The sequence below is a fragment of the Lissotriton vulgaris genome, chromosome 2_1 (assembly GCF_964263255.1).
Source record: "Lissotriton vulgaris chromosome 2_1, aLisVul1.2, whole genome shotgun sequence".
Taxonomy (NCBI): domain Eukaryota; kingdom Metazoa; phylum Chordata; class Amphibia; order Caudata; family Salamandridae; genus Lissotriton; species Lissotriton vulgaris.
The window spans coordinates 1,340,025,091-1,340,097,179 of record NC_141687.1 but is presented as its reverse complement, the minus strand read 5'-3'; positions in this window follow the sequence as shown (position 1 = coordinate 1,340,097,179).

The following is a 72,089-nucleotide window of genomic DNA, read 5'->3' as shown; positions in this document are numbered from 1 at the left end:
ACAGCTCACCCACGGCTTGTGACGGAATGGTTCCGTCACAAGCATGCAAGGGGTTAGATAAGTATGTGTTTCTATAAGTGATTGTTTAAGAGAGTAAGTATGTAAGTTTCCTTAGAAGTAAGGTGGTAGTGTGTGTATAGTTGTATATGCAAATAAATGGATGTTCAATAGTTTATTTGCATGTGTGAGTATGTGTGTGAGTAACTTTTGGATGACTGTCGGTGTGTAACAAGATGTATAGGTGTATCACTACATATGATGAGTGAGTATATGTATGAGTGACTATATAGAACTGTTGGTGAATGAGTGGATGTGTATATAGATGGTGATATTACTGAATTGGTTGTTGTAACTGGTATGGATATCTCAATTTTTTTGAAAATGTTAATTTCTATTTTCGAATATGTGTTTTAAGGGTTACATTACACTGAAAGGAGGTCTGTCACTCTGTCACAAAGATGGTGTCATCAGTGATGTCATGAGTGATGTCACTGACCATGTCATGAGTGATGTAATATGTGACGTCATCAGCAGTGCATTACACGCGCAAGTTATAGTGAGTCCAACTAACTATAACGTGGAATTTCAATGGTTTTATGTCAGTAAAATTTCCAGCTAACTATAACTGGTGTGAAACCTATGGTTTTTTCAGTGAATATATATATATATATATTTATATTTATATGTAGATATATATATTCACTGAAAAAACCATCGGTTTCACACATGTTATAGTTAGCTGGACATTTCACTCATACAAAACCATTAAAATTCCCCAGTTATAGTTAGTTCAGCTAACTATAACTCGCGTGCCCGCAATGTACTGCTGATGACGTCCCATACTACATCACTCATGACATGGTCAGTGAAATCACTCATGACATCACTGATGACATCTCAAATGACATCACTGATGACATCACTGATGACATCATCCAGTGAATGTGTGTTTTTCTGAAATTTAAATATGTTTTATATATGTATATTCCAAGGTCGATGGAAGAACAAATGGGTATATAAGTGTCTAAATGGATCCTTTTTTTGTAAAATTAATTGTATAACTGACTGATTAATTGTATCTTAGTGAATACATGGGTTAGTGAGTAATGTTTAAATATCTAAATATCTGTATCAGTCTCACACATTTTTTAAATAAGTGGCTGCATGGGTTGATGAGTAGCTACATGAGTGTCTATATCGGTTATTAGTTGTTTTTTTGAGTATCAATATGAGTGTCTGAGTGTCTATATGGTTCGGTGGGGGATATTACTTAGCCCATAGATGCATGAATGAGTGACTTACTGTTTGTATGTGTTTGGAAGACAGCATGTGTGCAGGACTGTATGGGTGGATGAGTGTGTGCATAGGTATATTAGTGAGTGAATGACGGTCTCAATACTGTCTTAATGACTAAGTACATATATTTTAAACTACTATATGTGAGTATTGGTGTATAGAAGTGAGTATAAATGAGTGTGAGAGATTGGAAGAGTTCCTGTATAACTAAGTATATGTTTCTATAAGTGATCGTTTAAGAGAGTAAGTATGTGTACATGTCTGTACAAATAAGTGTAGTGGTGGTTGTATAGCTATATGCAAGTAAATGGATGTTTGAAAGTTTATTTTCATGTGTAAGTATGTGTATGAGTAACTCTATGTACGAGTGTAGGTGTGTAACAGGATGTATAGGTGTATGAGTACATATGATGAGTGAGTACATGTATGAGTGACTAAATAGAACTGTTGGTGAATGAGTGGATGTGGATGTAGATTTTGGAATTACTCAATAGGTTGTTCTAACTAGTATTGCTATCTCCATTGTTTTGAAAATTTTAGTTTCTAGTATTCAATGTGTGCATCAAAGGTCGTATTAGGGTAAGAGGAGGTGTGTCACTCTTTCACAAGGATGATGTCATCAGTGATGTCATCAGTGATGCCATTTGAGAAATCATCAGTGATGTCATGAGTGATGTCACTGACCATGTCATGAGTGATGTAGTATGTGATGACATCAGCAGTGCATTGCGGGCACGCGAGTTATAGTTAGCTGAACTAACTATAACGGGGGAATTTCAATGGTTTTGTAGGAGTGAAATGTCCAGCTAACGATAACATGAATAAAACCTATGTTTTTTCCGTGAATTTCTAAGGTTTTCTAAATGCTAATTCCTAACTATAATGTGGCTGAAACCTAAGGTTTTTTCAGTGAATTTGAAAGAGTTTGTAAATGATCATTTTAAAATGTATTAATTATTATATTTCTTTCTTTTTATAAAAATGTCCTACATTTTTATTATAAATACTTATATTTATTTTATTTTTGAAGTTACATTTCATCGTTTAAATGTAAAATAATCACAAAAGTAAATTAAAAAAGAATGCACTGCTAGTGAAACTGCCTGGGTGAATGTGTAAGTGTTTGTTAGGGGCAGATTTACATCCCCTTGTGCCTCTTTTACATCGCCGTTGCATCACTTTTCTGATGCAGCCGTGGTGCAAAAGATTCGCCATGGTGTGTGGTATTTAGTATGTGACGTATCTGGGAGGTGCGTCACATTGTAAATCCCTGTACCAGAAGGAGACATTTCTACATGGGGGGGTTGTTCCAGCGCAGGAACACCTCCTAAAAGTGGCTGAGTGAATTCTACAAGATTTCACTATTTCACTTTTCGGCTCATGCTGTGTCAAAACCCTGCACTAGCTTCAAGCAGGTGTAAGGATTGACACAGCATTCTGTGCATAGGGCCCTCAGAGAATTACTGGAGATGAGTTGCACTTGCAACATAACTCAAACAATGCACCACCTTTACAGCACAGATACATCACATATCTGTGCCGTTTTTGTCCCATGGTGCACCACATTGTAAATACGGCACATCCATGGTGGTGGTGTCACAGTGCACAATAACTGGCATATTTCTTGGGATATGCCAGTTATTGTATATGTGTTGTTAATGTAGTGAATGGATTACTACATACCGGTGAATGAGTCACTACAAAACTAAAACAGCAGTGACAGAGTGTTTGGTGGAAGTGTAAGGATACAAACTGGGGAATTAAAGGTATAAAAGACAAATCTGCAATGTACATAGAAGACTGCATGCATAGTCTAAAAGGGTATGAAGCAGTCTATGGCCTAAGGCCTATTTTAATGCATGAGTACTTAGGTAGTGAGTGGATAATTTCAATTCTGCAAGGAAAGAGCCTGATTGAATTTATAACAGCCTCAGTTTTATCACAGTATATAGATAAACTCATACTGCTGAATGGCTCACTACAGTATTGAAACAGTAGTGTGAGAGTGTTTGGTGAAAGTGTAAAGATACAGACTGGGGAATTGAAGGTATAAAATACAAGTTTGCCCGTGCCTAGAACACTGCATGCATAGTCAATAGGTGGTTGAAGCAGTCCATGCCCTAAGGCACACTTCCCACCATGAGTACTTGGGTACTAGCTGAATTATTACAATTCTGCAAGGAGAGTGTTTGGCTGAATGTATAGCAGCTTTAATTTTACAACAGTGTAGAGATAGGCATATACTGCTGTATGTTTCACTAAAATACTGAAACAGTAGTGTAAGAGTGTTTGGTGAAAGTGTAACGATACACACTGGGTAATTGAAGATATAAAAGGCAAGTTTGCTGCTGTATACAACAGTGAATGCATAGTCATTAATGATTTGAAGTGGGGGGATGGAGGGGCATTCCGGTGCAGGAACACCTCCTAAAAGTGGCTGAGTAAAATATACAAGATTTCACTTTGTCACGTTTGAACTCATGCTGCATCAAAACCCTGCACTTGCTCGAAGCAGGTGAAAGGATTGACTCAGCATTGTGAGCATAGAGCCCCCGTGTCAATGCCGTCCGAATCCGGTTCCTCAGGGTTGTGTGATGCTCTATGGGGGCCCACCTCTGAATCGACCCAAGTCCGGTTTGCAGTAAGCACAGACTTTTGGGAGCGATTGAGCGGGAGAAAAAAGGAGGGGACTGCGGGGGATGGAGACCTGCAAGGGCGACAAAAGCAGACAACAAAGATCAAAACCTGCACACTCCCTTTCCTGACTATATCACTCCCTGATATGCCTAGGCTAGACTCATGCCTGCAAAAGGAAATAACATCTCTGTGAACTACAAAAGGGAGAAGAGAGAGACTGTACTGTCTGTTTTATCTTCGTCTCTTTTCTTCTCTTAGATCCAAAAGAGCTAACAAAAGATAGTTATAACTGTTCCAGAATTGCGGTTTCTGTCAACAAAGTTAGTTGTGTCCCACTACTTTAGGCAGAACATCACCCAAACTGATTTGCATAAGTTCCATCAAACACGAAGGACTTGAAAACAATGTGGTCTCTCCCCAACAGAAGCAACTAAAGATAATTACGTTATGCTTAATGCACTTCTTAGGCATACGTTCGAATACTTATAGATATAGTCGTGAAAAATAGGATGTAGCAAGAGGACAGCATTTCGCGGGTGTATACACCTCCCTGCAAGAGACCGGCCGGTCTCAGCCAACAGAGAGATCGCACTACCCAAGCGCCACTAGGTGCGCACTCCTCCTCTGCATGAGTACGCAAGAAAGTAGCGTCTCTGCCAACAGAGGAGAGTGTGAAGCTGTCCCTCACGATACCTGAAAATCCAGAAGCACGGGAAAGAATGTTGGTCCACTTCATTCCTGAATTCCCGATGAACCCGGAACAGAAGTCTCTGCAGAACAGACCACAAGGAAGGCTTTGTAAAAAAAATCCAGAGATCCGAAACCAGGAGTCTCAGTAACAGCGTCCAACGTGATACCAAAGAATTATCGGCAGCGTTTCCTCTGGCTTGCCGTCTTTTGTGCTTCCGTGTACGACAGAACGACGCATCACGTGGTACGCTGCATGCGTCCTACGCGATGAACCCGAGGAACATGGGAAATGTAGTCTTTCCCATGTTTCCCGGCCGTTTCTCATGCAGCTAGCTCGACAACCGGCGCGGTTCTAGCGGGTTCGTGACACCCCGAGCATTGTTAGAAATGCGTTGCACTTGCAATTCAACTTAAGCAATGCGCCGCCTTCACGGCACAGATACATAACATATCTGTACCATTTTTGCCCCATAGTGAACCACATTCTAAAAACGGCACATCCATAGTGATGATGTCACAGTGCACAATAACTGGCATACCCCTGGGGATATGGCAGTTATTATACATCTACCCATTAGTGTTTCAGTATAGTGAATGGATTAGTACACACTGATCAATGAGTCACTACAAAACATAACAGGAGTGACAGAGTGTTTGCCGGAAGTGTAAGGATAGAGGCTGGGGAATTGAACATATAAAAGACAAGTTTGCAGGTGCATAGAAGATTGCAAGCATAGTCTATAAGAGTTTAACACAGTCCATGGCCTAAGGCCTACTTTGCTCCATGACTACTTAGATTCTGACTGGATGATTAAAGTTGTCCAAGTAGAGTGTCGAGCTGAATGTATAACTGCTACCCTTCTAAAACAGTGTATAGATAAACACATACTCCTGTACAGATCACTACAATTCTAAAATAGCAGTAGCAGAATGTTTGGAGAAAGTTTAAAGATACAGACTGGGCAATTGAAAGTTTAAAAGCCAAGTTTGCAGGTGCATAGAAAAAGTAAATTAACAAGTATTAATCTTCCCAACGCCCGAAGCGCCCGCACACCTTTCCGAAGGTAGGTTTACGATTTACAAATGCTAGCATTTTTTAAAATAAGAAGCATAATAATAACAAATATTAATTCTTTTTTTTCTTCTAATTATAACAATATTTTATTTGTCTTCTATTTACATGTTTTTAATCATGAAAATGCAAAGAACACATTTTACCGAGTAACACTTTTTAAACTCCATAATACGTATAATACCTTATACGTGTTACGATCGAAATTGAAACCTTAACAGCTTCACAGTTTGTAAATTTTCCAAACACGTGCAGAAGAAAAACTGTTAAAAATGAGCACATGTAAACTGCAAAACGTGCCATCTAAATAGGCGGAACCACAGTTTCCTTCCGTAGACTACTACATAATCAAAAACTATATAAACCACACCTACTGTGCAATTAGTTTCGTTTTCACAAGTTATTTCTGAGTCGCCAATCTGTGTTGCAGGTTCCGTTTTCTAACATGGGATTCTCTTTTTGCGACAACAAACATATTCCGGAGTTGTAAGTTTTTTCAATATGGCATAGTCATAGTACTTAGTTATATTTTTTGGCTATTTATCAATTTTTAAACATTTATATGTAGAAAAAAAAGTTATTGCATGTTTTTCGCTTTTTGTCTGTAACGTCAGCAGCTTGTTTTTAGAGACAGATAGATTATGACAAACATTGCTCCTTTTTTGGCTCCTTTCACCTTATATATGGTGAGTTTTTATGTTATAATATTGACACTGTACTTAGCTTGAGAGGTGTTGGTGACCTGTCAACGCAAACCCTAAATAATTACAATCAACTTCACCATCTTCCACTTGGTATTGTGTTTTCCCCTAGAGATCACATACTGTTAATATGTATATTATAACATTAATCGTCTTGGTGATCTTAGTGGACTTCGCGATCCGTCATCACAAAGAGTAACGATAAGTAAGTACTGATACCGGCTTGCGGTTTTCAGTCTATGTTCCCTTGTGATTATGTGCTGTGACTGTGAGAATATATACATATCCGTCATGATCTCAGAGGAGTTTATGACCAGTCACCACGAAGATCAAACTTTTTCACCTCCCGGAGAAAAGAAGTTCAGTAAATAATTACCACTCGAAGGTATTTCATTATGATTGTTCTGTTTAATACATAAAGTTATTTTCCTTTTCTTTTTAGTGTAACAATGGTATTAATTGTTATATTATAATAGATTGTCCTATTGCTACAGAAGAGAAATGGGAGATTTTTCAGCGCCATCTATAATATAACTTTCAAATATTAAAGAGTACTTGATCAGAAATTTGTTTCAAGAAACATATTTTACGAAACTGTTTTTCAAAAAAAAATATAGCTATCATGTATACTTTGTTACTTTAAATATTTAATAAACCCTAATTTCTGAATTTTATTTTCTAATTTCTATGCTTGTTTGCGGTTCCTATTCACCTTCTCCCTAATATTATAACAGTACCATCCTATATATTCTTTAGTGAGTTTGTGATTAATTAGCAGAACAATCTGCAACTTCTAAGCACTATGAAAGCACGTTTCTGAATTGTACAGAATACAAATTTGAAAAATAATAATGCAAGCATTTCTATGTAATATGAAATCATTTGTATTTAACTGTTTTTTACTTGTTCTCTTAATCTGAGATAATGTAGTGTGGGAGTGTTTGTTGTAGCACTTCTATTCTACTTTATCTAAAAGTAACTGATGCCCCTGTACATCATCAAGAATGTAGTGCAACACTTTTACAAACTGTAGCAGAAAAAAGAAGTATATAGCCACGCTTAAATGATATTTTATGAAATTCCATTTTTAATTGTCACACCTTTCATATATACAGCGACAGTTTCTGAAGAAAGTTTATTTGTATTTGCTTAATAAAAACGAGACTGATTTTTTTGCTGCGCAATCACATCTCCCCATCAGGAAAGTAAACACCACATTATAAGTAAATAGTACTCCTAAGAAGTTTGTCACCTACAAAACTTGATAAAAAAAACAGCGCAAGACATTGTCATTTTTCCGCTGTGATTTATACACCACACGGCAATTATATAAATGGCCCTTGAAATATATTAAAAAAAATTGTTTCCATCATAATCCCTCTCCACCTCCTTATATGCATCACAATATCACTGACAACAGTGAACCGTTCCCACTCAATAAGGAGCAAACTAGTGTACGGAACACTTTAGCCAATAAAATGTCCATGTTGTTCCACAGACGAGCAAGGAGTGACTGCCAAACCTTCTACTTTTAATACTTCACAGCCAATGAACATTATGCTTCATAAAGTCCCGCTTGGAGTACGTTACACTAATAGTCCCCGAACAGGAAGAAATTGCTTACAAAACTTTTCCACAGACTTCTTCTACGACTAACGGTTCTTATGAAAAGAAATATATAAATCGCCAGCACAGTAACTATTTCAATTAGCAACATATTGTGGGGAACTTCTAACCTCTGTACTCACGCGAGTGATCCATGAACTGTTACTATGGTAATAGGCAGAAAGGTACTGGCTGTAAAAAAAATGTTATATTTACCCTGGATCCTCTACAAGACAGAAAGGATAGCAAAATACCACATTTACAACTCCCTTGCACAGTTTTTTTTAATAAAAAGAGGCCCGGTGGGGGGAGGCGGTACATATAGTTAAAGACCCGGGAGTAGCGATCTGGGTCCCCCATTATGAAAAAAAAAAAATCCCCCGGTATTTGGCCCTTCGGAGGCTAATTAACAATAAAGAGGGCTTCAGCTTTTTTTCTTTTTCACCCAAAACGCATACCCCGCGGTACCCCGCGTTTAAAAAAAAATTTAAAAAAATTCCGCGTGACATCATGTACTGCGCCCCGTACGCGTACGGCGCAAAAGTTTCTAATTGTTCAAAAACATATATTTATGTATTTAATGTACATATTAAGGGAATAAATTATCTGGGATAATCATGAAAATTGTTTTTTTAAACTTTAAATAAGCATATATTACTTTTAAAAGCAATTACGGAAATCTCGGCCGTACGTCGTAAGAGCAAAGATGGTTTGAAGAGGTATACATTTTATAAAACAATATAGTACTGCACGCTAAAGGAGAAAAGTCAGCACAATTATTGACCCCTCTCCCAACATTTAAAAGCCCCTGGGGGAGATGGTAAATGAATCGAGACTGAATACGTTAGTACAGCCTACTGTGCTTAAGCTACCAGGAAAACACAACAACAGTACAAGGCCCAGATTACCATTGTAGTGATTTCTTAGTTGCAGGTCTAGTTGTCAGATCGACACACACTCCCTCATGGCTGGTATACAACCACATCACACCCATCCAGTGCATTCGTCACTACACATGTGACCCTATGTATAAAAAAGACGGAGCGCACATGTTGTATGCCATTTTAGAGTTGTTCCCAAAGTACCGAACAAGGGGCCCAGTACTACATGCGTGGCCTCTTTGGTCACTGAGTTAGTGGTGCCCGAAGCACTGAGAGGGGGAAGAACCTGCGATGATGATGATGGGAGCAGGATTATGAAAAGGTGAGCAGTGAGGCTTGAGTACGCATCGGAAGGAGTCAAAGGGTTGTAGCAGACTTGATACAAAAACGCGACTTAGTATTTTAAACAAACGCACTTCTATATAGTGTATTAATTTACATGTATACATTTTTTCCCAATACCAGGAACGTTTTTAAAATCTCTGAAATGTCCGGAATATTACCAATACAAACAGTTCGTAGAAATGTGAGAAGGAACGTGTATAAAAGCACAATGTTATCTAACTCCATATTAATATAGTAACAATTACCAATCATAACATCTTTCTTTTAATATCTTTGAGATGTAGACCTGCAGGATGGATTATGTAACAAGGACGACGGCAATGGCACAAGGTGAGCAAAGAAGCTTGTTTCCGAAAGAACGACAAGTTATCTGTGAAAGGAGAGAATGTGTAGTATGCAGCAGGCGCGGGATTTCAGCTAGGATGAGATAGCTTCCTGGTCCCACACACAGTCGCACCCGAGTACTTCACAGGTCTTTTAAGGACTTTTTGCTTGTTAATGAGGCTTTGATGTCCCTCCGCTTACATCCCCTGCAGCTCCACTCTTCATTTTGCTTGAAGTTAAGCGCCCCCTGAAAAAAAAATTCTAGCCTCCCCCCCCATATTTTTGACTGTGGTTGCGCCTCTGGCTTCAGGCCCAACCCCCTGTCGTGCGTGTCTCTCCCACGTTTTAATGTCCTTTTTGCTCTCTTTCTCTTACATACTCTCTCACATTGTTTCTCTTTTTTATTTAAAGTTTTGGACGCTGCTATCTCCAGTCTGATGTATAAAACCTTATCCGAGTTGAAGTGGTGAACTCTCTTGGTTACACTGAAGGCTTCTTCGACACTTAGAGCACCCTCTTTCAATCACGCCAATGCCACTAGGTGAGCAAAGAATTTTAATTCCAAAACAACAACAACAAACAATATGTGAAAGGATAGAGGGGGTAGTGTGCACCAGCTTGACTATGTAAAAATGTATAATTACCTCCGAGCAGTGACAACAGATAGGTTACAACAGTCTGAGAAACAGATCTACAAGCTTATTGCGCCACTTTTGTGTCACTTTTATCATGGGAAAAGTGGCGTTAGGAGCTTGTAAATCTGCGTCTGACTTTTCAAGAAAAAATCTCAACTCCATACTCTGCAAGACAGTTTATTTTGTTGTTTTCTCTCTCTTTCTCTCTCTCACTCTCTGTGACATCATTTCTCCTCCTCTTTTAAAGTTATAGACACTGCTGTCTACTTTGATGTGTAGAAGCAGAGTTGAATTAAAGTTGCGAACTCTGGTGGCCGCAGTGTTTATACAAGGTAAGTACAGCGGCCTAGATATACAATGCCTCCATTGCAATGCATTAGAAATAAATTGGCATATTTACAATTCCGTTGTGCCACTTTTGTGTCAGAGGACATAGGTGGGGGTAAATTGAAAGTAGCAGGTATAATGCAAATAACGGAGGAAAACTACTAAAATGGCGGATGACGGAGTATGTAATTAACAATTGGCGCCTCAGCAATACTTTTCAAATAAATATAGATAGAATATGATTATTAATATATTACAAAAGTATAGCAGCGGATGAGGTACACGAACCAGCAGAACAAAGCGGCAACTTTAATACCTGAAATGAGGAGAGGTTTGCTTGGCGAACTTGAAGAAAAACAAAGAAGCGTGAGCTTGGAAATGAGGCTGCGCACAACTGGTGCAGAAAAAAAATGGAAAGTTTCACATACTATCATAGAGATATAGCTCTTTTTCTGACCAGTAAAGTTAGTTCTGAAAAGAACTGGTTTTTATGATCCCCAAAGCCCCCACTGTCCCAGCCGGCTCCCAGCTTCCTTCGGGAGCCAGCATTGCTTTTCGTCAACCCGGGCACTGCAGAAGGCGGCACTGTAGGCACCCGGGACCTTGCCGAAGCCGTCCCTGAAAGGTGGTGGTCCCCAGGGCCATCAAAGGCTCCAGAAAGGGGGCCACTTGGCCCACCTTCCAACATTCAAATCCCCGATGGGTGGTAGTCCCCGAGGCTGGGTGGTCCGTCCCCTCTATTTTCTATATTAGAGCCCGGGGAGGTGGCGGTCCCTGGGGCTTGTGTGGGGGCTTGAAACCCCCCACACAGTTTTTTTTAAATAAAAAGAGGCCCCAGGGACTGACTCCGGGGGGGCCATGAGCCACCCCGTTTACATATAGTTAAAGCCCTGGGGGATGGCGATCCCCGGGAGAGAAAGACCACTCTGGGCCCCTCATTATGTAAAAAAAAATTGCCCCCGATATTTGACCACCCTGGGGGCTAATTAACAATAAAGTGGGCTTTTTTACCCCAAAACGTGTACCACGCGGTTTAAAAATAAAATAAAATTGGGGCCTAACGATTCATGTGGGACCCCCTGAGCAGGCCTAGAGGGTCAGAATGTTTCTACCCTGCCTCCTTTCCTTATTTTTCAACTTTGTTTTAGTGTTTTCTTGTGACTCGGTTCTACCAAGGCACCAGATGGCTGCCAACACTTTCTGGTTTGGAGTGTTGACAGACAGTTGACATCCAATCAACATGCAGCTCGTGCTCATAATTGTACGGATTTCAGTACGTGTACAGTACTTCATCTCTAGATATCACTATGATTTTACTTTTGATTTTCTCAGGAACTACTGAACGGATTTACACCATTTAACAAAAAGCACAATCTGCGAACACTCTACCTCCCTGCCAAATTTGGTGTAATTCCGTTTGGCAGTTCGGGCTGTAGCCCTGGCTAAAGGTCCCTATGGAAAATTGCATGGGGAAAAAATGTTTTGGGACCCCCCTTTTCTCAGGCCCCCACTTGACGAATCACCCCCAAACTTTCAGGGAAGGAGCGAAGCAGAGCAGGCCCTTTTCTTGGAGAAATTCGCGAAGATTCGCTCCCCGGTGCCAAAGTTATTCCAAATAGAATGATGTGGATTTCCTATGGAAACTAGGTCCTAACTATAACTACCTACTGGCAACTGGTAATATATAATATATATATATGAATACCCTAATTGAAAAGCGGCAACCGGCATTTGAAAAAGTCACATTGACGAAACACGTCATGCCGACGCTTGGATCCACATTAAAGGGACTTTCCTCAAGCACTCGTGTGTGGCTCGTTCTTTTCAGAGGAAGAGAGCATGGTGTTTTGTATAATGGTGTGCGGCCACAGCGCACTTTGAGCCCCCACCCCAGAAGACGTTCGGCGGGAAAAGTGGTAATTTGCTGGTATTCCTAACAGACTTGGGAACCGCCGAACCGCCACACCTCCCAACTGCAACTTGTCCAATGTTTGGAAGCGTGACTGCACGAGGAAGCGTCACTTACCTAGGTGATGCCTACGAGTTGAAGCTGGGTTTGTTGCGGCGGGGTGAGAGTGCAGGAGAGTCGCTTTTGCCCACATTAGGTGTAAGGTGAAGTGGAGAAGAAGCAGACACAGCCCACTGGGGGAGCACAAGCGCTAACTATCTGCTTGACTCGAAGGAGCGGGTCTCTGGACACACCTCCCTCTACCTGCTTGTGACGCCGTGGCCAATCGCAACACGGCATCCATGTACTTAAAGTGGACATTTGTGAATACCCTAATTGAAAAGCGGCAACCGGCATTTGAAAAAGTCACATTGACGAAACGCGTCATGCCGACGCTTGGATCCACATTAAAGGGACTTTCCTCAAGCACTCGTGTGTGGCTCGTTCTTTTCAGAGGAAGAGAGCATGGTGTTTTGTATAATGGTGTGCGGCCACAGCGCACTTTGAGCCCCCACCCCAGAAGACGTTCGGCGGGAAAAGTGGTAATTTGCTGGTATTCCTAACGGACTTGGGAACCGCCGAACCGCCACACCTCCCAACTGCAACTTGTCCAATGTTTGGAAGCGTGACTGCACGAGGAAGCGTCACTTACCTAGGTGATGCCTACGAGTTGAAGCTGGGTTTGTTGCGGCGGGGTGAGAGTGCAGGAGAGTCGCTTTTGCCCACATTAGGTGTAAGGTGAAGTGGAGAAGAAGCAGACACAGCCCACTGGGGGAGCACAAGCGCTAACTATCTGCTTGACTCGAAGGAGCGGGTCTCTGGACACACCTCCCTCTACCTGCTTGTGACGCCGTGGCCAATCGCAACACGGCATCCATGTACTTAAAGTGGACATTTGTGAATACCCTAATTGAAAAGCGGCAACCGGCATTTGAAAAAGTCACATTGACGAAACGCGTCATGCCGACGCTTGGATCCACATTAAAGGGACTTTCCTCAAGCACTCGTGTGTGGCTCGTTCTTTTCAGAGGAAGAGAGCATGGTGTTTTATATATATATATATATATATATATATATATATATATATATATATATATATATATATATATATATATATGCTTTACCACCGCCGATTGCTTTCCGGAGACTTGGGGGTTGCTGCAGTCAGAGACTGGAGGAGAGAGCTTGATTTGGCGCACTGAGGAACTTGGGGGTTGGATTCTGAAAGACCGCTTCGCCACCGGAATGCCTCACGACATGGAATGGGGCATTCTGGTAACTGTAGTTGCCGTGTATCAGGCAACACACAGGAGGCGTTAGCCTTTGGGACCTAGAGGGGCGAAGCAGATGTCTATCCATCAGGACGCAGCAGGACATTTAAAGCAGGTAGTTGGGCTGCGATCTTACTACTAACCCTGGCGCTGAAGAAGGCAGTAATAGCCGAAATGCATTTGCCATGTTGAGATGTGCTCGAGATTAAAGCTCCATCCAAGCCTCTCCCTGGTGTGGCCTCTTTCTTTGTTTTGGAGAAGTGTGCGGGTATATATATATATATATATATATATATATATATATATATATATATATATATATATATATATATATTCACTGAAAAAACCATAGGTTATAGACCATATATAGTTAGGAATTAGCATTTACAAAACCTTAATTTACTCGCACAAAACCATTGAAATTCGCATATATAGTTAGTTGCGCTAACTATATATCGCGCACCCGCAATCCACTGCTGATGATGTCACATAATACATCATTCATGACATGGTCAGTGACATCACTGATGACATCTCAAATGACATCACTTATGACATCACTGATGACATCTCAAATGACATCACTGATGACATCTCAAATGACATCACTGATGACATCACTGATGACATCTCAAATGACATCACTGATGACATCTCATTTGACATTACTGATCACATCACTGATGACATCATTCATGTGATAATACGATGAACCTCTTCAGACTCTAATATCACCTTAGATACACTCAGTGTAAACAGACACTCACAGACTGTCACTCATCCATGGAGTTACTCACACACCTAGTCAGTCATGCAAAGAATCAATCACACCTCCATTTCCTCAACTACACAGTTATACACACCTTACTTATTCAAACATATACTAACACATATTTACTCTCTTATACAATCCCTGATACAAGTTCACAATGATCCATGCAGCCACTCACACATTCACTGGCTCTTATGCACAGTTATTTATATATGTCAACTCTCACATGTACTGTGTTTTACATATCTACTTACCTTGACATGTAGCACTGAGATATCCATTCACTCACCAATACACTCATGCAGACAGTCAACCGCCCATACAGCTGTTTCCACATGCACTTTTGAACCCATACATCTAGTGAATCAACTGCTCACACATCTATGCACAGAGTCATACACCTCCCAGCCACCCACACACACACTCAGTCTCCCATACAAATACTTGGGCAACCAATCAATAACCCATATAGTTACTCATATAGCTACTTATCAACACATGCAACAGTTCACAGAACAACAGACATAATGATGCACAAATTAAGACAGTTTAGTCACTAACCCATGCACTCAGTGAGACACATTTAATCACTCACTCATACAGTCAGTCATGCACCTACTAAATCCTTCATCCAGACACTTATACATCCACTCATTCTTCAATATGTAAGACATATTTTAACTTTACAGAAACAATCAGTCACTGGATGTTGTCATCAGTGATGTCATCAGTGATGTCACTGACCATGTCATGAATGATGTAATATGTGACATCATCAGCAGTGGATTGCGGGTGCGCGATATATAGTTAGCGCAACTAACTATATATGCGAATTTCAATGGTTTTGTGCGAGTAAATTAAGGTTTTGTAAATGCTAATTCCTAACTATATATGGTCTATAACCGATGGTTTTTTTCAGTGAATTTCAATGTTTTTTAATAGCAAATATGAAAAGCTGTAAAATGTCAAGTACGTGGTAGGTAAAAACATTTTAGTATTTATGCACGTTGATGTGCTTTGAACGCTGCCCCCCCCCTCCTCTTTTCTTTTAAAAATTGGAAGAAACAAAAAGTATTCCCTTCCATAAATAACCCAAGACTTTTATTTTGTTATGGCAAGGTAACGAAATAGAGAATAAACTATAGTTGGTCACCATGGGGTTTAAAGAAGGGATGGTTCTTCACCAGATTAGATATTTACCCAGACCCTCATTCTCCAATGTGATGAACTAGGCTAAAATTCTTCTGGTGCCTGCACCCTGTCACAGAATATCACCCTAAAACATGGAATCTCCCAAACACCAGATTGAGTTGAACCCCACAGTAAGCCTTATTTCTTCAGGGCCTCAGAATTTCTTTTGCTTTGCTCATGGAAATTGTGGGATATAGGAGAGATAAGGTGTCACCATTAAGAAAGGGTAGTATTTAAATTTGCATATCAATTATGTTAAACCTTTTAGACATATGATATGCTAGCTTGAACTTATGCTTTACATTTGAAGCCGAATTCAACAGCTTAAGTAAGTAGGTTTTCGTAGTTATAACTTTAAAGGGTGATCTAGCAAGCTGTAAAGATTTTCTAAAACAGTGGAGCGTATTTAGTTTTTTAATGTACATGTTTATGAAACGATTGAACAAATGAAACATTTGTGAGTTTTACATTTCCGGAGAAGTATAATTCACCAATAGCTTTCTCTGTAGATGTTTTTCCATTAACAATCCCAGTTCCATCACCCGCCCAGGATATCACTACTGTTAGTTGTCATTGTTGCTTCTGTTTTAATAAAAACATTTTTAAGGTGTTTACTGTTTTTGTTGCGATGTATATATTTATAAGTTATTAAAGTGTTATAATCCTGCAAATTTTTTATCGATTATTGCTCTTTGAGATATTCCCTGTCTACAAACAGAGAAGAATAGGAATATTCTGTCTCCCTTTGCAGATAGTGAAGGATAGGTAATGCGGACTTTTGTCCCCCGTTGGAATCCGTCATGCCTGTTTTTCTCCCCACTGATTGATTGATTGGCTGGACATTTATTGTTCAAAGAATAGTTCTTTCGAGGTATTCTCTGTTTGCAAATAACGTGGAATAGAAATATTCTGTCTAGTCTTTGCAAGTAGTGAAGGGTGGGTAATGCGGACCTTTGTCCCCCGTTGTAATCTGTCATGCCCATCTACTCCCCACTGATTGATAAACTAGTTCCACCTGGACCATTAATTAGAGGTACATCATCTGGCTCAACCGGAGGGTACCCCTAATAAAGAAGACATATGTAAAATACGAAGTAATCACTGTATCCTGTTAAACAGAAACTTTAGCATGAAACACACTTGAAAAGGAAGGGAAAGAAATTGAACAAAATCAGTAGGCCACTGATGAGTTTTTGACTTCGCAGGAAATAAGAAACATGAATGTGGTGGGAGAAGCCAAGCTTGACGTTACGGCAGCCACGAGGTAGCTAGGCTCCGCCACCCCCCCACTGCTCCAAGCATGTCTGTCCCACCGCCCGCCACGCCCAATAACGGTAACATGAAATAGATACAAATCAGCAGATACCTACCCCCATTCCGGAAACTCCCAAAGTGCAACAGGTCCACGGTTACGCCCATCCGGAAGATGAGGCCTCGACACGTGCAGGGAAGAGCCCGACTAGCCGCCATCAGCCGGAGAAGTCGTGGGATGGTCGGCCCGGAATGTACTGGTCCTCCCATCCTCTTCTGGCGCCCTGCAGGCCACGGGGGGATGTCTTGCACATGCCACCGACCCCCCCCTCCACTCGTATCTCCTGGTATGGCCCCGGCTTGGTATGAGCTCCCCGTTCGGCCCTGAAGCGGCGCCCTGCAGGCCACGGGGGGGATGTCTTGCCTCTGCCTCCGACCCCCCCTCTTCTTTCTTCAATAATGGCTGCAACAACGGTGGGGGGGATGTCTTGCACATGCCACCGACCCCCCCCTCCCCTCGTATCTCCTGGTCTGGCCCCGGCCTGGTATGAGCTCCCCATTCGGCCCTGAAGCGGCGCCCTGCAGGCCACGGGGGGATGTCTTGCCTCTGCCTCTGACCCCCCCCTCTTATCGCCTGGTCCGGACATCACAGATATCAACGCCAGGTGTCGGCGTGGGGTGCGCTGGGAGGGAGAGGCGGCGCGAACGAGCCTCTCCAACCCCCCCAGGTGGGGGCCCCTCAGCTGCACCCCCAACGCTCCACTCACCCGACAAGGGTTCCTCCACTCTTGCGATGCAGCGGCGCTCCACTCACCCAGCGGGGCCTCGTCCACTGTTGCGGTGCAACGACGCTTCTGAGTTCAGCTAGAAAATGAGTCCTGCGTCCAAAAACGTTCTCCTCGACTTTGAAGATTCTATAAGACCCACGGGGGCCCCCGACCCCTGCAGACACCCCCTATGGGGAATGACTGCCATGATCACCCACGGAACGACCTCGACGTAGCTGCGGGACGTCGGCGCGCTCATGCCGGCGCCGGCCTCAGTCTTGAAATGACCAAAATCCTGCAAGACTACCAACTTGATCAGTTCCGGTGGGACACCAGTATGACCCGGTAGGAGAGATTGTTGCCTCCCACCCCACTTTCACTGATGGTTCATGTCGCCAGTCCCCTCTGCTACCCTTCAACGAAAACTTTTGGACTGCCGAAAGAGGTCTCGGTCCAACCACGAGTTGGTGGAGACATTTTGACTATACTTGGACCTTCCTGACCTCACCCAAAATGGCGCAGGTACAAATGAAACTCTCAACTCCTTGTTGTGCCCCGATTGCTCAGCCTTGATATCATAAGATATGTATGCAGTTTTTAGCAAATGAATTGATATGGGATAAGACTGATTATATGTTCGGACAATGAATTGATCCGGGATGGGTATTGATTATACTTTCGAACAATGAATTGACATGGGACGGGTACTGATTACACGTTCGGAAAATGAATTGATATTAAGTTCTAATGCATCATTGATTACTGTATTTATTGAAGGTTCGAATTGTCAACACTTTTGGTACTTGCTCACAATGAATTATCGATATGATTTTGTTGCACTTGTCGCACTTTTTATTATGAAATCAACAACCACTTACTCTGTTATGTTTTCCACAAATAAATACCCCCCCCCCCCATTTACAGTTCCAGCCTGCTCCGTGGCCGGCCCACGGGGTTGTAGGCCCGTATTTGTGCACCAACATTTTTATTAAAGGTTTTTGAAAAAGCAAATGTAGTTGTAACGCGTAGATTGGTAAGTTTCGAATAAATGGCCACTGTTTCCGATATAAAAAAAAAAAAAAAAGCAGGTAAAATGAAGCAGCTCGATTAGTTAAGGGTTAAAAAGTATAGTACGCAGAAACATTGCAAATATGAATGGTCCAGGTTTGTTGTATGTGTTTTTCATTTTTGTACAGCATAAAGCAATCGATAAAGATCCTGGTATTTAGCCTCTACTTTATATGCTACCTGTATTAGGGAAGTTGTTTTAAATGCCCCTAAGCCACCCCGAACGAATGTCACCTGGCCCCCCTAGTACGAACGAAAACGACCCCGTACCACTGTAGGTTATCTCTCTTCCTCAAAAGAGAGCACAAGCTCGCCCCCACTTTACACCGACTGCCCTTTGTTTTGACCCTCCCCTGCACACGATCCGTAATGCCATACTTGGGCGACCTATGCTATCCACAGGCCTCCGATAATTATCTCTCCCACATTACCGGTCCCCCCTGGGCTTAAACGCTGAGATGGTAGGGACTGCATCCCGTGGAGATAGGCCGAGTATGTAGTAAGTAAAAGCCTTTTCGGGTTTATGCGTGCTGATGTGTTTTAAACGCTGCCCCCGCCCCTTCTTTTTCCCTCTTTTCTGCAGGTCACTTTGGAACGTCGATTAAAGTACTGAAAAATGGTGACTTAACGGCCGATGGGATGGGAAAAAGGCTTTGAATATGGTGCCTATACACAACGAGCAAACAATGACTATGTCTCTCTCTGAACTCAGCGCTTGGGAGGGCAGCCTCAAGCAGAAACTTGATGGGTTATTACAGGATGACAACATATGACTTCGCTTGGCACCCCGAATAATACAGCCAAGAATGACGTGCACCAATGAATAAATTCCTACGTTTAACTAAATAGGGAAAGTTTAAGGAATATTCCGAGGTGAGGTTTACCCAAGTACTTTCCGTCAGGAGGACTAGGAATGTTGCCAATGTTTAAAATTTACCACCTCCTTCTCGCACCCTCATAGACATGAAACTCAAAGCTGCCCCATTGTTCTCCCGACTGACACCTACCGTTGCCTCAGCCTGGAAACACATTCGCTAAAAATGATTCGAAGATCCCCCCTGAGTATTAGCCCGACCAGGTTAGTTCCCGACCAATTGACAAAGGTGTAAGTATTTGCAACCAAAGCCACCAACGAAGGCAGCCGACGATAAGAGAGAAGAAAAAGGTAAAAAGAGCTCAGCCCCCAGATGAATTAAGTAGGATGCTAAGGATGCGCAGCATGCAGAAAGAGATCTTTTTGGCCAGCAACTGTTCTATGTTTTGTCTTGGATTTTTGTATATAATACATGTACTGTCTCCCCCCGCCCGAGTTTGTGTGTATGTAATGTATGGATCTACGTCATCCCTCTGCCTGTGTTTCCATATTACTTAACCCCTGCTGTTCTGTGTTGTGTGCGCACTAAATGGCCTATTATTGTACACGTCTCTCTCTCTCTCTCTCTCTCTCTCTCCCTCTCTCTCCCTCCCTCTCTCTCTCTCTCTCTCTCTCCATGTCGTCACGCAGCAAAAAAAAAACACAAAAAAAACGCTCACGCGCAGCCGCTGGAAGACAAGTATCAACATATATGAGCCTCCTCAACCACCCTCAGAAAACATAGGGGGTCAGGATACGTCTCCCGTACCCCCTTATACCCATTTCTCACATTATTTTTCCTCCATCTTGTAATTTAATTAAATCGAAACACAAAATGGCGAATTCCCGTTTCGCTACCAGATCGCGAACTGGGAAGCGCTTCTACCGCGAAAAATCAATTTTTTTAATTGCCCCACGGGACCCTTTAATAACTCCAACATCATTCCTAGGGGGTCAAGAGGGAGCTACCTTGCCCCCTTTCATTAAATTCCCCCTTCGTTTTTCTCCTCCTCTTGTCTCTCGATCCTACCGAGAGACAAGATGGCGGCCGCATCCGACTGTTTAGAATGTTGACAGACACCGGAGAGCCAATCAGCTTCGCTTCGCAAAGCTCCGTTATGCGTAAAGTACGCGATCTGGAGCGCTATCCGGGACGCTGTCACAGATATATCTGTTTTTTTAAACTTTAATTTCTCAAAATCCACTGGAGCACATATATTGAGACCCAGCAAAGGCACATCGGGCTAACAGTCCCTACAATTTTGCCAAGTTTCATGCAAATCCATTCAGCCGTTCGAGCTAAAAGTCAGGCCAAACGCCCTATGGAAAAATGAATGGGAAAAACGTGTTTTGGGACCCCTCTTTTTTCTTGGCCCCCCCTTGACGAAACCCCCCCAAATTTCCAGGGGCTGATCAGAAACAAAATGTGCCATTTTCCTGAAAATTTCAGCCGATTCCGTCCAAAGTTATTAGACATAGAATTTTCAAAAGTTCCATAGAGAAAAAATCCTAACTATATATACCTACTGGCGACCGCCAGTAGGTAATATATATATATATATATATATATATATATATATATATATATATATTCACTGAAAAAAACCATAGGTTTCACACCAGTTATAGTTAGGAATTAGCATTTAAAAAACCTATTAAATTCACTGACAAAACCAGTTATAGTTAGCTGGAAATTTTACTGACATAAAACCATTGAAATTCCCACGTTATAGTTAGTTGGACTCATTATAACTTGCGCGCCTGCAATGCACTGCTGATGACATCACATATTACATCACTCATGACATGGTCAGTGACATCACTCATGACATCACTGATGACACCATCCAGTGAATGTGTGTCTTTCTGAAAAATAAATTTGTTTTATATATGTATTTGTAAAGGTCGATGGAAGAATAAATGTTTAAATAAGTATGTAAATGGATGATTTTTAAAAAAAAATTGGTTGGTTAACTGGCTTATTAAGTGTATCTTAGTGAATACATATATTAGCGAGTATTGTTTAAATATTTAAATGTTTGTATCAGTGTTTCTCTTTGTGTATAAGTGGCTGCAGGGGTTGGTGACTGACTCACTGTTTGTATGTGTTTTGAAGACAGCATATGTGCAGGACTGTATGGGTGGATGAGTGTGTATATGTGTGTGTTAGTGAGTGAATGACTGTCTCACTAGTGTCTTCATTAGTAACGACATATGTTTTAATCTAGTATATGTGAGTATTGATGTATATAAGTGAGTATAGTATATATAGTGAGAGATTGTAGGAGTTCCTGTTTAAATAAGTATGTGTTTCTATAAGTGATTGTTTAAGAGAGTAAGTATGTGTAAGTTTCCTTAGAAGTAAGGTGGTAGTGTGTGTATAAATGTATATGCAAATAAATGGATGTTCAATAGTTTATTTGCATGTGTGAGTATGTGTGTGAGTAACTTTTGGATGACTGCTGATGTGTAACAGGATGTATAGGTGTATCACTACATATGATGAGTGAGTATATATATGAGTGACTATATAGAACTGTTGGTGAATGAGTGGATGTGTATATAGATGGTGGAATTACTGAATTGGTTGTTGTTACTGGTTTGGGTACCTCCATTTTTTTGAAAATGTTTGTTTCTATTTATGAATATGTGTTTCAAGCGTTACATTACACTGAAATTAGGTCTGTCACTCTGTCACAAGGATGGTGTCATCAGTGATGTCATGAGTGATGTCACTGACCATGTCATGAGTGATGTAATATGTGATGTCATCAGCAGTGCATTGCAGGCGCGCAAGTTATAGTGAGTCCAACTAACTATAACGTGGGAATTTCAATGGTTTTATGTCAGTAAAATTTCCAGCTAACTATAACTGGTTTTGTCAGTGAATTTAATAGGTTTTTTAAATGCTAATTCCTAACTATAACTGGTGTGAAACCTATGGTTTTTTCAGTGAATTTCAAAGGTTTTTTAAATGCTAATTCCTAACTATAACTGGTGTGAAACCTATGGTTTTTTCAGTGAATTTCAAAGTTTTTTTAATGCTAATTCCTAACTATATAAGACCTGAAAGCCCACCAGGAATCTCCAGTATGCGCCAGGGGACTGCATTGCAGAGAGGTGTAATGAAGCCACAACCCTTTTTACACCTCTCTGCAACGCAACCCCCGTGCATGTTTAAAGAGGGGGAACTAATTCCCCTTGCATACTGGGGGCCCCTGGGGGCCAATTAGCCCACCTGGAACCTCCAGTATGCGCCAGGGGCTGCATTGCAGAGGTGTAATGAGACTATGCCCCTTGTTACACCTCTCTGCAACGCAGCCCACTGCCGCGTTTGCAGAGGGGGAACTAATTCCCCTTGCATACTGGGGGTCCCTGGGGTCAACTAGTCCACCAGGAGCCTCCAGTATGCGCGAGGGAGCTGCATTGCAGAGAAGTGTAATGAGGCCACACCCTTGTTACACCTCTCTGCAATGCAGGCCACTGGCGCGTTTGCAGAGGGGGGACTAATTCCCCTTGCATACTGGGGGTCCCTGGATCATATCTGCCCAAACACCGATATTCCGAACGATTGTAAATGACTTTTCTTGAGAAACATTTGGATTTGGATTATCATGTCCTATACTTTGGAATTTTTGAAAGACTGACTTTGAGGATGCTATAAATTACTCAAGTCTGCCCGAATTGTGTGGGTAAAATTGATACCTAGTCACTTTGAATAAGAATATACTTATGTCTCGTCTAACATTTGGAAGAAATATCTAGTTATATGACAACTGGATACCGACATAACTTGAAGGAAATAAGAACGCCCTGAAGAAGTTCTGTTGTACAGAACGAAACCTTTCGGCTGGCTGTGGTACATAAACTTAAGGAAAATAAAAGCATTTGAATATACACCAAGATTCAGCGCTTCAATAAGGACTCTAAGTGATATGATTTGATTGGACTCATTGTGAAAGTGGTGCTGTGCCAAACTTTGGAATATTCTCCACTACTCTCTACTACTTACTCTCTCCGACTCCACTACTCTCAAATACTCACTGTCTACTACTCATTCTCTACTACTCTACTACTCTCTACTACTCTCTCTCTACTACTCACTCCCTACTACTCGCTACTCGCTACTCCCTACTACTCACTATCTACTACTCTCTACTACTCACTCTCTACTACTCTCTCCCTACTACTCACTCTTTACTACTCACTACTACTCTCTACTACTCACTCTCTACTTCTCACTCTCTACTACTCTCTACTACTCACTCTCTACTACTCTCTCTCTACTAGTCTCTACTACTCACTCTACTACTCACTCTCTACTACTCACTACTATTCTCTCTGCTACTCATTCTCTACTACTCTCTACTACTCACTCTCTACTACTCACTCTCTACTACTCACTCTTTACTACTCTCTACTACTCACTTTCTACTGCTCTCTACTACTCACTCTACTACTTACTCTCTACTACTCTCTACTACTCACTCTCTACTACTCACTCTCTACTACTCTCTACTACTCACTCTACTATTCACTCTACTACTCTCTACTACTCACTCTCTGCTACTCTCTCTACTGCTCTCTACTACTCTCTACTACTCACTCTCTACTCTCTATTACTCACTCTCTACTCTCTACCTCTCTACCTCTCTCTTCTCCGCTCTCTACTAATCTCTACCTCTCTACCGTTACCTCTCTACCTCTCTACCTCTACACCTCTACCTCTCTACCTCTCTCTACACGCACACATATACACATATATGCATATATATATGCATATGCATTTATATATGTATGTGTATGTATAAAAAAAAAAAAACATTTTTTTTTTAAACAGCTACTTATAAAACTGTCATTCTTTTTCCCCATGGTACACTCCCCGGTACGCGCACCGGTGCGCGCACCGGTGCGCGTACCGGGCGCTCCCCCCGCGAAAATCAAAAAAATATATATTTTTTTTTTGCCCCGCGGGGCCCTTTTATGGCCCCCACATCAAACCTAGGGGGTCAAGGGGGGGTCTACTCTGCCCCCTTATGGTCATTTCCCTCTTTGTTTTGGCCACCTCTTGTGTCTCGATTTTACCGAGACACAAGATGGCGGCCGCTCCGGACTGTTTAGAATGTTTACAGACACCCGAGAGCCAATCAGCTTTCCTCACGCAAGTCGCGTGGCGCGCACGGTACGCGCACCGGTGCGCGTACCGGTGCGCTGCTATAGATATATATATTTTTTTGAACCTAAATTACTCAAAATCCAGTGGAGCACATATCTTGAGACATAGCAAAGGCACATCGGGCTACCAGTCCCTACAATTTTGCCAAGTTTGGTGGAAATCCATTCAGCCGTTCGGGCTAAAAGTGAAATCGACCGCCCTATGGAAATTAACATGGGGAAAACGCGTTTTGGGACCCCCCTTTTATCTTGGCCCCCGCTTGACGAATCCCCCCCAAACTTTCAGGGAAGGACCGGGGCGCCGCGAGGCCATTTTCAGGAAAATTTTAAGGCAGATTCGTCAACCGGTGCCAAAGTTATTCCAAATAGAATTTTGAGATTTAACATTGAAAAAAATCCTAACTATAACTACCTACTGGCGACCGCCAGTAGGTAATATATATATATATATATATATATATATATATATATATATATATATATATATATATATATATATATATATATATATATATATATATATATATATATATATATATATATATCCTGTGTATATATATATTCACTGAAAAAAACCATAGGTTATAGACCATATATAGTTAGGAATTTGCATTTACAAAACCTTGAAAATTCACTGAAAAAACCATAGGTTAGAGACCATATATAGTTAGCTGGACATTTTATTGGCAAAAAACCAATGAAATTCCATATATAGTTAGTTGCACTAACTATATATCGCGCACCCGCAATCCACTGCTGATGATGTCACATATTACATCATTCATGACATGGTCAGTGACATCACTGATGACATCACTGATGACATCTCAAATGACATCACTGATGACATCACTGATGACATCTCAAATGACATCACTGATGACATCATCTAGTGTCTGTGTGTTTTTGTAAAGTTTAAATATGTTTTACATATTGAAGAATGAGTGGATGTATGGAAGACTGAGTGTGTGTGTGGCTGGCTGGGAGGTGTGTGACTCTGTGCATATCAATGTGTACTTGTATCAGTGATTGTATAAGAGAGTAAGTATGTGTTAGTATATGTGTGAAAAGTATGGTGTTCTGTGTTTAACTGTATAGATGAGGAAATCGAAGTGTGATTGATTCTTCACAGGACTGACTAGGTGTATGAGTGCATATGATAGTGTTGTAATAATGAGTGACTGTATGTATGAGTGATTGTATGGGTGAATGAGTGAATGTGTGTGTAGACGTAGGAATCAGTGAGTGCGTATGTAGTAACTGGTATTGGTGTGTCATGATGTCATCAGTGATGTCATTTGAGATGTCATCAGTGATGTCATTTGAGATGTCATCAGTGATGTCATCAGTGATGTCACTGAAGTATGGTGTTCTGTGTTTAACTGTATAGATGAGGAAATGGAAGTGTGATTGATTCTTTACAGGACTGACTAGGTGTGTGAGTAACTCCATGGATGAGTGGCAGTGTGTGAGTGTCTGCATAGGTGTATGAGTGCATATGATAGTGTAATAATGAGTGACTGTATGTATGAGTGATTGTATGGGTGAATGAGTGAATGTGTGTGTAGACGTAGGAATCAGTGAGTGCGTATGTAGTAACTGGTATTGGTGTGTCATGATGTCATCACTGATGTCATTTGAGATGTCATCAGTGATGTCATCAGTGATGTCATTTGAGATGTCATCAGTGATGTCATCAGTGATGTCACTGACCATGTCATGAATGATGTAATATGTGACATCATCAGCAGTGGATTGCGGGTGCGCGATATATAGTTAGTGCAACTAACTATATATGGAATTTCATTGGTTTTTTGCCAATAAAATGTCCAGCTAACTATATATGGTCTCTAACCTATGGTTTTTTCAGTGAATTTTCAAGGTTTTGTAAATGCAAATTCCTAACTATATATGGTCTATAACCTATGGTTTTTTTCAGTGAATTTCATTGGTTTTTTAAAAGCTAATATCTATAGCTGTAAAATATATTCTTTATTACGTGACGTATCACGTAGCCACGTGAGACGCCTCATGACGCGTCGCATAACCGTGACGTATCGGTTCTGCAGCGCAAACAAAACCCGTAACGTAAGCGTGCCGGAGCACGCTTACAGATATATATATTTTTTTTAACCTTAATTAGACAAAATCCACACGTGCACATATCTTGAGGCCTTGCAAAGGCACATCAAACAAACAGTCCCTACAATTTTGCCAAGTTTGCTGGAAATCTATTCCCTTAATTTTTTTTTTACTGTTTCTCTTGGTTTTCCCCTTGTTACGCTTACCGGGACGCTACCCGGTACGCGAACCGGACGCTCCAAAAACACAAGATGGCGGACTCCCGTTACGCTGCCGGTTAGCTGCCCGGTTCGCGTACCGGGAAGCGCCTCTACCGCGAAAAATCGCGGGGGACTTTAATATCCCCCTCATAAATCCTAGGGGGTCAGGAGGGGTTTACCTTGCCCCCTTTCCTTCATTTCCGCCTTCTTTTTTCACCACATCTTGTCTCTCGAACCTACCGAGAGACAAGATGGCGGCCGCTCCGGACTGTTTACAATGTTGACAGCTACGCTGCCGGTTAGCTGCCCGGTTAGCTGCCCGGTGAGCTGCCCGGTTCGCGTACCGGGACGCGCCTCTACGGCGTAAAATCGCAAAATTTTTTGCCCCGCGGGGCACTTTAATATCCCCCTCATCAATCCTAGGGGGTCAGGAGTGGTCTACCTTGCCCCCTTTCCTTCATTTCCCCCTTCGTTTTTCACCACATCTTGTCTCTCGATCGTACCGAGAGACAAGATGGCGGCCGCTCCGGTTTGTTTAGAATGTTGACAGACACCGGAGAGCCAATCAGATTCGCTTCGCGAAGTTCCGTTACGCGTCAGGTACGCGAACCGGGGCGCTAACCGGAGCGCTGTCACAGATATATATATTTTTTTAAACGTTAATTTCTCAAAATAAACTGGAGCACATATATTGAGACATAGCAAAGGCACGTCGGGCAAACCATATCTACAATTTTGCCAAGTTTCATGTAAATCTATTCAGCCGTTCGAGCTAAAAGTGAGTCCAACCGCCCTATGGAAAAATGAATGGGAAAAACGCGTTTTGGGACCCCCCTTTGTTCTCGGCCCCCCCTTGACGAAACCCCACCAAATTTTCAGGGGCTGCTCAGAAAAACAATGTGCCATTTTCCTGAAAATTTCAGCCAATTCCGTCCACAAACGCCAAAGTTATTAGACATAGAATTTTCAGAAATCCCATAGAGAAAAAATCCTAACTATATATACCCACTGGCTATCGCCAGTAGGTAATATACATATATAAACATATGTAATCTGCATATCTATATAAATATAAATGCATGCATACATATACATATATGCATACATATGCATGTTATTTACATGAAAGTTTTAAAAACACTAATAAAAGCAAAGCTAAAAAGCCACCTCATTACAAACAGAATGGCTTTAACTTAAACGAGGGCGAGATCTATTGCATTTTCAATGCTTGTTTACTTTGGTTCTATCAAGAAGGCATTCAGATGTGTCACACATTTGCCATAAATTCTGAATGTTAGCACTCTAGTTGCTCATTAGATCACTGTAGTAAAGCTAGTGCTCACCAGGGAAGTCTGCTGCTAATCATGGTTTGCAGCCATTTTCCCGCATTTTTTATCCCGCAGGCTTTCAGTCCGCATACCATTATCCCGCAAGGTCATTGAGCTCGCATACCATTATCCCGCATTTTTTCAAAACGCATGTGCATTTATCGCGCATGCCTTTACAAAGAATTACGTTTTAAAGGCATGTATGGTAAATGCATTTGCGTTGTGAAAACCACGATGACGAGAGAGGTAAGTGGGTTTGTGTTAATTTTTTCGTGGGTTAGTGATTGTGTAGTGTAGTGTAGTGTTGTGTAGTGTAGTGTTGTGTTAGTGTAGTGTAGAGTTGTGGTGGTTGTTTAGTGTAGGGTCATGCTGGGGGTAGTGTTTTAGGGTTTAGGGTTGTGTTGTAGTGTTTGCGTAGTGTAGGGTCATGCTGGGGGTAGTGTTTTAGGGTTCAGGGTAGTGTTGTAGTGTTTGCGTAGTGTAGGGTCATGCTGGGGGTAGTGTTTTAGGGTTTAGGGTTGTGTTGTAGTGTTTGCGTAGTGTAGGGTCATGCTGGGGCTAGTGTTTTAGGGTTTAGGGTAGTGTTGTAGTGTTTGCGTAGTGTAGGGTCATGCTGGGCGTAGTGTTTTAGGGTTTAGGATAGTGTTGTAGTGTTTGCGTAGTGTAGGGTCATGCTGGGGGTAGTGTTTTAGGGTTTTGGGTAGTGTTGTAGTGTTTGCGTAGTGTAGGGTCATGCTGGGGTGTAGTATTTTAGGGTTTAGGGTAGTGTTGTAGTGTTTGCGTAGTGTAGGGTCATGCTGGGTGTAGTGTTTTAGGGTTTTGGGTAGTGTTGTAGTGTTTGCGTAGTGTAGGGTCATGCTGGGGGTAGTGTTTTAGGGTTTTGGGTAGTGTTGTAGTGTTTGCGTAGTGTAGGGTCATGCTGGGGTGTAGTGTTTTAGGGTTTTGGGTAGTGTTGTAGTGTTTGCGTAGTGTAGGGTCATGCTGGGGTGTAGTGTTTTAGGGTTTTGGGTAGTGTTGTAGTGTTTGCGTAGTGTAGGGTCATGCTGGGGGTAGTGTTTTAGGGTTTTGGGTAGTGTTGTAGTGTTTGCGTAGTGTAGGGTCATGCTGGGGGGTAGTGTTTTAGGGTTTTGGGTAGTGTTGTAGTGTTTGCGTAGTGTAGGGTCATGCTGGGGGTAGTGTTTTAGGGTTTTGGGTAGTGTTGTAGTGTTTGCGTAGTGTAGGGTCATGCTGAGGGTAGTGTTTTAGGGTTTAGGGTAGTGTTGTAGTGTTTGCGTAGTGTAGGGTCATGCTGGGGGTAGTGTTTTAGGGTTTAGGGTAGTGTTGTAGTGTTTGCGTAGTGTAGGGTCATGCTGGGGGTAGTGTTTTAGGGTTTAGGGTAGTGTTGTAGTGTTTGCGTAGTGTAGGGTCATGCTGGGGGTAGTGTTTTAGGGTTTAGGGTAGTGTTGTAGTGTTTGCGTAGTGTAGGGTCATGCTGGGGTGTAGTGTTTTAGGGTTTTGGGTAGTGTTGTAGTGTTTGCGTAGTGTAGGGTCATGCTGGGGGTAGTGTTTTAGGGTTTAGGGTAGTGTTGTAGTGTTTGCGTAGTGTAGGGTCATGCTGGGGTGTAGTGTTTTAGGGTTTTGGGTAGTGTTGTAGTGTTTGCGTAGTGTAGGGTCATGCTGGGGGTAGTGTTTTAGGATTTAGGGTAGTGTTGTAGTGTTTGCGTAGTGTAGGGTCATGCTGGGGGTAGTGTTTTAGGGTTTTGGGTAGTGTTGTAGTGTTTGCGTAGTGTAGGGTCATGCTGGGGGGTAGTGTTTTAGGGTTTTGGGTAGTGTTGTAGTGTTTGCGTAGTGTAGGGTCATGCTGAGGGTAGTGTTTTAGGGTTTAGGGTAGTGTTGTAGTGTTTGCGTAGTGTAGGGTCATGCTGGGGGTAGTGTTTTAGGGTTTAGGGTAGTGTTGTAGTGTTTGCGTAGTGTAGGGTCATGCTGGGGGTAGTGTTTTAGGGTTTAGGGTAGTGTTGTAGTGTTTGCGTAGTGTAGGGTCATGCTGGGGGTAGTGTTTTAGGGTTTAGGGTAGTGTTGTAGTGTTTGCGTAGTGTAGGATCATGCTGGGGGTAGTGTTTTAGGGTTTAGGGTAGTGTTGTAGTGTTTGCGTAGTGTAGGGTCATGCTGGGGTGTAGTGTTTTAGGGTTTTGGGTAGTGTTGTAGTGTTTGCGTAGTGTAGGGTCATGCTGGGGGTAGTGTTTTAGGGTTTAGGGTAGTGTTGTAGTGTTTGCGTAGTGTAGGGTCATGCTGGGGTGTAGTGTTGTAGGGTTTTGGGTAGTGTTGTAGTGTTTGCGTAGTGTAGGGTCATGCTGGGGGTAGTGTTTTAGGATTTAGGTTAGTGTTGTAGTGTTTGCGTAGTGTAGGGTCATGCTGGGGGTAGTGTTTTAGGGTTTAGGGTTGTGTTGTAGTGTTTGCGTAGTGTAGGGTCATGCTGGGGGTAGTGTTTAGGGTTTAGGGTTGTGTTGTAGTGTTTGCGTAGTGTAGGGTCATGCTGGGGGTAGTGTTTTAGGGTTTAGGGTAGTGTTGTAGTGTTTGCGTAGTGTAGGGTCATGCTGGGGTGTAGTGTTTTAAGGTTTTGGGTAGTGTTGTAGTGTTTGCGTAGTGTAGGGTCATGCTGGGGGTAGTGTTTTAGGGTTTAGGGTAGTGTTGTAGTGTTTGTGTAGTGTAGGGTCATGCTGGGGGTAGTGTTTTAGGGTTTAGGGTAGTGTTGTAGTGTTTGTGTAGTGTAGGGTCATGCTGGGGGTAGTGTTTTAGGGTTTAGGGTAGTGTTGTAGTGTTTGTGTAGTGTAGGGTCATGCTGGGGGTAGTGTTTTAGGGTTTAGGGTAGTGTTGTACTGTTTGTGTAGTGTAGGGTCATGCTGGGGGTAGTGTTTTAGGGTTTAGGGTAGTTTAGTTGTTTAGTGTATGCTAAAGGCATATTCGTTCTAAAAGTTTTCGTTATTTTAATTTGCGGCCTAATAGTACATGCGGGATTTTTTTTGCGGACTGATGGTATGCGGGATTTCGTCATATATTCGCTAATCATACTTTCTATGGCAAAATGAACCCCCTCATTTTGTTCCTTTTTAAATTAAATGTTTTAAGAGTTACCACTTTATTCCAATCAAGATGGCTTCAGGTGTGCCATACCTTTGTAATAAGTAGGACTGTTAGCACTCTAGTTGTTCTTTAGAACACTCTGGGACAATCTGTCATTGGGCTATAGTTGGGCTACATCTGGCTGATATTTGGGCTACATTTGGTTTTTTGTCTCTGGTGGCCATCTTTGGGCTACATTGGGCTACATTGGGCTACATTGGGCTACATTTGGGCTCCAACATATATATAGCCCAATGTAGCCCAATTTATATTTTTCAAAGTTAATTTTCGTAAAAACCACTGGAGCCTATATCTTGAGACATAGCAAAGGCACATCGGGCTACCAGTCCCTACAATTTTGCCAAGTTTGGTGTAAATCCATTCAGCCGTTCAGGCTAAAAGTGAGGCCAACCGCCCTATGGAAAATTGCATTTGAAAAACACGTTTTGGGACCCCCCTTTTTTCTCGGCCCCCCCTTGACGAAAACCCCCCAAATTTTCAGGGGCTGCTCAGAAACAAAATGTTCAATTTTCCTGAAAATTTCAGCCAATTCTGTCCTCATAAGCCAAAGTTATTCGACATAGAATTTTCAAAAATCCCATAGGAAAAAAATCCTAACTATATATACCTACTGGCTATCGCCAGTAGGTAATATATATCCTGTGTGTGTATATATATATATATTCAATGAAAAAACCATAGGTTATAGACCATATATAGTTAGGGATTTGCATTTACAAAACCTTATTTTACTCGCACAAAACCATTGAAATTCCATATATAGTTAGTTGCACTAACTATATATCGCGCACCCGCAATCCACTGCTGATGATGTCACATATTACATCATTCATGACATGGTCAGTGACATCACTGATGACATCACTGATGACATCTCAAATGACATCACTGATGACATCACTGATGACATCTCAAATGACATCACTGATGACATCTCAAATGACATCACTGATGACATCACTGATGACATCTCATTTGACATTACTGATCACATCACTGATGATATCATTCATGTGATAATACGATGAACCTCTTCAGACTCTAATATAACCTTAGATACAATCAGTGTAAACAGACACTCACAGACTGTCACTCATCCATGGAGTTACTCACACACCTAGTCAGTCATGCAAAGAATCAATCACACCTCCATTTCCTCAACTATACAGTTATACAAACTTTACTTATTCAAACATATACTAACACATATTTACTCTCTTATACAATCCCTGATACAAGTTCACAATGATCCATACAGCCACTCACACATTCACTGGCTCTTATGCACAGTTATTTATATATGTCAACTCACCCATGTACTGTGTTTTACATATGTACTTACTTTGACATGTAGCACTGAGATATCCATTCACTCACCAATGCACTCATGCACACAGTCAACCGCCCATACAGCTGTTTCCACATGCACTTTTGAAACCATACATCTAGTGAATCAACTGCTCACACATCTATGCACAGAGTCATACACCTCCCAGCCACCCACACACACACTCAGTCTCCCATACAAATACTTGGGCAATCAATCAATAACCCATATAGTTACTCATATATCTACTTATCAACACATGCAACAGTTTACAGAACAACAGACATAATGATGCACAAATTAAGACAGTTTAGTCACTAACCCATGCACTCAGTGAGACACATTTAATCACTCACTCATACAGTCAGTCATGCACCTACTAAATCCTTCATCCAGACACTTATACATCCACTCATTCTTCAATATGAAAGACATATTTTAACTTTACAGAAACATACAGTCACTGGATGTTGTCATCAGTGATGTCATCAGTGATGTCATTTGAGATGTCATCAGTGATGTCATCAGTGATGTCACTGACCATGTCATGAATGATGTAATATGTGACATCATCAGCAGTGGATTGCGGGTGCGCGATATATAGTTAGTGCAACTAACTATATATGGAATTTCAATGGTTTTGTGCGAGTAAAATAAGGTTTTGTAAATGCAAATCCCTAACTATATATGGTCTATAACCTATGGTTTTTTCATTGAATTTCAATGGTTTTTTAAATGCAAATTTCTAACTATATATGGTCTATAACCTATGGTTTTTTCAGTGAATTTCATTGGTTTTTTAAAAGCTAACATCTGTAGCTGTAAAATGTATTATTCTTTAAATCCCAAAATATATATAGATATTTATTGATAATTTTTTTTAAATATTTTTTTCTTCGCTTCTAGTTCGCGAACCGGGAAGCTTTCCGTTAGCTCATCTTGATGCCGCGATCTAGTCCGCGAACCGGTCAACGTTACGTTAGCGGAACAGTGACGCGTCGCGGAAGCGCGACATATCACGTTATCGCGTAATGCGTCTAATGACGCGTCGCGTTAGCGCTCCCGGAAGTGCTCCGGACCGCGAACCGGAAGCGATCTGGGACGCGGCGCGCGCCGCGTAACGTAAGCGGAACAGGTCATGTGACTTGTTTATCTAACTTCTCATTGGTTCATTTCACTTTTGGTTTCCAAATGATGTATGACTAGGTCATGTGACCTAAAAATAACACTTTTCATTGGCTCAGAACTTTTGTTTTCCCCAAATCATGTAAACCCCTCCTTATTTCCTCACTCTGACTTTCATCTTGGTGAGAGAAAGACCATTTATCTGAAGATCCACAATGGCTTCCATTCTTGCTGCAGCTGGTGCACCCCCACCACCACCTCCACCTCCTCATAAGAAGAGAGGACCACCTAGTCAAATTCTGACTAACAGAGAGGAGGAAGATGAGGAAGAAGAAGAAGAGGAGAGAGAGGAACAACAATTTCTTGATGAGTTGCCCCGGGTTTCTAAACGAAAATCCAGTTTTATCTGGCAGTTTTTCACCATCCCTCCTGGAACAAAGAAAGTCAATGCAAAATATGCCACCTGCCTCATCTGTGACTACAGATTGTCGAGAGGCACAGAAAAGAAGTACAGTATGGGGAACTATACAATGCACCGTCACATGAGCAGGTGGCATCCCAATAACTACAGCCGGGCTGAATTAAGGGATCTTGTAGACAATCCGACGGCAACTCCTGTGGCAAGATCTACATCCACATTGTCTTTGACGGGAAGAGAGGCACAAGAGACTGTGCCCAACATCCAACCTAACTTTCAGCACATAAAGTTAACTTGTGTTTACTGTGGTGAAATGCTGTCCTATGGCAACATGAGCATCAAGCTCATGAACATTGCATATGAAAATCATAAATGCCCTAATGCACCCAAAAAGTAATTTTCTTTTTTTTGCTCCAGTTGAGCCGTTTTGAAAGCCTGTTTTTTGTTGTCTCCCCTCCATAAAAAAAACAAAAAAAACATAAAACAGTTCTAAAAATACAAAAAAATCAAAAAATGTTCAAAAAATAAAAAAAAAATATAAAAAAACAAAAACAAAAAAAAACAGTTCTTTTCAGAACTACCCCCCCTTTCAAACAAAATTGCTAGAATGTTTATCACTCTGGCAAGCTCTATTTCTTTTGGTTCGCTTCAAGTTCGCTGACCGGTTCGCGAACTTTAAGCGAACTAAAAAAATATTTTTTTTAAAAAAAGAAGAGTTAGTATAAGGGAAGTAAACAGAGAATAATGTAAAAAGAAAGACAGCTAGAGAGAGTAAATGAGAGATAGTGTCAATGACATCATCAGCAGTGCATTGCGGGTAAAAAGAGTGGAAAACATTTACCTTATAATTCTTGTTACCTTTTTTAAATATTTTTTCATACTTTCAATCTGTAAAACAAAGAACAAACATTTCAAAAAATATTAAAACATGTATTTAAAAATTAGAAAAGACAAGGGAAAAGGTTCAAAAACAAACAGTTTTTCAACAACTTTAACATTTACAGAAGTCTCTGCTTTTCTCCGTCCCCTACACAATCCTAAAGATATATATTCGAAAGAAACTGTATCTTGATGTTGCTGAACTGAGGCCTATTTTGCAACATGATGTTTTTCTTGCACTGCTAATGTCTCACAATAGTGATGCAATAGCAGCGCAAAAAAGATGTAAAGCCATAATAAAATTGTGTCTAACATTGTAAATGATTGTTTTAGGATGCAAATAAGATGTGTGCTTTCAAGAGCTTTCTTTGAGGTGAGGCCTCTTTTTTTTATAAAAAAAAAAACACTACCCAGAAGTACAGCACTCTAAGCATTAAAATTGATATTTACAGAACTCAGCTTACCCATATGTACCACACATTTCTAAATGTATATCATAAGGACAAAAAGCATAACATTAATTATACATGTTAAATGGTTTATTTTTGCTGTTCTCAGAATGTATCAAATTTCACTTAAATCAGTGACTTGAAGGTATTCATCATGTAACAGCAGGGAAAAAAAAACACAATCAAAATGACTGTGTTTAAAAAACCCATACAACCTAAGAAATCTGTTTTCAAAACTTCTTAAAATTAACTTACTTTCAATGACGTCAAACGATCTCCTATAAACAGCATCCACTCTGTTGTGCTTTAAATATTTTCAGCCCGCCACTTTCTGAAAGAAAACCTCCATCGATACGTGAAATATGTTACATAGAAAAAAAACTTCTCTCATTATATCACATGTTTCCACTAGGCCAAATCATGTTGCCGCGATTCGCAAGTCTTGTAATTCTTCCAATCAAATCCCGACATTTTCTATTTTCGCAACTTTCAAAAATAAAATATTTGAGATTATTTTCACAATCCTGGACTACTAATATCTTACTCTTCTTTGTCACTCATGTTCTCCTTTTCCTATGACACTGATACTGCTTACTATGAAGCAGACTTACTTCCATCAGGTTTATATAGTTGGATTTTTAATCGAGACAGCATTGCAGACTTACATTCCCTCTACTTAAAATTTTGGTTTTAAAAACACCAGGTAAGAATTTTTAAGGTCAAACGGCAATTTTTTTTTGAAAGTTACAACAGAATCATTACAGAATGACCAGCCGTTTCCAGACTTTAAGTAAGCTGTATAATGTCCTGATGTTGTTGATGGACCATCGTGATAGATAATTGCTACAGTAACAAAAGTCCTCCCTGATATTGACAGCTGAGAAGCCACAAAAAGTTTTATTAAAGTTGACAATTTTGATCCATCAGGCCTACATCGTTGCATCATTAAAATGACATACTGGCCATATCTACGTATAAATAATGTTGACATCATATCACATTTACATTGGCTACACTCCATGTTGTGATCCGCTGCTTTTACTAGCTTATTAAAGGACACTGATTTACTGTCTGGCAAAGTTAAATATATAAATCTTTCTGAGTCTACACTAGTAGTACTTGATACCATACAGTTCTCGCAGTCATGCTGCCATTGATAAGAAAGCCCAAACAGGTGATCTACATCTACACCCTCTTCTTGCAATATATCAAGCATATACATTAAAAACTCCTGACAATCTTGCTGATTATTTTCAGAGAAGTCTGTTTGACCTGAACATTCATCTAACAGATAACGAACTTCAGACACACTTTCTACTTTTGTACGATCAGTGCTACATTTCTCTAACACAGAATTCAACAAGCAGCATAAACTTTGTTCTGAATTGAACACAATCTGTTCTTTTAAACTCTCTAGTGAAAAGAGAACATTAACAACGACATTTGCATAGCAGTTGACACCAGAACTGTTTTCAAATTGAAAACCAACAATCTCTTCAACAGTATCCACTTTCTTTCTGCTAACAACTTTCGGTTCATTCACTTTTAGTCTTTTTGCAACAACCTCCCTACTATTACTGCTATTTCTACGTTTCCGGCCTACCACACGTTTCTCAAACAAAGGATATTGAGGCAAATGTGGCGCATACTCTCTTCTTAACCTATTGTATTCCTTAACACAATCTAGATCCGCACAAATGTTTGTGACATCACAGTCAATCAAGTACAATCCCGATAAAGTTCTAACTCGTGACAATGCCACATATGCCATACCCTCCTTGAACACTGAACTGCCAATATTCACCAATGCACAGTCTACACTTAAACCTTGCGATTTATGGATTGTCACCGCATATGCTAAGCAAACAGGAAACTGTTTACGGCGAACATATAAGTCTTTAACAAGCAAAAACCTAGCAGAACAACGACCAATTTGCTGTACTTCCTCAATGCCATCAAATTTAATTCTTAAAAATTCTATTCCATCTCTATTTCTGTATTTCTCAAAATCAACAACATTACCCATTGATCCATTTACCAGACCTCTTTCTACATGTAAATTCCGTCTCAAAATGATTCGGCAATTTAAACACACATTCAGAGTCTTTTCAAAACCCGCTGTCTTAGATATAGTCTTCTCTAATGAATCCAATTTTGATTTCAAATTATCTGACAAAATAATTGTTGATCCCATATGCTCTAATTTGTCGATAGCTTCCAGTTTCACAATGTCTTGCTTTTCTAAATTCAACATTTTGTTGTTGAAGATGGCACATTCTGCAAGAGTTGGCATGAGACATATCCCGGATTTCTTCTCAGTAATTTTCTGAAAAATATTCTCAGGCACAATCTCTTGTTTGGGATACAAATTTGACAGTAACCGTGCATTTAAAGCTTCTTTCCCATGCTCGGTCACTTTTCCAATTCTAATATCTTGTAGAATATTCTTGTAATCTTCATCCTTTGCCTGACGCATATTTTGATGCAGTTCTGCATAATTGAAGTTTAACCATATATTGACGTTGCCAATGCTCCCTAGGCACTTCCTGGTATCTTCATGCGTGAGTATTTTGAACACAGGTTGACCTTTTACTGGTGTCAGCTGTAGAAGATCTCCGAAAACAATAATGTGTTTCCCACCAAATAAGACATCATATTCAGTTTTAAGTACTTCTTGCATTCTCAAATGCACAAAGGCAAGCATGACATTGGAAACCATGCTTACTTCGTCAATGATAAGTAGTTTCATTTTCCTCAAGACTCTTGAAACTTCACAGCAAGCATCTCCAGATAACTTGTTGTATTGTAATTTGTTGTCATGCTCCACCGGCAGCATCAATAGACGATGCAAAGTAATACCTTTAATATTATGTGCTGCCAGTCCAGTAGGAGCGGTCACAACACAAGACAGCGATGACTCAGTCCTTTCCTGCAAATAACAAGAGATTGCTTTAATGAGGAAACTTTTTCCAGTTCCCGCTTCTCCACTCACGTACAGACGGACAGGCTTCAACGACGTACACGAGCACTCTTTCTTCTCATGACTTAATCCGTGCTCAATTTCCTTGGTAACTTCATCATATATTTTCCTCTGCTCAACGTTGAGTTGTTTTTCCAAGTCTTGTAAGTTAACTGAATCCTCCTGAGCATGTGCCATGGCTCTTTCTACTTCATTCATAGCAGTGGCAGCTTCATTTTCGATAATAGGTCCTCCAAGTGGATCTTGACTCAATGAAACAGAACTCTGACTGTCCTGAGAACTGTCTCTGGCAATCTCGGCTGCAATCGTTGCTTCCTGCTCAATTTCCAAAGTTAGCATTTCTTGATATTTAGAAAAAGCAGGACATTCTATGGACTCCTTGGCTGCATTGAAAGAGTCTTCGTAACAGAGGAAATCTCCAAGCAGTTCCTCTTCTGCACGCCAAGGCTTGAAAAGTTGCAAAAGTGCTAAATAGAAAAACTCCTTTTTTTCTGGAGATTCGCCACTTAATTTTCGATGGTTTACTAATTGGCATTTTCTTTGCTTGACCAGGCATCCTTCACTTCCAATTACAGCATACACTCCTTTCTCAATATCTTCTTTGATGTTCCTCTTGAATATATAATTTTGGAGAACCTCATATAGACAAACATTCTCAAGGTGACTGCTTCGATTTGGATAATATGTATCCAACATGTTGGTCTTCAAAATGTCGGTACTGTTTGGTTCCTTTTCTGCCAAATACTCAATTTCCCGAACAGGTTTTAGAACTCGATTTCGCGTTGCAGCAAGACCAAGACTCGCCCAAACGAGACTCCTGGATTTGGCATAGAGACTTGCTGAAGACAATCGATCAGAACATTCGTAAGCTCCGATTTCTCGATGCGACAACATCTTCAGACTGAAACTGTACAACTTCTTGCTGAGGCTCTTTTCATGGGAAATGTCCTCCCACATATCCTTCAGTTCGGTCTTTTCTTTTTTGGTGATGTAAGATGTCACATACCGAGCCACAGCCATACAGTTGTCAGCCACAAACTGTATATCCATGTTGGCATTCCACATGGACAAAATCACTGGGTTGTAGTCATTGATGTACTTGGACTCTTCATTCCTTTTCAAATTGTATGTATTCTTGGGTGATTTCCTCGTCACATTATGTCGCAGCGAAGACATCAAACTGTTCACTCTTCCTTTAGAAATCACCGGTCGTGGAAAGTTGAAACGACATTTGGTGTAGAACTTGTCCTTGTTTCTGAATTTACGACGACAGTACTTTCCACAACGATGGCTTTGGAAACGTAGAACTTGTTCTCTTAGACTTTTCTTCTCCGTTGCGTTTGGAACAGCACACGTAGAATACTGTTCGATGAAATTCATCACTAAGTCATCCGGATCTGTTCCAAATTTAGGTGCATCCTTGATCCACAGCAACATATGTATATGAGGGGCACCTCTTGCTTGATACTCCTTTCTCCAGAAGAAATCCAACACCTCTCCAAGAGGTGGATTCTTTTTATTTGTGATGAAAGACATCATAGCTTCAAATCTATGATTGAAGTACCTGCATACATTCACAGGATCCAAAGAACACAGTTCTCCAGGTGTCTTGAATTCAATGTTTTCAATATTTCCATTTGCCTCTCGTAGAAATTCAAGTAAGTCATCCCAGCCATACTCAGCACAGCTCAGAGTGAGGAACCATGTCGGAGTTCCTAAGTTCCTCAGCATACATTTTAAATCACCATGACGACGGTACCAGTACTCATTAGTACCACGCTGACACGCCATGAGATTAATTAAGTGAGAATCCAAAATACTGTCTTGGACATTGACTTTATGCATAAAGTCACTTGCCGAGATGTTTCGCATCTGTATACCACTTTTTAAGATGTGGTTCACTGCATATGAAAGTCCAGACAGATCGCTTTCAAACAGGAGATGAAACAAATAGGGAATACATTGCCGAAACCTAGGATCTTCTGCATACAATCGTAAAGTCCGGTATTCAGACGCAGGAATTTCACGAGGTCGCTCATCATATCTTCCTCCTTGACCTGTGGGAAATAGCTGTGGGAAACACCGAGCTTCCAAACTTTCCTCCCAAACACTAATGGGACTCCCTTTGGCTTGTTTCATTTGAAACAACTCAATAGCATTCCCCATGACTTCCTTGGAATGCAAAGGATGAACACTATAATGTTCATATATTTCTTCACTTTTAGAGGCCTCTACTTTCTCAATTTGGCCAGCACACAAATCGCTATCCTCTTCATCACTTACTTCCTCTTCTGCAACATATACATTCTTATAGTACTTATTATTTTTCTTCAAATACACTGTTGCCTTTTTGACTTTCCTAACATCCACTAAATCTTGCCATATTTTCTTATTCTTTGTCGGAACCCCATTAACCAAGATAACCAGAGGTTCCTCTTCCACTTTTTCTATTCCAATTGTGTTAATGTTTTTGTTCAAATCTAGAGGCAAATAAACAACTCTTCCCTTTAATCCTCTCTGTAAATCTGCTGGAGGCAACTTCCCTGTCTTTGGCTCCATTCTTACAATAGCCTGAAAGGGATGGATACTTTGAATCAAAATAGATTCATAAGTATTTAAATCCTTCAATTCAGAAGGAATCTCAACCAATTCCAGATTATTATGAACTGCCCTAGCAGGCATCTGGTTTTGGTTTAATTTATTACAACAATAAGTACACACACGTTGATCCGATCCCAAATCAAAATAATTTTCTACCATCAAGTATGTGGCTAAATCCTTCCATTCACTATTATTTTCCCTTTCACTTTTTGCATATAAATCCACTACCTTAGTCTGATTCTTATAATAAGTGCGTCGACAACATACACAAGTGAAATTAGGCCTCTCACTTGATTTCATCTGAAACGTGGCAATTTCCTTCTGAAAATTATCTGTACTGGAAACCTGTACATTATCTTCCACATTACCCTCTACTTCAGGGTCAATTTGAACATTCTCATCTTTACTACCAAAGTAACAAAACTCAATTTCTTCACAAATATTCTTCACATCTATTTCAGAACCATGCAAAAGAGCAGCACATAACTGTTTAAGCATAATTGCTGGACTCTTAGCATAATACAACATTCTCACTAATTTTCTCACTTTATTATGATGCACTGCTAGCATCCTGAAATGATGAAAAACACTCTGGCATACTCTCCTGGAAAGACAAGCCAGTGAATGACCACGCAAACCTGTCATTTGTCTCACTCTGCAAGGATCTAAATCTTGCAACAACTTCATTTTCTGCTTCAAACTTTTCTTATTAAATGTCCGTATAAAATCACAAAGCAAATTGATGGAAACCTGTCGCACACTGCAAATAGAACTACACTTCCAAATGTACACAGGACCCTTAGGACGTCTTCCTAAAACCTCATCACTTAGCGCCTCTTCTGTCTCTGTTGTCACAAGTTGTTCTTTTTCAACTGGACAACCATCCTTCACTTCATAAGCTCGACCACTGATGTCAACTGCATGCACCAAATCATTATCCTGAAAATAAGTCTCCTCATTAAAAAATGCCTCTGAACTTGAACTATGCATCCATTCTCCAGAAAAAACTTCACAAAAGTTAGTACGATTTACTACTCTCTTCCATCTACTTTTTGTTTTGAAATCAGAAATTACCTTGCTTAGTTTCCTAATTCTATTGATTACCAAAATAAACAACTTTCGCTTGATTTCAAAAGCATGATCAATAATTTTCTCTACATTTTTCTTCTTCCTATAAAATGCCGCTTTCTGTTGGCCTTTCTTTTTAATATTTTTCAATAAATTAACTAATATCCTATTACGGAACATTCGTTGTCGAATGTCCCTAAACTGTTGTTTCCTTCTACTATCATGCACAGAGTTATCTCTTCCTCTACCAGTAACATTTGTGATGGGTCTCTCCTTTCCATTTAAATTACTTTTCTTGTTGGAAACAGACACATTTTTTTGAGCAAAATTTTTTTTACTACAAATATTTCTTAAGAATGATTTCGTGCTCTTACCCGGACCTTTCTTGGTGTTTTGATAAGTATTTGGGGAAGAGGACTGCTGCAATAAAACATCATCCTGCTGTCTTTGACGTTTTCTAGCCTTTCGTATTCGACTTCTGGAAGGCATTTTCCAAACTATGAAAGAATCTGCAGTTGAATCTGTGAAAAAATATAATATAAAATGTTATTAACCACTATTACCAAACAGTAAATAAATAACAGTCATCTAAAACTTAATGCCGTACTAATTATTTAACATAGCAAATATTTTCCACCAGCACTGCATCACAAAAATGACACTCAATGGTACAAAACAGGAATACAACACTCATAAATCACTCCCTAATATTTAAAATCATTAATTCAGGATGACGATAAGATGTAGCCTATCTAAAGGTTTGTTTAGGCCCAGATCTTTTGACTGGGGTGAATGTGTGTCATTGATCCACATTCAGTCCATCACCTGTTTTGTTTATTTGAGGTGAGGCCAACACATGGTTGCAGATAAGATTTTCACTGAAAAAAAACCAAGGTAAAAAAACATGTGAAGGCCTACCAATGAAGTAAATCATTAAATGAAAACCAATACATTTCTGGAAATATGCACTACTAGTGCTTCATAAGATGTTTTGGGTCATATTTATAAGTTATTTGAGTATCTAGTATGCTATTTTACATTCTTCATGGTGCAAATTTATTGTAAATACGCTCCCACCTGCGGTTGGCAAATTTAGATTTTGATTATGGGAGTTAGATAGGCATGTTAATAATTTCCCAAAAATGGTATATAACCCCAAACAACCTTTGTAGCAAATGCTCTTAGCCATGTTATCCACCTCCCATTGGATAACATGGCTAAGAAGTGCTTGCAAATGTGATAAAAAAAGGCCTGCAATGCATGAATATCGCAGAAAAATCAGCGATATTCATGCATTTTCCAGCAAATGCTCTTAGCCATGTTATCCACTTCCTATTAAATAACATGGCTAAGAACTGCTCAGGGCACCATGAGGAACGCTTTCCATTTAAAAAGGGAAAAATAACATCAAAGACACTAAAATGCCTTCTAAATATGACCCCAAACAACCTATGAAGCTCTAACAGTACATATCCTGAAATTTAATTGATTTCAAAATTCGTTTTTAAACACAGCATATAAATCAATTGTATACCTGCATTCATGAAGAAATGACTAAAAATGTCCTTGAGACACATGATTGTGTTTTCTGGAATGCCCTAGCACCATTTTTGGGACACTATTAACATGGCTACGTAACTCCCATAATCAAAATCTAAATTTGCCAAGCACAAGTGGGAGCGTATTTACAAGACACTTGCCCCATGAGGAACACTTTCCATTTAAAAAGGGAAAAATAACATCGCAGAAAAGTCAGCGATATTCATGCATTTTCCAGCAAATGCTCTTAGCCATGTTATCCACTTCCTATTAAATAACATGGCTAAGAACTGCTCAGAGCCCCATGAGGAACGCTTTCCATTTAAAAAGGGAAAAATAACATCAAAGACACTAAAATGCCTTCTAAATATGAACCCAAACAACCTATGAAGCAATGTGAAAAAAAACGGCCACAATCCATGAATATAGCAGAAAAATCAGCGATATTCATGCATTTTCCAGCAAATGCTCTTAGCCATGTTATCCACTTCCTATTAAATAACATGGCTAAGAACTGCTCAGAGCCCCATGAGGAACGCTTTCCATTTAAAAAGGGAAAAATAACATCAAAGACACTAAAATGCCTTCTAAATATGAACCCAAACAACCTATGAAGCAATGTGAAAAAAAACGGCCACAATCCATGAATATAGCAGAAAAATCAGCGATATTCATGCATTTTCCAGCAAATGCTCTTAGCCATGTTATCCACTTCCTATGAAATAACATGGCTAAGAACTGCTCAGGGCCCCATGAGGAACGCTTTCCATTTAAAAAGGGAAAAATAACATCAAAGACACTAAAATGCCTTCTAAATATGACCCCAAACAACCTATGAAGCTCTAACAGTACATATCCTGAAATTTAATTCATTTCAAAATTCGTTTTTAAACACAGCATATAAATCAATTGTATATCTGCATTCATGAAGAAATAACTAAAAATGTCCTTGAGACACATGAAAGTGTTTTCTGGAATGCCCTAGCACCATTTTTGGGACACTATTAACATGGCTACGTAACTCCCATAATCAAAATCTAAATTTGCCAAGCACAAGTGGGAGCGTATTTACAAAACACTTGCCCCATGAGGAACACTTTCCATTTAAAAAGGGAAAAATAACATCGCAGAAAAGTCAGCGATATTCATGCATTTTCCAGCAAATGCTCTTAGCCATGTTATCCACTTCCTATTAAATAACATGGCTAAGAACTGCTCAGGGCCCATTGAGAAACGCTTTCCATTTAAAAAGGGAAAAATAACATCAAAGACACTAAAATGCCTTCTAAATATGAACCCAAACAACCTATGAAGCAATGTGAAAAAAAACGGCCACAATCCATGAATATAGCAGAAAAATCAGCGATATTCATGCATTTTCCAGCAAATGCTCTTAGCCATGTTATCCACTTCCTATGAAATAACATGGCTAAGAACTGCTCAGGGCCCCATGAGGAACGCTTTCCATTTAAAAAGGGAAAAATAACATCAAAGACACTAAAATGCCTTCTAAATATGACCCCAAACAACCTATGAAGCTCTAACAGTACATATCCTGAAATTTAATTCATTTCAAAATTCGTTTTTAAACACAGCATATAAATCAATTGTATATCTGCATTCATGAAGAAATAACTAAAAATGTCCTTGAGACACATGAAAGTGTTTTCTGGAATGCCCTAGCACCATTTTTGGGACACTATTAACATGGCTAGGTAACTCCCATAATCAAAATCTAAATTTGCCAAGCACAAGTGGGAGCGTATTTACAAGACACTTGCCCCATGAGGAACACTTTACATTTTAAAAGGCGAACATAACATCTTAGACACTCAAATACCTTATAAATATGGCCCAAAACAACCTATGAAGCTCTAGCAGTAAATATCCAGAAATGTAATTGATTTCTGAAATCGTTTTTAAAAGCAACATATCTGTTTCAGCTTACATAACAGACCATGAAATGGCCTCCATGTATTACAATATCTTGTGTTACAGCATGCCAGAATGTTACACCAAATATGCAATTATAATTTCTCTATGAAACTAATTCTATTACTATATCACTAGAGACAAAACCACATTTTAAAAACACAGCTTTCTTCATCATTTTCTCCTTAAATCATACTATTCTCTATCTAAATTAAATAAATCTTTTCTCACCTTAGCAAATATTGTTTGAGTTTTGAAAACAGTCTCAGAAATACACCAAATTGTCTTCAGCAGAAGAAAAAGGATGCACTCCAAAGGCTGCAGCTATTGAAAGCACAGAAATACAGATATTCTTTTCACATATCTCTCATATTAGCCAATCATACCTCTTCCCTCACTTTTTTCAAATCAAAACCCTTCCCCCCTCTGCCCTGTCTGCCTTGTTTCCATAGCAACCACCTCCTGGAAGACCTCTGATGTTTGCAAATTCACACAACAATGTTTCAATTGAACTCTGAACTCTCAGTGCACCTGCGTATCCAGTGCAATCTTTCATTAATTGTTTCTTCCTTGACCATTCAAATTACATCTTTCAAAGAACACATCCATGCACCCTAACTTTCTGTTTTCAGAAATGGAAATGCACCAATCACTGCTAATGAATCATTAGCATTGTAAATCCACAGTTTTTTTTCTTTAGAAACTCCTACTGTTTCAACTGCCCTTTCATTACCACACTTCATCTGACTGCAGAACAACCTTCTTCCACCATGTTTAACGTCTGGATTGTAGGACATAGTTACATCCACTGGGCTCAAAGGTATGCTGAGAGCAGAAATTTACACAACCTCAATTTACAAGATGTGGAAATTAAGTGGTTAGGCCAAAGAGGATTAAAATGTCACCAATTGATACCATTGGTGAAAACCTTTATGCATTTGCCAAAACCTGACCTGTTAATAGTGCACTGTGGAGGTAATGATTTGGGCACTTTGACAGGGGTAGGTCTAGAAATGCTTTTAAAGGACACCTTGGAGCAATTAATGGCACTTTTTCCTAAAACTGCCTTGGTATATTCCAATATATGCCAAAGACAGAAATGGAGGTGGTCCAACCAATTTTGTCCACAAATTGAGAAAGCGAGGAAGCATGTAAACAAATCTGTTTCAGCTTACATGAGAGACCATGGAATGGGCTCTCTTTACAACAATAACTTGCGTTACTACATGCAAGATATCTACAGAGGAGATGGAGTTCACTTCTCAGATGAGGGCAACAGAATTTTCATTCTGAATTTAAGACTGTGCATTGGTACCTACTTATAAGTACCTAAATGTACCATAAACCCAAAAGCTCTTCTCAGAGCTACCCTACATCTGATCACTCACAATTATTATTTTTCTCTAACTTTTTTCACTAATTTTCCACATAATTCGCTCCCCGGAGCGCTACCCGGTTCGCTAACCGAAAGCTAACCTCGCGGAATTTTTTAAAAAAAAGTTTTTTTTTCCGCACATATAAGCCTCCTCAGCCACCCTCAGAAAACCTAGAGGGTCAAGATAAGTCTACCATGACCCCTTCTACCCATTCTAAACATTATTTGCCCTCCATCTTGTATCTTAATGCGAACGAAACACAAAATGGTGGACTCCCGTGACGCTTAAGGTTCGCTAACCGGGCAGCTTCCCGGAAAGCGGTCCTAAAAAAAGGCGGGAAAGTAATTTACAGAAAAACGACTAGAGACACTCTCACCAAATATAGATTAGCTCATACTACATAACATTCCCTTCCATTCTCACAAATTTCATTGAAATTCCATTTAGCCATTTAGCCTGTAGACCTCTCCAAGTACCGTGAGGTAAATTACTTCACAAAACACATCTGAATTGTTGGAATTGACAACCAATGAAAATGTTACTTTCATTTTCTACTTTTATTACCTGACATTTAATTGGTTATATACCTGTATATATATAAAGGGAGAGAAGGAAACACAGCCATTTTGACTACTACTTCTTGTTGTACCTCCAATTTCAATAGCTTCAAAAAACTTCAACTTCTTTGTGAAGGTAAGTTATAATTTAATATATTGTGCACTATGACTTAATATAGTAGACTTTTTCTGCTAGATATACACTATCCCTCTGTAGTAGTAATGTATTTAGATAGACTTCTCTGTTATAGTTATCAATGGAGTAAGGCTTGTGTTGGTTAAATCACATACACTTTTTTATAGTCCTATTTCCACTCTCATACTATACACTGCCAAAAGATAAATTCACTGATAAAAACTGCCTATCTAAAATTAATCCCAACAGTGCCCTATCTCTACTAATATATATTTTTTTAATCCAAATTTCAGGCAAAATGGAAGGCGAGCAGCAAGTTTCATTTGAGATGGACCTGGAAGAGAGCAGCCAGGAATTAATAGAACCAATTGACATCGAATTTATGGATGAAAGCTTGGATAATGAACTGCTGCAATGTGTCCAAGCAGTAGATCTCCTCCTTGCAAATGAGGACATTTTGCAACCTCACAGATTGCAAACAATATTTCAAGAAAATAATGACATTTCAGACACTGAAATGTTAGAAAGTTTAATAAATTATGAAAAAGAATCAAAATAAAAAAAACACTTTAAAAAAAAAGAAAACAAAAAAAAACAAGAAAAACAACAAACAATTAACATACAGAATTAGAAAAGTCTTTCATTCTTTTATCCATAAAGTTCGCTGCCCAGAAAGCTATCCGGTTCGCGAACTTGGCGCTTACCACGCAAAAAAAAATTTTTTTTTTTGGACCCTCCTAGGCCCTTTTAAAACCTCCACATAAAACCTAGGGGGTCAACGAGGATCTACTATGCCCCCTTATGGTAATTTCCCCCTTTGTTTTGGCCTCCTCTTGTCTCTCGATCCTACCGAGAGACAAGATGGCGGCCGCTCCGGACTGTTTAGAATGTTGACAGACACCGGAGGGCCAATCAGCTTTGCATCGCAAAGTTCCGATACGCGAAAGGTTCGCTAACCGGATCGCTGCCCGGAGCGCTGTTACAGATATATATCTTGATTTAAACGTTAATTTCTCAAAATCCACTGAAGCACATATATTGAGACCTAGCAAAGGCACATCGGGCTACCAGTCCCTACAATTTTGCCAAGTTTCGTGAAAATCCATTCAGCCGTTCGGGCTAAAAGTGAGTCCAACCGCCCTATGGAAATTAACATGGGAAAAACGCGTTTTGGGACCCCCCTTTTTTCTCGGCCCCCCCTCCACAAAACCCCCCCAAATTTTCAAGGGCTGCTCAGAAACAAAATGTGCCATTTTCCTGAAAATTTCAGCCAATTCCGTCCACAAACGCAAAAGTTATTAGGCATAGAATTTTCAGAAATCCCATAGGGAAAAAATCCTAACTATATATACCTACTGGCGACCGCCAGTAGGTAATATATATATATATATATATATATATATATATATATATATATATATTTATATATATATATATTACCTACTGGCTTTCGCCAGTAGGTATATATAGTTAGGATTATTTGTCTATGGAACTTTTGAAAATTCTATGTCTAATAACTTTGGCGTTTGTGGACGGAATCGGCTGAAATTTTCAGGAAAATGGCACATTTTGTTTCTGAGCAGCACCCGAAAATTTGGGGGGGTTTCGTCAAGAGGGGGCCGAGAAAAAAGGGGGGTCTCAAAACGCGTTTTTCCCATGTTAATTTCCATAGGGCCTTTGGCCTCACTTTTAGCTCGAACGGCTGAATGGATTTGCACGAAACTTGGCAAAATTGTAGGGACTGTTAGCCCGATGTGCCTTTGCTAGGTCTCAATATATGTGCTCCAGTGGATTTTGAGAAATTAACGTTCAAAACAAGATATATATCTGTAACAGCGCTCCGGGCTGCGCTCCGGTCCGCTTACTTTTCGCGAAACGGAACTTTGCGCGCAGAAAGCTAATTGGCTCTCCAGTGTCTGTCAACATTCTAAACAGTCCGGAGCGGCCGCCATCTTATCTCTCGGTAGGATCGAGAGAGAAGAAGAGGTGAAAAACGAAGGGGGAATTTAATGAAAGGGGGCAAGGTATACCTCTCTTGACCCCCTAGGAATGATGTTGGGGTTATTAAAGGGTCCCGTGGGGAAAATAAAAAAATATATATTTTTCACGGTAGAAGCGCTTCCCGGGCCGCGAACTGGGCCGCAAACTGGTAGCGAAACGGGAATTCGCCATTTTGTGTTTCGTTTTAATTAAATTACTAGGTATAAGGGGATGCGGGAGACGTATCCTGACCCCTTATGTTTTCTGAGGGTGGCTGAGGAGGCTCATATATGTTGATACATGTCTTCCAGCGGCTGTGCGTGAGCTTTTTTTTTTTTTTTTTGCTGCGTGACGTCTGTTAACGTTCGATTCGATGGAAATCAGGAAGTGTTGACCGCCATTTTGACACTGCGAGTAAATATATTGTTAAAAATAATTGTTATAAATTAATTCGTATTGATAAACATTGTCTGCGCCATCTTGCTTTTTTTCCAATGCCACACTTTTGTCGTGCACGGCAGCCATTTTAGATGCCTTGACCAGACCCACTCTCTGCACGCTGTCGATTCTCAGCACGGCTCTTCACCCTCGCAAGCATCTCCCCAACGCACTGGTCACCCCCGCTCTCTCTCTCATGCATGGGCCATATACTTCTCCCCATCTGCGCTGCTCTTCCCTGAGAATCACACCCTGTGCTCGCCCGACACCTCCCTTTCACCCTATTCACTACTGCACCCTCTGACACTCCTCTTCCTCTGTGTCCGATTGTCCAGGCCGGACCCAGGCTATCACCTAGTCCTGCGGATGTAGTTTATGGCCCCAGCTGTAGAGAATCCAGACATACCAACCCTCCCGATTCAGGCGTGAGACTACTGATTTCAGTGCTAGTCTCCCGCCTCCCGATTTCTGCAAGCAAAAACCCGGGGGCATATTACCAACAACTAGCGATAATTTTTGTCTCTAACTTGTTTAGAGACAAAAATTATCGCAGCAGATCGGCGATTTTTATCGCAGAAAAACCTTGCTATTAGCAAGGTTTATCGCAAATGCGATAAAAAACGGCCGCAATGCATGAATATCGCTGAAAAGTCAGCGATATTCATGCATTATCGAGCAAATGCTCTTAGCCATGTTATCCACCTCCCATTGGATAACATGGCTAAGAACTGCTCAGGTCAGGTGTTAGCTTTTGGAGATATTCGCGCTTAGCGCGAATATCTCCAAAAGTTGGTAATAGGAGATAGCGATGTTAGGGACTGTTTCCAGTCGGTAACATCTTGGCACGCCCACTTTGCATGTCATTAGTGATAAATATCACTGACATGCAAAGCGGGGCCCAAGATGGTCGCTATCTCCTTTTAGCTGTCACTAACTGGTGTTAGCGACAGCTTGGTAATAGGGAGATAATTTTATCTCAGCTTTCTTGGATTTTAAAGCCAAAAAAGCGGAGATAAACCCCCTTGATAATATGCCCCACGATTCCTCGGGGGTTTCAGCTGACAGGGCTTGGTATTGTGTTACGTGGTAATTTTTCCAGGAAACGTCAGAGGGTTGATGCAGGGGTTCTAGAAGGGGTGATAAACCATTTAAGCCTCATGAACAAGCGCATGGTCTTTTAATGATCTGTGAAGTACTCGGGGCGGCGGTGTGTGTGTGTCCTCTTTCAGGAGCGGGCGCGGGGGGGGGGCACTGCCAGCAACTTCCAGGCCAGGCAGTGTTCAACACTTGCATCACCCTTTCTCTGCCTGCTATTGCGCTCCATGCTTCGGAAAGGTAAGAAAAAGAACGTGCATTTGAGTTTGAAATGTCCGATCCTGTAGCAGTACACTTGCAAAGCCCACACATGACAATAACCCGATTCAAGGCCCCATTCACCCGATTTTTTAAAAATATATAGCACTCCAACAAAGTGGGATTATAAAACTTTATTAACTTTTAAATATAACGAACGGAACAAAAACTGTAACAAACATTTAAACATTTTTGACAAAAAAAGCAACAATGGTCAGAAGCTGTCTTTTGTGCGAATAGTCCCAAGGCAGCACAACGTGCTGAGTTCTGGACGGCACCCAGGTGATGTCACCTGGGTGCCGCACTGGTTTTTGGGATCCTACAATGCAGCAAAGAAAAACAGCGTGGGGCGTTCCGGGTGGTGCGGAGGAGGCCTCGTCAGTAGCGGTCTGTTGTGCGAATAGTTCCAAGGCAGCAGAACGCGCTGAGATGTTGATGGCACCCAGGTGATGTCCAGTAAACTGCTGCACTGGTTTTGGTATCCTACAATGCTGCTCCGAAAATTGGCGTGGGGCGGCCCGGGGGGGGGCGTGGGGGAGGCGGCGTGAACGGGCCTCCCCAGGTGGCGGCCATCCAGCTGAGTTGCGCCCGCTCTTGCGGCTACAGCGTCTCGCTCACCATGTTGTTGAGTTGCTCCCACTCTTGCAGTGCAGCGATAGGCGGCTGCCACATGACTCTTAAAATGGCGGACGGCTCTTCGGTTTTGGGCCTGGTCCACTAAAATGGCCCTGGGACACCTTGGAACTCGGACGCTTGCCTGCTAGGGCTTGGGCTCCATTCTCGAAAGCGTCCCCTCAGCCGTGAAGATTCTACAAAAGTCTTGGGGGCCCTCGACTCCTGCAGGCTTCCGGTGGGGAGCGGCTGCCATGATTGCTTGCGGAATGACCACGACGGAGCCACGAGATGGTGGTGCTCTCATGCTGACGCCAGCTTCAGTCTGAATCATCCAGAAACAAGTTGGGGCTTTCATCGTTTGGGAAAAAAAAATGTTCTAAACCACTGAAAAGTGTTATTTTTAGGTCATATGACCAAGCCTTCCATCTTTAGGAAACCAAAAGTAAAATGAACCAATGAAAAGTTTTATAAACAAGTCACATGACCTGTTATGCGGCATAGGGCTACAAAAAGCGTAGAAAATCCGTTGGCACGTGAGGCGGCGTCAGTAGCGGACCGATGTGCGAATAGGCTGAAGGCAGCACAACGCGCCGAGATCCGGATGGCACCGAGTTAGTGTCCAGCAAGTTGCTGCACTGGTGTGGCTATCCTACAATGCTGCGCCGAAAGTCGGCGTGGGGCCCCCCGTTGGCCTGTGAGGTCGCGTCAGTCAGTGGGGGCTGTGCGTCTCCCCCAAGATGGAGGCTCCTCGGCTGCAGTTCGGCGCCCCTTAGCGTTTCACTCGCCGTCCAACTGAGTTGCGTCCGCACTTGCGGCTACAGTAGGCCAAAGGCAGCACAACGCGCCGAGATCCGGATGGCACCGAGGTGGTGTCCAGCAAATTGCCGCACTGGTGTGGCCATCCTACAATGCTGCGCCGAAAGATGGCGTGTCCAGCTGAGTTGCGGTCACTCTTGCGGTACAGTGACTCGAACGCGCAGAGATCCGGATGGCACCGAGGTGGTGTCCAGCAAATTGCTGCACTGGTGTGGCCATCCTACAATGCTGCGCCGAAAGACGGCGTGTCCAGCTGAGTTGCGGTCACTCTTGCGGTACAGTGACTCGAACGCACTGAGATCCGGATGGCACCGAGGTGGTGTCCAGCAAGTTGCCGCACTGGTGTGGCCATCCTACAATGCTGCGCCGAAAGACGGCGTGTCCAGCTGAGTTCCGGTCACTCTTGCGGTACAGTGACTCGAACGCGCCGAGATCCGGATGGCACCGAGGTGGTGTCCAGCAAGTTGCCGCACTGGTGTGGCCATCCTACAATGCTGCGCCGAAAGTCGGCGTGGGGTGCCCCGTTGGCTTATGAGGTGATGTCAATAGTGGACCGATGTGTGAATAGGTCGGAACCAGCACAAGGCGCCAAGATCCGAATGGCAAGTCCTGGATGTTCAGTGCCATAGTTGAGAGTTCTGAGCAGTGCTTGTAAGACTGTCTGAAGCTTATTTGCACCTGCTGCAGCTTCACTATTGCCCTGGTGTGGCCAAAGATCGCACATGACATAGGCGGCCGGCTCCCGAGGCCGACGGAACTTTTTTCCTTTTCCTTTTTGCTTCTTTTCCCACAATCCTTTTCATCTGAAGACATGACCAGGTCCCTGAATGTGTGCAGGGGGACGTTATTGATTGAATCAAAATGGCGGCTTGACACAAAGCTGACTCAAGCGTTGCTGTTGATGCTATACAGACAAAAATTGGTTTTCAGTTTGTACATTCTTCAGGATTTTTTTTCTCCATCCAAGGCTGATTGAGAGTTTGTAGAAAAATGGCTTCAGATTTTCCACATACTACTCTTCAACATTCTTCCTAAATGTAACAATGTGAGACTCACTAGGAGAACGGCTGTTTATGTTTCCTTTCAAAATGCTGCCAACAATATTTTCTGAATGGAAGACACCATCTTGTAGCATAAAGGGCCGAAAGGGGTTCTGGTCTGGCCGATGGTTGGTGGAGACATTTTGACTATATCTTGGACCTGCCCGGCCTCGCCCAAAATGGCGCCGGTATAAATGGGACTCGTAACTCATTGTTGTGTACTGGTTGAACAACCTTGATATCACGAGATATGAATGCAGTTTTGATGCTCATGGCGGGCGGGGACGAGAATTGATTGAATATTTCGACATCCCTATTGATATTAAGTTCTGATGTGTTATTGATTACTGTACTATTGAAAGTTCGAATTAACGTCACCCATGGTTTTTGCACGCAAATGTATATCCAGATAACTTTTTTGTAAGTGGCCCGGTCGTATTTTAATTACAAAATGTACGTCCACCGATTCCGCAACTGTTATACACCTTAGTTCTTGCAACCTAATGGCTCGTTCGTTACGTTCCTCTATAATGTAAATGTCTCCTCATCATATACGATTTCAGTTTGCTCCGTGGCCGGCCCACGTGGTTATAGGCCCGTATTTGTATACTGACATTTTCACAATAAAGGTTTTTAAAACAAAACATGGTAGTAGTATTTACATTGGTAAAGTTTTTACTTTTAGTCACTGTTTTCGAATCAGTAAAAGGCAAGTGAAATAAAGCAGTCCAATTACATGACGGATAAAAGGTATAATATGTAGGAACGCAGTAAAGATAAATGGTCAAGGGCAGTTGTGTTTTCCACTCCTGCAACATAAAGTGATCGATAAGAATCTGATAATCAGGCGTATCGGCGACTAAGACAGCAGGCCGAGTCTCTTTTACTCAACGGCTCCGTCATGGAACGAAGAAACGCCCTTTTTCTCGAAAAAGGAATATATTTTACTTGCAGGACAGTTGTAAATTTTCGGGGAAAGTACATTAGCCTGGAATATTATAACATATATGTTTTAAAAAAAAAAGTTCGAAATCAATAAAAAGCGTATTTTTTAGGTCATATGACCAAGCTTTTCATTATTAAAATAACAAAAGTAAAATGAACCAATAAAAAGTTTTATTAACAAGTCACATGACCTGTTATGCTTACGTTACGCGCTGCGCGCCGCGCCCCGGATCGCTTCCGGGTGCGCTAACGCGGCGTGTCATATAACGCATTACGCGACAACGTAGGTCAAGAATATAGTCAAAATGTCTCCACCAACCAGCGTTCGGAACACAACCCCTTTCAGCAGTCCAAAAAGTTCTGTAAAATGACAACAGAGGGGACAGGCAACAAGAACCATCAGTCAAAGAGGGGAGGGCAAGTTCTTCTCTACCGGGTCATGTTGGGGCGCTACCGGAACTGATCGAATTGGTAGTCTACAGTGTTTCTGGATGTTTCAGACTAAAGCTGGCGTCAGCATGAGAGCACTACCATCTCGTAGGTCCGTCGTGGCCATTCCACGAGCAAACATGGCAGCCGCTCCCCACCAGAAGCCTGCGGGAGTCGGGGGCCCCCAAGACTTTTGTAGAATCTTCACGGCTGAGGGGACGCTTTCGAGAATGGGACCCAAGCCCTATCAGGGAAGCGTCCGAGTTCCAAGGTGTCCCAGGGCCATTTTAGTGGACCACGCCCAAATCTGAAGAGCCGGCCGCCATTTTGAGAGTCCTGTGGCAGTCGCTTATCGTTGCATCGCAAGAGCGGGAGCAACTCAACTACATGGTGAGCGAGACGCTGTAGTTGCAAGAGCGGGCGGTAAACAGCTGAATGGCGGAAGAGGCACAGTGTAGCAAAAGCGGGCGGAATGGCAACTAAAACGGTAAAGGGGCGCCCCACTACAGCGTGTCTTCAGGTCAAACGGATTGTGGGACAAGGTCCAGAATAGAAGAGTCATCAAAAGGCAAAAAGTTCCGCCGGACCCCGGGAGCCGGCCGCCTATGTCGGGGGCGATCTCAGGCTACACCGGTGCTATAAGACTTGGGGAGGGGGTCGGAGCCAAGCGTCTTCTCCGAGTCCATGGCCATCACACCGCCCCTCGGGGGCCTCCGTCAAGCGGTTTAGGAAGGTAACATATCACATTGTTTTCAAATGCAGTCAGGTCCACAAACGACACTCACTTACTTTGAGAATAGTGAAGCTGCAGTAGGTGGAAATAAGCTTCAGACAGTGTTACAAGCGCTGCTCAGAACTCTGAACTATGGCACCCAACATCCAGAACTTATGCCATTTGAGAATGGCAGTGACATTGAAGCAACTCAGGGACCAAAACCATTAACGTACTTTCACGTATGAAAATCTTACTTGGGGAGGGGGCAGGAGCGAAGCGCCCCCTCCCAGTCCGCGCCACCACACCGTATGTTGAAAATCTGAAGCCATCGTTCTACAAAGTCAACCAACCTTGGATGGAAAAATCTAGAAAAATGTACAAACTGAAAACCAGTTTTGGTCTGCATAGCATCAGTAGCAACGCTTGCTATCAGAGTGCATGAGTTTCATGCTCGATCGATTGAGCTAGCCGGATCGGGCAATAAAAAGTATAAAATAGTTATGTAAATAGTTATTTAATAAAATGTTTTACCCTGTTTCTTTGCTGGTGTGTTGTCTATATTTTTAATATTTGCATAGGGTTTGTCGTTATTTTGGGCGGGGTGGGTGACGGAGCCGAGCTGTCTTGCAGCCCTCATGGTGTGGAGCTCAGTTCATCTCACTATTTTCGTATTTCTCATGAAGGGTTGTTCCTAATATTTCTATTTTAGCGAGGTCAAAAAGAGATCCAATTAGTTGCCTACTGATTTTGCTCGATTACTTTTATTTTTTTACACGATTTTTCACGATTTTTCACTATCTGCAAAGACTAAACAGAGTATTGCGACTTTGTGCTTGTTTGTAAATAGAGAATGAACCAAAGAGAATCAATTGTAAAACAGTAAATGCTTGGATAACAATCAATCAAATGGAGAGACAAGCAGGCACGATGGATTACAACGGGGGTAAAGGCCTGCGTTAACTACTCTTCACTATCTGCAAAGAGAGAGTACTACTAAGAGAAAAGAGGGGAGGGGGGCAGCGTTCAAAGCACATCAGCGTGCATAAACACGAAAACGTTTTTACCTATCACGTACTTGACATTTTACAGCTTTTGATATTTGCTATTAAAAAACCAATAAAATTCACTGAAAAAACCATAGGTTATAGGCCATATATAGTTAGGAATTTGCATTTACAAAACCTTGAAAATTCAATGAAAAAACCATTGGTTATAGAACATATATAGTTAGGAATTTGCATTTACAAAACCTTATTTTACTCGCATAAAACCATTGAAATTCCATATATAGTTAGATGCGCTAACTATATATCGCGCACCCGCAATCCACTGCTGATGATGTCACATATTACATCATTCATGACATGGTCAGTGACATCACTGATGACATCACTGATGACATCTCAAATGACATCACTGATGACAACTTCCAGTGACTGTATGTTTCTGTAAAGTTAAAATATGTCTTACATATTGAAGAATGAGTGGATGTATAAATGTCTGAATGAAGGATTTAGTAGGTGCGTGACTGATTGTATGAGGGAGTGATTAAATGTGTCTCACTGAGTGCATGGGTTAGTGATTAAACTGTATTAATTTGTGCATCATTATATCTGTTGTTCTGTAAACTGCTGCATGTGTTGATCAGTAGCTATATGAGTAACTATATGGGTTATTGATTGGTTGCCCAAGTATTTGTATGGGAGACTGAGTATGTGTGTGAGTGGCTGGGAGGTGTGTGACTCTGTGCATAGATGTGTGAACAGCTGATTCACTAGATGTATGGGTTCAAAATTGCATGTGGAAACAGCTGTATGGGTGGTTGACTGTGTGCATGAGTGTATTGGTGAGTGAATGGATATCTCAGTGCTACATGTCAAAGTAAGTACATATGTAAAACACAGTACATGTGAGAGTTGACATATATAAATAACTGTATAAGAGCTAGTGAATGTGTCAGTGGTTGCATGGATCATTGACAACTTGTATCAGTGATTGTATAAGAGAGAAAATATGTGTTAGTATATGTTTGAATAAGTAAAGTTTGTATAACTGTATAGTTGAGGAAATGGAGGTGTGATTGATTGTTTGCATGACTGACTAGTTGTGTGAGTAACTCCATGAATGAGTGACAGTCTGTGAGTGTCTGTTTACACTGATTGTATCTAAGGTTATATTAGAGTCTGAAGAGGTTCATCGTATTATCACATGAATGATATCATCAGTGATGTCATTTGATATGTCATCAGTGATGTCATCAGTGATGTCATTTGAGATGTCATCAGTGATGTCATCAGTGATGTCACTGACCATGTCATGAATGATGTAATATGTGACATCATCAGCAGTGGATTGCGGGTGCGCGATATATAGTTAGCGCATCTAACTATATATGGAATTTCAATGGTTTTATGCGAGTAAAATAAGGTTTTGTAAATGCAAATTCCTAACTATATATAACCAATGGTTTTTTCATTGAATTTTCAAGGTTTTGTAAATATATCTATATATAGTGAATCAAACAAAGGCCCCCTGAACAATAAAGAATAAACAATTCCTAGATCAGGGGAAAATCATGTGTGGAAATAAACATCTAGGCAACTGTGATGGCTTGTGACACAGAAAGAGTAAATTAAAGGCTAAAGTCTATTCTCAAAGTTATGGTACCAAAGCATTTTATTAACATTACATCAATTTGTAAACTAAATTAAAAACAAACATTTAATAATGACAAACGTTAAAAATGACCTTAGCAAGGGCATACAATACATATACATCAATCTATATATACATACAATAATTGAGGAATTAAAAATAAAACATAATATAAAAAATGTGGCACAATGCAATTTTCCTGTGCTTGTTTAAAAATTAGCTACCTGGGAGGATCAAATCCCGGGGTTTAAAATATTAGTTTTAATGGGGGTTCAGTGGGGCCCTGTAGCCCGGGCACCGCCATTGCTCGGTGCTATAAAATAAATTAGTGAAGGAGCTCAAAGGTCTGTCTAAGCCCCGGGGATTACCACCCTATGGGTCTTTTTGCAATTTTGGGAGGGGGGCTGCATGGTTCCTATTCTGGAGTAGTTGAGGGCCCTGGGGAGCAACACCCCCCCCAGGAGTGGCTCCTGATGTGTCTCGGGGTGCCTACCCCTGGGACACTGCTGTTTGCTATGTCAGGGCGGGAGTAGAGGTTCCCTCTCTATCATAGCTAACTTGAGGGCATATTAACAAGTGCCATTTTGCCGCAATTAAAAAAAAAAAAAAAAAAAATGCGGTGAAAATTATATCGCCCTATTCACTAGGAAACGCTGAGATGCATTAACGCATGTTAGCAACCGGTTTGCTAACAGTTCGCCTTGTATCTCCAATGAGTTGCAATGTAGGCGTTCCCAGTGGCAAGGTAGGTGTTCCTATAACAATATAACATGGAGGTGGGAGGTATGACAACAGGGTTGTATTTACAAGGCTGCCCTGGATTTGAGGACCGATAGCAAAACTCTTGGTTTATGTCGGATTCTAACATCTGTTCTGAAGTAGACTTAAGCATGTTTAATATGCGAGGTGGATTGATATGTTAAGTCCACAGTCTTATATTAACAAGCTTTTCACTTGCAAACATGAATTATCACTGTATTTCTCGCGATGTTGAGGGCATATTTACAAGGACAGCATTAAAATTATCTTCGCTTTAGCGTTAGGAAATTGCCGTTAAAGAGGCCATAGTAGGCTTAATGATAGGCTTTTGAGAATTTGTGAGAATTCCAATAGAAGTCCAGGTGTACCCCAGAACATTTTAACGCTGTCCTTGTAAAAATGCCCATTACAGACTCCTAATTTTACCGTAAAAACAAATATCACCTACTATTTATTTTTATTCTTCATCGGGATCCCATCCCATGGGCGTATATTCAACGTTGGGGACTGTGGGTGGACGCCCAATGTCCCTAAGGTGTCAGTCAGTTCCCTGCGTCCTTCGGAAGCCACGATTACTTTCCACACGGGGACCTGCTAATATGCAGCTCCCCGTGGGGAAAAGCATTTTGCTTTGCATTTTAAAAGAGAGAGTAGGTTTTCGTGTTCTCTCTTTCAAAATGTAAACCAAGTTTGCTATGGCAGGGCGGGAGCCTCGGGTCTCACCCTGCCATAGCAAACAGCAGTATTGAAAAAATATTCCGGTAAGACAACAAAGGATTTTGAAGTCCATTATCGCCGTTTTAGCTGTAGTTTGCTGCCATTAAAGCGGCGATAATTTTAAAGCCGTCCTTGTAAATATGCCCCTAAGTTTTGAAATGTCGACAATCCCATCTCCCACTTATATAGGTACAAAGTAAGTATGGGCGGAAAATTTGTTCCGCTCGTGGAATTTGCGGATTTTCCACGATTTCGCGATCCGCAAATCGCGGCAAAATCCGCGAATTCACGAGCGTGACGAATTTTGCTCAGGAAGCACTTACAGGGTTACAGCAGGTGCCCAAGTTGAAGCTAATTTCTTTGTAACCATTTATAAAATGATTACAAATGGTGCTTGATGGAGGCCTTTGCATCCTTGACTTTCACGAGTGCAATCCCCGTGCAGTTCCTGTAACCAGTAGCTTTTTTCTCCTCATCTGATGCTCTGATCGGTGCCTGACCTTTTATACACACAAGAGGCATGTGAACTTGCAAAGAACCTCCCCCCCGTTTGTCCCCCCACACACTAGCGGTGGGCACCGTCTTCCCGCTCTTTACCCACTATGATGGACAGCTCACTCGAGGGACCCCGGCGCTCTTTGGCATGATGGCAAAGTTAATCAGCCCAAAAAAATTGTGCCCTTTGTCGAGGCTGGGCAGGTGTGCTTTCTCCCCATATCTACAGTCGAAAATTAGCTATGATGCTTGATGGAGGCCTTTGCATCCTTGACTTTCACGAGTGCAATCCCCGTGCAATTCCTGTAACCAGTAGCTTCTTTCTCCTCATCTGCTGCTCAGACCTGTGCCTGACTTTTTATACACACAAGAGGCATGTGAACTCACAAAGAAGCCCCCCCATTTTCCCCCCCACACACTTGCGGTGTGCACCATCTTCCCGCCCTTTACACACTATGATGGACAGCTCACTCGAGGGACCCGGCGCCCTTCAGTGCGATGGCAAAGTTACACACACATGGTCACTGGAGGCAACTCTTCTGGCCCTACGCAGCTGTCGTGCACGAAAAGCACTATACATTTACCCAACCAGGTAGCACTTACTGATTAGCCAGTGGAAAGTACTCCAGTTAAGTATGGTGCAAAATCGCAAAAGAATCAGCGATTTCATGGGGAAATTCGCGAATTTTTTTGCGATTTGGCGCAAATTCACAAACCGCTGATTCGCAAAATTCACCCATACTTAGTATTTAGTGAAGTGCACACTATGATTCATGAAGCAACAGTATCTGATTGTGATCGATAAATAATTGCGCATTGTTGAGTACAGAGTAGGCAAGTTATACATGGGGTTTTGTAACGTCTGTGGCTATTCCTCGCGCCTTCTCTTGAGGTTAATTCGAAGAGCTGTGCACTTATTTTGCTCGTAATGTACATAGTGTTCTGTCGTCCCAGTTTGCTTTCCCCTCTGTCATGTTGAGGATCCTGGGCAAATATAACTGCTTCTGTACTGCCAGTACCTTTCAACCCTACCCCCAAACTGCTTACTGCCTGTTACCATAGTAACAGTTCATGGAACACTTACCTGAGCACACAGGTCGCAAGTTCACCGTACAATGTTGCTAATCCAAACAGCAAGTATGCTGGACTTTTTAAAATTTTCCATAGGAATCATTAATCACAGCTACAGACTCTGGTAAAGAGCTGGTAAAGAGTTGGCCTCAGTATTATAATTCTAGGTATAAACATCATTTCTACTTTTTTATTTTTATATCCTCTCTAAGCATATGATTATCACACTAAATAATAGTGAAATGTTGTCAGAAAATGAAGACGTATACACTCAGTTTTTTTTTTAATTGACTTTTATTAAAAACAAAAACAAATAAATAGCAATGTAACTTTAACATAACAGTATAATGAACAAAATGTGAGATAGACTCCAATGGTAGGAGCGTAGGTAACCTGCAAAAGAAAAATGAAAATAAGTCTTTAAAATTAGATCGATGTGATTGAATGAGTGTCAGGAGACACATCATTGCAGCGACCTTTTGTTCTGTAAGGAGTAAAAGAGCGCGAGTGATAGTGAAACCTAATTCTGTAAACATTTGGCATTACTGTAAACAGTAATGTCTCCTCCTCGAGATGGCCGCCGTGTGGGGCAATGTTCAGGCTTAGGAATCACCTGCACTGTCTAGTGTTTGTGTGAAGTGCGCGGGATTCTATCTGCGCACTTCAACGAACCTTTAGGAGAGAAAGCAGCTTAGCGCCGTTTCTCCACGCTTGTTTTCTCAGCGGGAGAGTATGGCAGTCAAGGAGATAACTGAAACTCTTTTGCGGCTATACCCAGGCCGGGAAGAGACACTGCAGAGCAGGAGAAGTTCCGGAATAATGTCAGTGTAGTTTGAGGGTCATAGTTGGCAGTTCCCTCAGCAAATGTTACTTTTGGACTCTGCTGTGTGGAGAGTCAGAGACGGCAGCACGGAGGCGGGCGCCTTCATTCGTCTCTTCAGTTAATTGCCATTTAAGTGTTGGAACAATACCCGAACCGCAGACTGGAACACAGAGAGCAGCAGACAACGGATGTACAGTAAGACTGAATTCTGCAGCGCTCTGGAGACAAACTAATTGTGGCCTTAGTATTCCTCACCCTATCGCTTGTGCTTTACCTGTTCTTTCCCTTTCCCGCTTCTCCTTCCTTTTTCCCTTTTTGCGCGCAACTGAGGAACCTACAGAGGCTTTTTATTTACCTGCTGTAAATAGTTAAAGAAAACTAATTACTAACCTGAGATAGGAGTATCATTTGAGTCAACACCAGGAAGTACCCCAGGTATGGTGCCATAGTCTTTAGTACCTATTACAGAGTAGCAGTAAAAAGGTTAAGGAGTATTTATTAGTTATTTTTCTTCCTAGATACTGTACTTCGTCAAGGATCTCATTAAAAATAGAAAAGAGGCGAAAGCTCCGAAGAAAGCTGGTAGGATAAGATACATTTAGAGTATAGAGTATAAAGTTGAGCAGAAATTTGGTATGTGGTTGTTCTTATTTTCCTCCCCTCATTCTGTGTATTAGGCACCTGAACTATGCAGAAAGAAGAATCCATTAGAAGGTTCCAGAACCTGACTAGGGTGTCCAGCAGACGGAGTGTCTCTTCTCTTAATTCACTTCCCCTTTTCCCCCCTTTTGGTTATGTGGCTTTCAGTAGCGGCAGCACCGATCGGTGGGCGATTGGGACCAGCTTCAGTTCTGCCTCTGCAAAGAATCTAGGAGCCTTGACAGATTGATGTGCCCAAGAAAGTTTCTTTGCAGAGGCAGAAAAGGCTGAAGGGTTCAATCTTAAGGCATTGGGGGAAATGTTAGTGGGAATCCAATGTGAAATAGGTGCAGTTAGGGAGGAAAATAAAAATTTGAAACAATAATTAGTGGCGTCATGTCAGGAGACTTGTGTCTTAGCACAAAAGGTAGATGGGTTAGCTATGGGAAATCCTGTCTCTAGTTCGGCAGCTGCAAATACGACCATCCCTAGTACAGAACCAAAGACGGTGGCGCAGGTAATTCACTCTGTTTCCCCCCTAATTTCTTTAGCAGCCCCTGAAAGATTCCAAGGAGACCCACAAAAGGCTCAGTTATTTTTAACCCAGTGTTCTTTACATTTCATGTGTCGTCCTACTCTATTTCCTGATGCCCAGTCCAAGGTAGCTTTTGTTTTGCCTTACCTGGGAGGGGATGCAGCTAATTGGGCTATGCCTTTAGTTACCTGTGATGACCCCTTTCTTTATGATTTTGCCTTATTCAAGAGAGAGTTTCTTCGCATTTGTGACAGGAGAAGGATACCTCAGGCTACTGATAATGAGCTGTTAGAGCTCCGACAAGGATCCAAAGATTTACTAACGTATTTAACAAATTGATTATTGAAACCGACTGGCCGGAGGAGAACAGAGCAGCCCTTTTTTACAGAGGATTGCGGGATGACCTTAAAGACACCTTAGCTCAGATACCCAATCGACCAACAGAACTATCTGCTTTGGTGGATTTGGTGTTGGAGTTAGATTTTCGCAACTCAGAGCGCAAGGGTGAAAAGAAGAAGGATTGGAAGGTGAACTTTCCTCGTTTTGATCGAATGAGGACGGAGAGTGGAAAAGGAAACGATGAAATAGAACCCAAGCAAATTGGAGCAGTTCGGGGACCCTTGAGTAAAGAGGAAAAGGAGCAACGACGTTTGAAAAAGTTATGTCTTTATTGCGGAGGTTCTGGTCAATTTGTGAAAGAATGCACTAAGCGTCCAAAGACTCCTATGAAGGGAAACGACTCAAGCCATCAGTAGTAGGAGTCGCTCTGGTGGTAAACGAAGATAAGACTACTCCAGAAGTTCATTTAATTACGACTACCTTGCAGTCCATGTCTCCGCATGTCATTCTTCATATGACCTTGAGGTTCAGAGAACATGAATTTCTCGGTGTTGCCATTATGTTGGATTCTGGAGCCACTGGAAACTTTTGTGATATCAAATATGCTGGGAATTCAGGAAATTCAAAAAGAAAGAAAATAACCTTCAATTTTTATAGACCGCTAAGATCTTGACTCGCAGGCAATTACGTTGGTCTTTGTATTTTGCGGATTTTGATTTTGTTATCACTTACCATCCTGGCACTAAGAATGGAAAGGCTGATGCATTATCTCGCCTAAATACTCAGGAATTTGAACATTCAGTGGAACCACAACCAATCATTCCTGAATCCAAGATCATTTGTGCTATTTCCTTAGACCATTTTCAAGAAGAAGTTGGAAAGAGTTTGTCCTTGGAAGAAATTCAGGATTGGGCGGCTCAAGCGGGAGAGAGAAGAATACATCAGCGATTGCCTTACTACAAAGAAGCCTTGTATCTTCCAACTACGCCCTTGCAGCAGAAGGCTCTTAAAAACTGTCATAACCACCCCTTAGCTGGTCATAAAGGAATTGCCAAGACTTTGGATTTGGTGCAGCGCTATTTTTGGTGGCCTGGTTTATCCTCTCATGTCAAAAAATATGTTCAATCTTGTGAGCTATGCGCCAGGAGTAAACCTAGTAGACAGGCCCCTCAAGGGTTGTTTCAACCCCTCCCCACTCCGACTCACCCTTGGCATACCATTTCCATGGATTTAATTGTTGAACTCCCAGTTAGTAAAGGTTATGATACTATCTTGGTCATCCTAGATACCTTCACTAAAATTAGTCATTTTATTCCATTAATGGGGTCCCCTACAGCTCCAGAGTTAGCAAGGGTATTCAGCGAAAACATCGTAAAAATCCATGGGATTCCTAAAGTGGTGGTATCAGATAGGGGATCCCAGTTTGTTTCGCATTTTTGGAAGGCTTTTTTGAAGGGTTTGGGAGTGGAGAGCAGATTGACTACCAGTTATCATCCTGAATCGGATGGTCAGACGGAGAGAATCAATCAGGAACTGGAGCAGTACTTGAGTTTGTTCCTTATAGATCGAGGTGGACATTGGTCAGACATGTTATGGATGGCTGAACTCGCATGTAACAATGCAAAGAGCGTTTACACTGGCTACTCCCCGTTTTATTTGAACTATGGTCGCCATCCTAACTCTTTTCAGATCAATGAATATCTTTAAGTTCCAGCAGTGGGGGCATTAATGGCAGATATCGCCTCCCTTCATAAGGCTGCATCGATCAATTTGATTAAAGCAAAGAGGTCTTACAAAAAATGTGCAGATAGACATAGAAAACCAGCACCACAGTATTGGGTGGGAGATCAGGTTTGGTTATCCTCAAAGAATTTGCATCTGAAAGGGAATAGGAAGTTCTAACCAAGGTTTGTAGGACCCTATTCCATTGAAAAGATTCTGGGACCGGTTACTGTGAGGTTGAAATTACCAGCTAAAGTAGGAATTCACCCCGTCTTTCACGTCTCACTGCTAAAGAAGACTGCTCTTCAGATGAGACTAGCCAAACCACCTGACCCCTTTGATGTCTTAGGACACCCAGGAGATACTAGATTCTAAAATTTGAAGGGGGAAACTTTACTATTTAGTGGACTGGAAGGGTTATGGTCCAGAAGATAGGTCCTGGGAACGTGTAGGTAACATTCATGCCCCACGTTTGTTAAAAAGACTTCATTCACAAAAACTATTCAAGACAGGACCGATAAATCGTTGAGAGGGGGTACTGTCAGGAGACACATCATTGCAGCGACCTTTTGTTCTGTAAGGCGTAAAAGGTGAGTGATTACATCTTTACTAAAGGCAAGATTATTTTTTCTCACAGGCATACTCAGGGTAGGGCACCCCACCCCTTCCACAGAATCACCCTCAACAGGAGTTTGTAGGGCAGCACTGCTTATAGGCTTAGGCCTATCTTATGGTATAGACGGTATTTAAAATGAGACAGAGATGTGACTGAATGAGGTCAAATATCACAAATTAACATATCACTTGGCAATATTGCTTATTCGCACGTGTGCAATGTGCCTGATACATCTCACCCCTTTCATAGGCCCGTGCTGAAGAGGTGTCTGCAGGGAAGTGCCTGCTGGGTCAGATTTACAGTATGGTCCAGCAGGTCTTTAAAATGATTCAGAGATGAGACAGAATAGGGTGAGAGATCAAGTCATTATGCAGGACAATATCATTTATTTGCAGCACATTTAATTTGAGGCATTCTGTATCTAGGCCGCTCTGCTTACCTTTTGAAAACACTGTTTTCAGCAGAGCTCACAACTTGAAGTCTGCTTTGGTTCTATACTGCAGACTGTATTAAATTCAGCCTTGATTTATTTATTTGCGGAGTGGACAGCAGCGTGGATAACTTGAAAAAAGAAAGAGAAACAATGTGAGAGAGAGGGAGAGAGAGAAAGAGAGAGAAAATGACATTGAAAGTGTGAGAGAGAGAAAGTTACAGATGGAACAGGAGAGGTAGTGTTGATACTGGAGAAAATCTTTGTTGCTCACCTTTTTGCCTCCGGTGTGTGTCCAACCACATGCCGGTTCATAGTGCACCCTCAAGTTTAGTGATCTGAAAGATAGTATAGAATTAGTAATATCAGAGTACATACAACTGCACACGCATATTTCTGCGTTATGCCTTTGGACACTCAGGATACTGTATTACATCAACCTCCACTGCAAGGAGGTGTCTCTGTGCTCTTTTTCTCCTAGAGTACTATAACCATGCACTCGAACTACATAGCGGTGAGTTTTCATTACTTCAAACCCAGACTGTTGCACACCATCGTCTCCCAGTGTCCGGAGGTGAGTGCCCTTTCTTGCGCAATCAGACTGTTGCAACCTATCCACTTCCACTGCCCGGAGGTAATTGTACATTCGTACGCACTCAACTTGCTGCACACTATCCAGTCTCTCCGCCCACAGGTGACTTCTCGTTGCTTCGAAAACAAGCTTCTTTGCTCACCTTGTGCCATTGGAGTGGTTCAAAGAGGGTCCATCACGCGTTGAAGCAGCCTTCTTATCAGTTGTTACGATGGCCACTCATCATCGCAGAATCCTCAAACGTTGTGTTATGGAGGTGTTGGGGGGGACGCCAATTTATGAAACACAACCTGTTAGATAAACAGGAAGATAAGATTGTGCGTCATTTCTTTATCAAAGGAGAGAGGAAGTGAGAGAGTGACTGAAAAGAGTATTTGCAGCTCACCTTTCTGTCACCGGTGTGTCTTACACCACATGCCGGGACATAGTGCACCTTGAAGCTCTATATCTAAAAGATAGTAAAAGAAAGGTGTTACGATTTGCAAATTGTTACTATTTTAATGTGGAGTAGAATAACATCACCCTTTCACACACCTTCCCTCCCACATTAAAAATACAACTATTTGTACAGTTCCAACTTGTTTAATGGGCTTCGAATTATGAAGAATTGGTAGAGTAGAAATGTTTTCCATCTAGTTATAGAAAACAAGTGGTGCGCAGTGATTCACGTGGTTTCAATTATCCCGAGCGACAGACTTTTAACCAACTATAAAAACTTTTCTGCTATAGGAAAAAAAATACAAATGCAAAAAGGTACGGTATATAGGACTCCGTGCCCTTAAATCACTGCGTTGCCTTTTTGTATCCAGTCTGCTACACCCCATCTACTCCCTCCGCTGCGCATCCAGGCCTCAATGCTTACCTTTTTGCTAACAGGGTACGTTCTACATCATGCAGTCCCTTCTGCCACCAAGAAGTCCCACATTTGGTGCTGAGTCTTAATATCACTATGGAAAAGGACATACTCGTGCATCTATCTTCATGGCAGATTCCTCACCCACTCAGTCCTTGCTGTACCACTAACTCAGTGACCAAAGAATCTACGCACGTGGTGGTGGGCCCCCTGTTTGGTAGTTCGGGCCTACATGCGGCGTCCGGACCTCCAGGACGGGCCATCACAGTGCATGCGATGGGAGCAACTCTAAAATGGCGTAGAGGATGTCAGCCCCATGTTTTTTATTGGTAGGGTCACGTGTGTTATGACGCATGTGCTGGATGGGTGTGGTGTGGGTGTATACCAGCCATGAGGGAGTGTGTTTGTGCCGTTCTGACAACTAGACCAGGAACTAAGAAATCACTAGAATGGAAATCTGGGCCATGTAGCGTTGTTATGTTTTCCTGGAAGCGTAGGCGGAGTAGACTGGTCTGACGTATGGCAGTGCTGCGCGAGGCTGTGAACGATGACTCCGGAGCTATGCGCGTGGCTCCGTCGTGAGCTATATGAGAAATCAACTGATGCGGGTGTCCGTGTTGTAGTGCTACCGTCACCCGGGTTTTACACGTAAATGTGTCATTATGTCTGTAAAGTCCCACAGCATGGCCAACATGGAAGGTACGGGGAATTACTAATCCTACATTCATCCATAGTTGCACACATAAAAGATGGTGGACATAACGCATTTCTGTGAATATGAATGTTTCTTGTACATTCAGTGGAATGTTGTAGCTGTAGTAATACAGGGCTATGAAAGCTTTAGGTTGCAGTTTTTGACACATGAAGGGCAGCTAATATATATAGGTATGTGGTCATTCAGGTATACTGTCAAACTTGGTGCTGGAAATCAGTGTTCGAGGCTCAGAGTTGCGTCCACATCCTGTTATTGTAGAGAAATGATGTAATCTATGCGTGCCTGAAAATGTACAGTAAATACGGTGCTCATGTAAATTGCTGATATAGTTTTGAGTCGAGTTCGCGCTATATAAATATGCTAAAAAAAAATCGAGCAATAGCACAAACTCATAAATTTACCATACACTTTGTTTGATGTATTGTAATGATCTAGTTTGTACGTTTGTATTTGTAGAATGAGCGAGAGAAAGTTATATAATCAAAGTTTTTGTTACTGGCAGAGGTAAGATGTTTGCATACGCTAATTACAGCACAATATAATGTGGTAGGGGGCAGGAGCAGAATTTTACAAACATATTAAATACACAGACACAGATAGATAGCTGAAGTGGGTACGTGCACGTGTGCTCGACTCCATTTTATTACATTGCTGTTGGTAACAAGTAGAATAGTAATCATGATATACACAGATATTCAATCATAAACGGTTTATGACTTCTGCTGTACAAAGGTAGGAGCACTATATGTGAAATAATACACAGAAGATTCTATCATAAAGGGTTCATGAGTTTTGGTGCACTGAGGTTGGGGCGGTTTGTGTGAAGACTGCGATGATGCATGGTTCAGGCAGACCGCACTGGTAAGAATGTCTTTTGACTACTGATTTTTGCCTTAATAAGGCCACATGGTGATTATTTATGGTGTACTGAGTTAGTGGTACATCTGGTGTTTAGCGTGTGCTCACCCTGCGATGATGCGTGGTCTGAACGGGCTGCACGTAAAGCATTGACTGTTGCATACTGGACTGCATGAACTTTGAGGGGGAAAAAAACAACCATTGTTGGTTATCATTTTGCTCTGCAAACTAGGTCTACCGATTGCTCCCCATAACGAATTAAACTATTGCAGTTCACGCAGTGCATTCTAACTTTCTCGCAATGGGACCTACGTCTGGTGGCGATATTGAAGGTGATGCCTCAGAGGTACTTGGTATTGCCGGTGGTGGAGGTATATTTTGGCGCAGTCTTTTACATTCTTTGTGAGCATAGTTCACAGGTATTGAAGGTGCTTGTGCATACTAACAGTGCCACAGGAATATTTTTTGTCTCTGCCTTAAATAAATTGTAGCTGAATTCAATGCTGTCTGTAGTATAGATCCAAAGCCGAATTTAAGTTGTGAACCCTACTGTCCGCAGTGTACATGGAAGGCAGTAGTTAGTACAGTTATAGAAGAATGCTTTTTTACTTATTTTAACAAAATCTGAATGCATACAGTATAATTGTCTCTGCATTAAGTAAATGAAGGCTAAATTCCCTACTGTCTAGAGTGTAGATGCAAAGCTGAATTCAAGTTGTAAACCCTGATGTCCGCAGTGTAGATTTTAGGCTGGACTGCATCATGTGTAATCACGATTAAAATGACAGATGAAACATGTATGGAATACATTGTCGAAATATGTATGTTTCAGGGACATTATAGTTCAAATTGTGACCTGTGCTGTCCGCAGTGTAGACTGTCATGAAGTGTGCCTTTGCACTTGCAGCGTGAATTTTATTATTAATCTAAACCTATAAGTGTTATAAAAGAAGTATTTGAAGGAAGGCTACTAAAGGGATATTGTATAGGTTTTATAGGTGTTATACTTAGTTTGGTTTGCACTGAATTCGTGGCACCTGAAACAACAAGATTCTGTGGAGACTGCAATGATGCGTGGTCCAGGCAGGCTGTACTGATAGTAATGTTTTTTGTCTTGTGAATTCTGCCTTAGTAAGGCCACGTGGCGATGATTTTTGGTGCACTAAGTTACTAGTACCTTTGGCACTTAGGGTGTATGTACCCTGCGATGATGCGTGGTCGGGGGGCTCAGTAATGGAGTAATGTCTTTTGTTGATTGAATTCTGCATGAATTCCATTTAAAAGTGATAGTATGTCTCATTGCTGACATAAAACTTTTCACTCTTCTTTGCGATGGTTTATGGTGCACTGAGTTAGTAATATATTTGGTGCTGAGCTTGTACGTACCCTGCGATAATGCGTGGTCCATGGGGGCCGCATTCGGACCAATGTCTTTTGCCTGTTGAATTCTGCCTGAATACAGCCACGTGGAGATGAATTATGGTGCACTGAGTTAGTAGTACCTTTGGTACTGAGCGTGTAGGTAACCTGCGATGATGCGTGGTCCGGGCAGGCCACACTGGGGGCAATGTTTTTTGCCCATTGAATTCTGTTATAATGAGACCATGGGGAGATGACTTGTGGTGCAGTGAGTTAGTGGTACCTGAAGAACTCAGGGTGTGCGCACCCTGCGATGATTCGTGGTTCAGGCGGGTCGCACTGGTACAACTTTACTTGCCTACTGGAATGCGTCATGTGCAATCACCATTCCTCCTGAATCGTGAGCCCTCACAATGTAGATCGAAGGCAGTAGTCAGCACAGATATCAAGAAATTCTTTTTGCGTATCCTTCAACAAAATCTGAGGACATAAAGTTCAATTATCTCTACCTTAAAAAAATAAAGGCTAAATTTCATGCTGTCCGTAGTATAGATCCAAAGCTGAATTCAAGTTGTGAACCCTGCTTTCCGTAATGTAGATTGAGGGCAGTAGTCCGCACAGATATCGACAAATGATTTTTGTCACTTATTTTTA